Source organism: Canis lupus, chromosome Y, assembly GCF_048164855.1.
Source record: "Canis lupus baileyi chromosome Y, mCanLup2.hap1, whole genome shotgun sequence".
Taxonomy (NCBI): Eukaryota; Metazoa; Chordata; class Mammalia; order Carnivora; family Canidae; genus Canis; species Canis lupus.
In genome coordinates, this window is record NC_132877.1 from 15630986 (window position 1) to 15703074 (window position 72089).

The 72089-nt window shown below is 43.0% G+C and overlaps 1 long non-coding RNA gene and 1 pseudogene across 1 annotated transcript; one reads left to right on the plus strand and one right to left on the minus strand.

Moving 5' to 3' along the window:
- Positions 1-15569: 15569 nt before the first annotated feature.
- Positions 15570-18575, minus strand: LOC140629054 (ATP synthase subunit g, mitochondrial pseudogene; annotated as a pseudogene).
- Positions 18576-21697: 3122 nt separating this feature from the next.
- LOC140629009 (uncharacterized) lies at positions 21698-36677 on the plus strand. Its single transcript, XR_012026884.1, has 3 exons — positions 21698-21952; positions 22166-22321; positions 36545-36677. It is a non-coding gene; the product is annotated as an uncharacterized lncRNA (long non-coding RNA).
- The last annotated feature ends 35412 nt before the right edge of the window (positions 36678-72089 follow it).

Genomic DNA, 72089 nt, shown 5'->3' on the forward strand with positions numbered 1-72089 from the left:
AGTCAGGGATTTCTTGTCTCTTGCTGCTTTAAGGATCTTCTCTTTATCTTTGGAATTTGCAAGCTTACCTCTTAAATGCCGAGGTGTTGAACAGTTTTTATTGATTTTATGGGGGGGTGTGTCTCTCTATTTCCTGGATCTGAATGCCTGTTTCCCTTCCCAGATTAGGAAAGTTTTCAACTATGTTTTGTTCAAGTACATATTCTAGGCCTTGTCCCATTCGACACCCTCTGGAACCCCAATTTAATGTAAGTTTTTCTTCCTCAGGCTGTCATTCATTTCCCTTAACTATCTTCATGGTCTTTTAATTGTTTGTCTCTTTTTTCCTCCGTTTCCCTCTTTGCCATGAACTTGTCTTCTATGTCACTCACTCGTTCTTCCACCTTGTTAATCATCATTGTTAGGACTTCTAGTTTGGATTTCGTCTCATTCAATTTATTTTTAATTTCTGCCTCATTATATCTAAATTCTGCAGTCATGAAGTCTCTTGAGTCCTTTATGCCTTTTTCTAGAGCCACCAGTAGCTTTATAATAGTTCTTCTGAATTGGCTTTCTGACTGAATTGTAATCCAAATTTTGTAACTCTGTGGGAGAGAGAACTGTCTCTGATTCTTTCTTTTGAGGTGACTGTTTCCTTCTAGTCATTTTGCTCAGTGCAGAGTGGCCGAAAACAAGTTGTTATGGGAAAAGGATAAAAAGAGAGGAGAGAAAGAAGGAAAGAAAAGAAAAAAAAAGAAGAAAAATAGAAGAAAAAAGAGAAGAAAAATGAAAAAAGAGAGAAAGGGAAAAAGCGGTGGGGGAAGCAAACAGAAATCAAAAAGCAAAAAAAAATGGAGAGTATCCTCTGATTCTGTATACTGTAAGTTCCTTGACTTCCCCTAGAACTTTCCAGTGCTGCTTGGTCAATAATTTGTTTTTCCCCTGTCAATCTAGCTGGTCTTCTAGGGCAGGGGCCTTTTGTCCTGATTTTCAGTTGTTAGCACTTGGGGGAGCTGCTCTGCCCCCTGCCTGGTGCAGGGCTCAGTGAGTGATGTTTATGCTGCTTATCCAATGAGGCCACTGTGAGGCTCAGTGGGGGTTGTTTACACTGTGAGGCCCCAGGAGGAACAACCACAGTGGCGGCAGCCAGCTCTGGAGCCCTGAATTCAGCTCCCCTGGTACAGAGCTCTCAGTCTGCAGGGGCTGTATGCTCCTGGGATGGAGCTCTTGATCTGCTCAGCTTTGAGCAGGAGCATTCCTGCTGTCCTGGGCTCTCCCTGCCTCTGCCTGTCCAGGGGAGAGGCTGTATCCTGGTCTGTGTCCCTGGTGTCCTGTGCTCCTGGGCCTGTGGTGTTGGATTTGCATTCTGGCTGGGCAGACTCTCTCTGTGGAGCCACCACCTGAGACCTCTGAGTTGCTCCCTGGTCCAGCTGTGCCCACGTTGCAGCCCTTTAGGGAGCTCAGTGCACTCTTCCTGGGGCTCAGGTGTCTCTTAGTGTCCCAGGGATCCTGAGGGCATCCCTGACCCTCCTTGGTCCTGCTCTAAATCCCAGCGAGCGGAGCGCCTTTCCGCCCGGGAAGGTTATTGAAGCTCCTGCTTCTCTGGGAAGGTGCTTTCCTATCCTGGGGGCACTGGCCGGGGCCTTAGCCTGGCTCCTTGCGGGGCCCTTCCCCCTTGGATGCCTTTTGTTTCTTTATTTTTTCCCCATCTTCCTACCTCGATAGAAGTGTGGACTTTTCTCAGTATAGCATTCCAGGTGTTCTCTCTTTAAATCTCCAGCCGAATTCTGTAGATTTTCAGGATTATTTGACGGTTATCTAGATAATTTGGTGGGTACAGGTGACTTGGGGACCCTACTCTTCTGTCATCTCACCTCCATTCCCGTTTTCCTGTTATATTTAGAGTGAGACCCAGTGGCCAAGTTTTGCCCTCTGAGAGCTGCAACCTTCACAATGTCTCCCCAAGATTCTGACCTATGGCATAATTATACCTTTGTCACACCGAGGTGCTTATTGACTGGCTTCTGACCAAATACAATGCAGCCAACAGAATTACATGTCACATCTACGTTCCAATTGCCACTATGCTTAGGGTTAGTGTCAGAGTTATGATTAGGGTTAAGGTTTAGTGTTAGTGTTAGGGTTAGGGTTAGTTTTAGGATAAGGTTTGAGTTAGAGTTTAGTGTTAGAATTTGGGGTTTAGGGATAGGGTTACAGTTAAGGTTTAGGGTAAGCATTAGTATTAGGGTTAGGTTTCATGTTCAGGTTTGTGGTCAGGTCAGGTTAGGGTCGGTTATGTTTTGGGTTACAGTTCTACTAATATTCGAGCTAGCGTTTGGGTTAGTTTTTGGTTCAGGGGTTGGATTTGTGTCCGGGGTAATGTTAGGTTTAGGGTTAAGGTTAGGGTTAAGTTTAGGGCTCCAGTTCAAGTTAGGTGTTATGTTTCATGTTGGGATGCATGTTCAGATTACAGTTAGGGTTTGTGTTAAGCTTCAGATTAGGGTTTGAGTTATGGGTTTAGGTCAGAGTTAGGGTTAGGTTTCAGGTTCACATTAGGGACTACTTCTGCTCCCTTTGATTCATTTGCTTCTTCACAGGAAGCCCCCATTGTGATGTCCTCCCAATAGAAATCAAGAGATATATGAGATCCTGGGCTCTGAGAGTCGCTCACCAGGCAAAACCCATATAGTCTCTCAATGTGCTGTGTGGAGGTATTAGGTTCTTCTGCATCCAGAGACAAATATAAATATTTATTGTTCTAGTAAAAATATTTAAGTATATTTATTAATTTCTTGGAGAGAGAGAGAGAGAGAGAGAGAATTAACAGTGTGGCCAGCAGAGGGAGCGGGAGAATCAGGCTCCCTACTGAACATGGAGCCCAATGTAGGGATTAACCACAGACCCTTGTATCATAACCTGACCTGAAGGCAGAGACCAAACTGAAAGAGCCACCCAGTGCCCTTACTTGATCTTATCATCCATCCTAATGGTCCAAATGTGGGTAGATCCACTCATCCCATGAGGTGACCATGAAGATGTCACATCTAAAAAAACAAAAGAAACAGGTGCCTACAACGTTCAGAGTGATTGACTGATTGACACTCTGATTAGTCTTGAGACCAAGACACTGTATCTTCTGTATCCCTTCAATAATCTTAGAGACTAGAAATGTGTCTGCAAAACTAGGTGCTTAAGATATATTATTGGATGAAGGAATCCCAACCAGAACTTTCCATCTACTGAGTGGACCTTGAGTTGCTCTTCCTTCCCCCAGTAACCTCTATTCTGGGAACACCGCTAGGGGACACCCCAATAAATTGTATTCTCCAGTTCAGACCACAAGGGCAGCTGAAGAGACATCTGGCAAAGAGGAAGGCAGATGAAAGAGACTCTTGGGTTCATGACTAATATATCCGAAGTTGAGGTTTGTCCCCAGCACTAATGTTCTCATCTTGCCTGATATGACCTGGGTTCTAACCACAAAAGACATATCTTCCAACACCTGGCAGCTAGTTTCTCCCCAGGAAGGGCATGTTCCTCTCCCCTGTCCCTTCTACACAAGACACACACACACTCATACACACAGACACCCACACAATGAGCAGTAAGATGTGTGAGCCAGCTTAGCTGAGGTCACAATGTGGGCTGACCTCTGGTGAGCTGCCCCAAGTTGCCTTGTGGTACCTGTTGATGTCTCCCGCCACATAATCGGACTCTTCTGAGAAGTTGGCCAAGCTGACATTGACAGCGACATGAAAATCTCTCCCTCTGGGCTTTCCAGAGCTCAGAGCAATTTAAAGTAGGACAACAGCAACAGAACATCTTGTTCTCTTTACCATCTCCAGATAAGTGAACTGGAAATCGTGAAGTTCTAGAACGCAGGTTTCTGCTTACCAGAGTTCTAAATCAGTTTAGACCTCTCACCAAGGAAGTGAGGTCAGTTTTTCAAGATTACAGCCCCTGGTCCCTTCCTTTTGTGAGACCTATATAGAGCCTCTTCTTGGCAGATGACTGCTTACCCATGTCATCTCCTTAACTGTACATCATGAGCCAAAAATGCCAAAACCACATCTCTGAAAATGCAAGTAAGGTCCTACCTTTGAGGAGATGGATTTGAATTCAGACCTTTATTTTACTGCTTGCTATCTCAGCTCTCTATCTCTCACATAGTTCCCAGTCTCACAGCCTGCACAGTGGTAGAATCAGGATAGAATCTAATTCCTAAGGACAGCATCAGGTGTCTCTGGATGATATTTATAATGCGTGTGGCCTGGTATCCTGTTATCCTATGTATGGGAGCCACAAATTGAAGGATGGAAAATTTACAAGACAGGGTGGCATGTGGCATTGAGTACCACTTTAAAGTGGCCAAGGTTCCAGCAATGTAATATCACAATTGTCACTTTCCCTTTGGTCTCATTTCTATTGGAGCACCACGACTGGGTGGAAATGTTCCAATAACAGACATGGTCTTCTCCTCTAGTAAAACTGTCCAATTGTTTCCTGATTTATTTAGAATGAAACCGAGTGGCCTCATTTTGGCCTCTGAGGGCCACAGCCTTTACAATGGTTCCCAGCGATCCTGACCTGTGGCATAAGTATCCCTGTGTAACCCCGAGGGGCTTAGTGACTGGCTTCTGACCAATATAATACAGCCAACACAGTACAGCCAACACAATGGGATGTTACATCTAAGTCCAATTGAAACTATGGTTATAATTAGGGTTAGTGATAAGTTTAAGTTTTAGGGTTAGGGTTAAGTTTAGGGTTAAGGTTAGGATTAGAATTAGGGTTTAGCATGAGGGTAAGGGTTAGGGATTAGGGTTAGGATTTGTGGTTCAGGGATTGAGGTTAGGTGAAGGGTTTGGTGTTAGGGTTAGGTTAAATGTTAATTTTTGGGATCTAGTTTTCACAAGATTGAGTTCATATAGTGTTATGGTCAGTAGATGTTTTTGTTAGTGTTTGACTAGTGTTAAGGTTAGGGTTCGGGTTAGTGTTCCTGTTAGGGTTAGGCTTATGGTTAGTTTCAAGTTTGGGGCTCCAGTTAAGGTTGGGTGTAAGGTTTCAGGTTAGGGTTCATTTAGTGGTTAGGGTTAGGTTTCAGGTTAAGTTTCCAATAAAGGTTCATTTTAGGGGTTGGTGTAAGGGTTAAGGTGAGGGCTTGGTTGTGGTTTAGAGAACCCTTCTTCTGCTCCCTTTGACTTATTTGCCTCTTCACAGAAGGCCCCCAAACTGAAGCCCTCTCAATGGAAATCAAGAGATATGACATCTGGTCTCTGAGTGTTGGTCCCCAGCCACAACACCTGTACTTTCCCAACGTGCACTTTGGAGTCATCAAGGTTCTATCTGGATCCAAAGTCCAATCAAAGTATCTCTTGATGTTTTACAAAAATTTTTATAGATATTTATTAATTTCTTGGAGAGAGAGAATAAGCAGGGTGAGTAGAAGAGGGAGCGGTAAAAGCGGGCTCTAACCCAGGATCCTGGGATCATGACCTGACCTGAAGGCAGAAGAATTCCATGATGGGGTGAAATGCTCCAAGATGCAGATATGGTCATCTTCTGTAATAAAACTGTCTAATTGTTTCCTCTTATATTTAGAATGAGTACCAGTTGCCTCAGATGCCTCTGAAGGCTGCAGCCTTCTCAAATGGCTCCCAGCAATCTTTACCTGTGGCATAAGTATCACTGTGTCCCCCTGAGGTGCTTAGTGACTGGCCTCTGACCAATATGACAGCCAACACAATGGCATGTCAGAGCTGAGTTCCAATTGGAACTTTGGTTAGGGTTAATGTGAGAGTTAAGGTTAGGATTAGGATTTAGGGTTAGGGTTTGGTTTAAGATTTAGGGTTATGGTTACAGTTAGGGTTTAAGGTTAGGGTTTATGGTTTATGGTTAGGTATTAGGATTAGGTTTTAGCGTTAGGGTTAAGGTTAGGGATAGGTTTTGGGTTGGATTTGGTCATGTTAGGGTCGGGTTCGGGTTAGGGTTTCTATTAAGGTTTGGGTTAGGATTCGGGTTAGGGTTAGGGTTAGGGTTACAGGATAGGTGTCGGGTTAGGTTAGAGTTAGTAGTTTGGGTTAGGATGAGGGTTAGGGTTTGGTATTGGTTTAGGAACCCCATCTGCTGCTCCATTTGACTCATTAGCCTCTGCACAGGAAGCCCCGCATAGTGAAACTTTCCAAATGCAACTCAAGAGATTAATGAGACCCTTGGCTCTGAGAGTCATTCCCCAGCCACAACACCTGCAGTCTCCCATCCTGCTCTGTAGAGAAATCAAGCTTCTCCTTCTAGATCCAAAGAACAACCAAAGTTTTATTTGAGATTTTACAAAAATTGTTGAGGATATTTATTAATTTCTTTCAGAGAGAGAAAGAGAGAGAGAGAGAATAAGCAGAGCAAGCTTCAGAGGGAGCTGAAGAAACAGGTTCTCATAGAGCCCAATGTAGTGCTCAAACACAGGACCTGACAAGGCTGAGGCCTAAATGCCACCCAGTGCCCTTATTTGATCTTATCATCCATCCTAATGGTCGAAATGTGGGTGGATCCATTCATCCCATGTGGTGGCCATTAAGATGTCTCATCTAACAAACTATGGACATGTGTGCCTGCGAGGTGTAGTGTGATTGACTATCTGACACTCTGATTAGACTTGAAACTGAGACACTGTATCAACTGTATTCCTTCAATGATCTTACTGACTATAAAAGTTTCTGCAATAGTAGGTGGTTAATCCATATTATTGGATGAAGTAAACCCAACCAGCACATTCCATAGACTGAGTGGGACCGGAGCTGCTCTACCTTCCCTCAGTGACATCTACTCTGTGCACATGAAGGACAAGTAGAATGACCAGCTAGATGGAATCGCAGACGTCCTTCACCAACAGGAAAACTGCCTACTTTCCATGTGCTTCTGTAAACCCAGAGTGCCACAGACCCATGAGGGTTGATGTGGAGAGCGTCTTTGCTGTGGAGACAGAATTGCTACACATAAAGATACACAGCAGCCCTTTCTACAGGGCCAGGTACCGTGTAAGTCTATGTCATGCTTTCTCGTATGATTTTCCACAGTAGCCCCATGAGGTTCATGCTCTTACCACAGCACTTTTCAGAGAAGGGAAAGGAAGATCAGAGAGGTTCACTGACATTCCCAAAACATATTGGTAGTAGAGGCAAGCCTCACACCCTGTGCTGTGTATGGGGTGGTCACTCACCTTTGGAACTGCTGGCACAGGACCTATTGGGCTGTGTTGAATACTGGTAGATACAGTAATTGAAAGGAATATTTGAGATGTTTTATCCTGGAAGGATGGCACCAGGGATTGTAAAAAATGATCTATTCTGCCTTCCTTCATCATCAGAATGTTCCATGCCTCACCCAAGGACAGGGTTGATGATTCCTTTTCACACCAGAGACACAAGGAGGGGCACTGTGGTCAGCTTAAAAACCATGAACTACTGGGAAAATCAGGTTCTGACGCTCAGACCAGAGACTCCAATCCTCTCAGAAGTTGTACAGGACAAAGGACTTCAGTGCCCACACAGAAAAAGGTTCTAGACTTCAAAGTAACACAGGTTTGAGGGGAAACATGGAAACCATTGGTTGTGTCAATACATTTTTCTGTTAGCTTAGCAACAACAGCATTCTCTCAACTAAGGGCTTTTACTAATATCAGTATAACCAAACAGTTCATCCCAGAGGGGCAGCTGAGGGGACATCTGGCAAGGAGGAAGCCAGATGGAAGAGAGTCTGGGCTCATGACTAATATATACGAATTTGAACTTGGGCCACCTTCTCATCTTGCCTTCTCTGACCTGGGGTCTGAATATAAAAGATGTGTCAGGCTTCCAACACCTGGCAGCTGTTATCTGCCCAGAAGGGGAATGTTCCTCTCTTCTGTCCTCGCAAAACACGAAAACATACTCACGGACACATATACACACAGGAACACACTCAATGAGGAGTAACATTTGTGAGCCCACTCAGCTGAGATCACAGTGTGGACAGCTCTCCAGTGGGCTGCCCCACGTTCTCTTATGGTATCTGTTGTCTCCTAACATATAAACAGAAGCTTTGGAGAAGAGACAGAGGTGACTTTAGCAGTGACACTGTGCACCAGTCCAGAGCACCTGAAAGTAGGAATACCACAACAGAACATCTTGTTCTCTTGACCATCTCTATTTATATCAGCTGGAAAACAGGAAGTTCTAGAATGTAGGTTCCTGGGTACCAGAGGGCTAAGTCATTTGTGGGTCTGTCACCAACAAAGTGAAGTTATTTTTACAAGATTCCAGGACTGGGGCCCCTTCCTTCAGTCAGATCTATCCAGAGCCCCTTTTTGACAGATTACTGATTACCCCATGTCATATCCGTAACTGTACATCATGAGCCAAAAATTCCATAGCCACAACTCTCTGAAAATGCAAGATCTGACCTTTGAGGAGATGGAGCTGAATTCAGACATTTATTTCTCTGTTTTTCCAGTTCAGTGTCCTATCTATGAATGGTGTCACTAACATAGTCCTCACCTGCACGGTGGTAGAATGAGGCTAGAAGATACTTCCTAGGGACATCATAAAGTGTCTATGGATGATTTTTATAATGCGTGTTGGTGGTATCCTATATATCTGAGGCACAAATTGAAGGATGGAAGATTGACAAGAAGGGGAGGGATGTGGCTGGAGTACCACTTGAAAGTGGCCTGGGTTACAGCAATGTAATATCACAATGGTCACTTTCCCTCTGTCCTCATTTCAATGGGAGCACCACGTTGGGGTGGAAAGGCTCCAAGATGCAAACATGGTCATCTTCTGCAATAAAACTGTCGAATTTTTTAATGTTATATATAGAATGAAACCCAGTTACTCACTTTGTCCTCTGAGGGCCACAGCCTTCACAATGCCTCCCTGATATCCTGATATGTGACATAAGTATCCTTGCATATACTCGTGGTGCTTAGTAACTGCTTCTGACCAATACGATACAGCCAACGCAATAACATGTCACATCTAAGTTCAACTGGAATTATGGTTAACGTTCGTCTTAGGGATATGTTTAATATAAGCGTTTAGGGTTTAGTGTTAGGTTGAGGACTAGGATTAGGGCATTCTATAAGGGTTAATTTTAGCTTTATGGTTAGGGTTAAGGATGAGATTTGGGGTTTAGGGTAGGGTAAGCTTTAGGGTTATGGTTCGGGATCAGGTTCGGGTCAGATTAGGGTTGCAATAGGTTACTGATAAAGTTCACCTAGTGCTCGCTTAAAATTTGGATAATGGTTCATGTTAGGGTTAGGGTCAAGTTTTGGGTTTTAGTTTGGGTTAGGGGATAGGTATCGTGTTAGGTTTTATGTTCAAGTTAGATTTAGGGTTCGGGTTAGGGTTTGGGTTCAGGTTTGGGTTAGGTTTAGGGTTGCGTTAGGTTCGGGTTAGAGTTAGGGTTAGCTTTGAGGTTTGGGTTCCATTTAGGGACCCATCTGATTCTCCCTTTGACTCATTTACCTTTTCACAGGATGCTCCCAAAGTGAGGCCCACACAATTGAACTCAAGAGATATGAGATCCTGGGCTCTGAGAGCTGCTCCCAGCCACAACCCCTGTAGTCTCCCAACGTTCTCTGTGCAGCCATCAATGTTCTCTTTCTGGAACCAAAAACTAATCAGTTTTACTTGATCTTTGCACATTTTTAAGGATATTTATTAATTTCTTGGAGACAGAGAATAATCAGGGTGAGCAACAGAGGAAGTGGGAGAAGCAGGCTGCCCACTGAGCAGGGAGCCCAATGTGGAGCTCCAACTCAGGACCCTGGGATCATGACCTGACCTGAAATCAGATGCCTAACTGACTGAGCCACCCAGTACACTTACTTGATATTGTGCATCCGATTGATCCAATGTGGAAGAATTCATTCATCTCATGAGGCAGCATGAGGATGTAACAACCAACAAACTATGGACATGTGTGCCTATGACATCTGGTGTGATTGTCTGAAACTCTGATTAAACTTGAGACAGAGACAGTCTATCTACTCTATTCTTTCAATTATCTTAGTGACTAGAAATGTGTCTGCTATAGTAGGTGCTTAAACTACATGATTAAATGAAGGAATCTCAACCAGCACCTTCCATATACTGAGTGGAACTGGAGCTGCTCTTCCTTCTCTCAGTGACCTCTACTCTGGGCCCATAAAGGACAAGTAGCAGGACCAGGTAGATGGAATCAGATAAGTCCTTCGCCAACAGAAAAACTCCCTGCTTTTACGTGCATCTGTAAACCTAGAGTGCCACAAGCCCATGAGGGTTGATGTGGTGATCTTCTTCTCTAGGGAGAGAGAACTGCTACACATTAAGATGCCCAGCAGCAGTTCTACAGGACTTGGCACCAGGTAAATCTATGCCATGTTTTCTCGCAGGATTTCCCACAGTAGCCCCATGAGGTTCTATCTCTCACCACTGCACTTTTCATCGGAAGGAATGAAGCTCAGATAAGTTCACTGGCATTCCCAAAACATACCGTTAGTACAGCCGAGCCTCACCCCATGTGCTGTGCATGGGGTAATCACTCAACTTTGGAACAGCCTGCAGGGGACCTGTTGGATTGTGGTGAACAGCTGTAGATAAAGCAAATGATGATATTGTTTAAGAGGCCTCTATCCTGAAAGGAAGACACCAAGGTTGTACAAAGTATCTATTCTGCCTTCCTTCAGTGTCAGCATGGTCCATGCCTCACACAGGGACAGTTTTGAATGCTTTTCGCACTAGAGATGCAAGGAGGGCCACTGCAGTTAGCTTCAAAACAACAAACCATTGAGAATAACAGAGTCTGGTGCTCAGACGAGAGACTTCCTTACCCTTGGGAATCTGTACAGGACAAAGGACTTCACTGCCCACACAGAAAAAGGTTCTAGGCTTCAAAGTACCACTGGTTTGAGGGGAGACATGGAAACCGTTAGTAATTTCAACACATTCTGTTAGCTGAACATCAACAGCATTTCTCTCAACTCAGAGCTTTTACGAAGAGCAGTATGCCATTGAGTCATCAGTAAACATCCCCACTGCAGATAGAACAGAGAGGGTTTAAATCTCAAATGGTGCTCAAGGTCACATACATTTGGCCTGAGAATAGACAAAAGCATAGGCTGCTTGGCATTTCCTCAAAGGTGATGTAGCTAGGTCTGTTCCTGACATAGGAAGGAAGTGTCAGGGGAGAACCACCTTTTCCTCAGGCCCCAGGGGAGCAAATTGTTTCCAGTATGTGTTCTTGCCTTGCCCTGATCATCTGTGAGTCTTGGTTTTGACCATGAATGCGACCTGTTCTCACCCCAGACCAGCAATTGAAGTTGTTGTTGGTTTGATGCATCTGTTCTTGTCAGGGGAAATGAAGTAATTGGACCATTGGAGCAAATCATCCAATATTTGCTGTGTGGATCTCTACAAAATGGACAGAGCCTGATATGGGGGTTAGGAGGCATCAGAGGCCTTCCCTCTAATCTGGGGATCCAGGTTATGGCAGATCTAGCAGCTAAAAGAGTCTGTGTGAATATAAGATGTTCTTTGAAATATTGCAGAAATGGCAAGTGAATGTCATCAAGTCAAGTGCCAAGGGCCTTGAAAGTCTGAATAACTGTGGTAGGCGGCCTCATTTCTGGAGAATTACAGAGATATATAAGCACACATCTCATGACCTGTTGGGCCTACATTGATCTGATATGTTCTGATGAACAAGTTTTAGAGAAACACATAGAAAGGTTTCATCCCACCCTTCCTATTTTGTAAATCACCCTCTTTAGTCTGATGCTTTGTAAAGGCTCAGAAACGTTCTGTTTAAGGATATTTACTAATTTCTGCTAAGACAGTGGAGCTGGGTTCTACACAGAATAGTTGGGACGTGTAGGTGAAATAATAACAAATAATAGTAAAACTCATAGATACTCATTGCTTTGTGTGAAACAAACCACCCCCACTTCTCAATAACATGCAAATATTCTGCACCATTCCAACATAGGTTAAGAGTGTCTTCCCACCTCATATGTAGCTGGAGGTTAGTAGGGGAGTTTCAGATCTGTTTGCAGTTTTGCCTCTCAGGCACTCATGAGGAAACATTATGGAAAGGCCCCAAGTTTCTCTCCATGTTCCTCTGAGGGCCATAGTTGTACAGAGAACCCTCTTGCCATTCTCACCTCAGAACCGCATTGATCCATGTTTGCCTGGTGCACCTGATAATGGTCTAGGGAGTTAGAAGTGTTGAAGGCACAGACCATATCCTCTGTGATCTCCTGGGTGCAGCTCTGCAAATAAAGTCCCCCATATGAACAGGGCCAAAAGACATTAGGGTCCTCCCTGGATATCATTGCAAGAGGATAGCCCCATTCAAAACCATGTTCTCCAATTCAGGCCACAAGGGCAGCTGAAGAGAAATCTGGTAAAAAGGAAGCCAGCTGAAAGAGGCCCTTGGGTTCATGACTACCATATTTGAAGTTGATTTTGGTCCACAGTACTCTCCTTCTCATCTTGCCTGCTATAACCTGGGTTCTGTACACAAAAGATGCTTCAGGCTTCCAACACCTAGCAGCTGTTTTCTGCCCAGGAAACGCATGTTCCTCTCCTCTGTCCTCTCTTGCAGAGAGAGAGAATCAGTGGGGTGAGCAGCAGAGGAAGCGGGATAAGCAGGCTTCCCACTGAGCAGGGAGCCTAGTATAGGGCTCAAAACTAGGACCCTGGGATCATGACCTAACCTGAAGGCATGGGCCTAACTGAGCCACCCCATGCCTTTACTTGATCTTATCATCCATCCTAATGGTTAAATGTGGGTGAATCCATTCAACTTATGAGGCATCCATGAAGATGTCTCATTTAACAAACTATAGACATGCGTGCCTATGAGGGTATTGTGATTGACTGTCGGAGACTCTGATTAGACTTGAGACTGAGACACTCTATCAACTATATTCCTTCAATGATCTTAGTGACTAGAAATGTGTCTGCAATAGTAGATGCTTAATCTATATTATTGGATGAAGGAATCCCAACCAGCACTTTCCATATACTGAGTAGGACTGGAGCTGCTCTGCCTTCCCTCAGTGACCTCTACTCTGGGCCCATAAAGGACAAGTAGCAGGACCAAGTATTTGGAATCATGTAAGTCCTTCACCAACAGGAAAGAGGAAAACTGCCTCTTTTCCAGGTGCTTCTGTAAACCCAGAGTGCCATGAGGGTTGATGTGGAGAACTTCTTCACTGGGAGAGAGAACTGCTACACATGAAGATGCCCAGCAGTCCTATATACAGGACCAGACACTAGATAAGTCTATGCCATGTTTTCTCCTGGGATTTCCTACAATAGCCCTATGAGGTTCATCCTTTCACCACAGCGCTTTTCAGAGGAGGGAAAAGTAATCTCAGAGAGGAGCAGTGATATTCCCAAAATATACCGATTGTAGGTGCCAGCCTCAAGCCCTGTGCTGTGTATGGGGTGGTCACTTATCTGTAGAACTGCTGGCCCAGGACTTTTGGACATTAGAGGTCTTCCCCCTAATCTGGAGTCCCAGGTTATAGCAGATGTAGCAACTAAAACAGTCTGTGGTGACACATATGTTTTTCCTTGCAGCACGGCAGAAATGACAAGAGAATGGCCTCAGGTCAAGTGCCAAGGGCCTTGAAAGTCTGAATTACTGTGGCAGTTCCCACCTCATTTATGGAGTAATATAAAGATCTATTAGGACACAGCCTATGACCTGTTGGGCCTATAATATGATGTGTTCTGACAGATGACACTTTATAATGGAACATTTAAAAGGGTGTCTTCCCACCGTTCCTTTTGTGTTACATCACCCTTCTTAGTGTAATGATTTGTAAGGGCTTGGAGACGTTCTGCAGGGACAGTGGAGCTGGAATCTACAAAGGATATTTGGAGGAGTTGGCGAAATAATAAAAATAATATTAAAATGCAAACATACTCACTGCTTTGTGTGAAACAAACAAATCACCCGCACTCCTCAAAAACCTGAAATATATTATGCATGATTCCAACATAAGTAGAGTGAAGTCACTTTTTCAAGATCCCAACACCTGGACCCCTTCCTAAAGTGAGACCTATCCAGAACCCTTTCTTGGCCGATGACTGCTTATCCCATGTTATCTCCTAAACTGTACATCATGAACCAAAAATGCCATAGCCAAAACTCTCTGAAAATGCAAGTAACGTCCTACTTTTGAGGATATTGAGCTGAATCCAGAGTTTTATTATTCTGTTTACTTTCCTGGTTCTGTGTCCTATCTAACCCCCTGTCTCTCACTTACTCCCCAGCTTCCCAAACTGCACGGTGGTAGAATCAGGCTGGAATTTACATCCTAGGGATATTATCAAGTGTCTATAGATGATATTTATAATGCATGTGGGCTGGTATCCTGTGTGTCTGAGGCACAAACTGAAGGATTGGAGATTGACATGAAGATGTGGGATGCAGCATGGAGTACCACTAGATAGTGGCTTGGATTCCAACAATGTAATGTCACAATGGTCACTTTCCCCCTGGTCTCATTTCAATGAGGGCACCATGATGGGGTGGAAATGCTCCAAGATGCAGACATGGTCATCTTCTGTAGGAAAACAGTCCAATATTTCCTGTTAATTTATATAAGTTGCCTTGTTGGGCAATGAGGGCCACAGAATTCAAGATGGCTCCAAGCCATCCTTGCTTGTAGCATAAATATCACTGTGTCACCCCGAGGTGCTTAGTGACTGGTTTCTGACCAATGTGATACAGCTAACACAATGGCATGTCACATCTAAGTTCCAATTGGGAATAGGATCTTACTTCCTATTTCTTTCCTCTCCTGTTCCACCCATTCATGTTCTACTTCTGACCCTTTCCCTTTACCATTTTCTTCTCTATCTGAATAAAAAATCAACCAGAGACATTTTGAGCTGTCATGTATAGAGTCTGATGTGGCAGCGAACTGAGTCCACTTGACAGAAAGTCCTCTTCCAGGCTAACCTCCAATGAATCCATATCCACTACCTCTGATACCTTGAGGTGGAGGAACCAAGCTAATTTGTGCCTTGTTTCCTCATCCACAGAACCAGAGAGAAGTTAAATATAGAATTTGTCAGATGCGAGGTATTGGAGCAATTCAGTAGCAGAGGAACAATACACTACTAACAGTCTGCTAGGCCTCAATATCTCTCCATGCCCTAATTCCACTCCTAAGATCTCCTCTGCATTTCCCCTCAGCCATGCTTGTTGACTTTTTCACCTCCTATGGCTTAACCATCTTCCATTAGTCAGTTTCTGCAGCAGGGTTACTTTCTTCTCAACACACCGCACACAGACGTGTGCAGATCTAACTCGCTTTTGTTATTCTCTTCTCAGCAATGTCACCATCAATGAGACCTTTCATAACTCTTTCTCCAATGACTCCCAGCTGTGGTTCACAGCACACAGTCCTGTGTAGCATTCAGCACTTGGTTTTTGTTTCATGTGTGGCAGTTTCTGTGCCTTTGTCCATCTCCAGACTATGATTGCCTAAAGGCAGGGAGTTTATGGTATACTCAGCTCCACACATGGGCCCACCAAAGTACCCATGTGCTTAGTGCCTAGTTATGGAATGAATCAATCAGAAGTTTATGGAAGCCTCTTCCCCTTTTAACCACCTCGACTGCTGGGATAAATGCCACTAAGAGTTTCAAGTTGTCTCTGGGCAGGAGGATGACCACAGTGGCCACTGCAGGAGTCTTTCCTCTGCAGTTCCTTCTGTAGAAGTCCCTAGATACTATTGCAAAGGAGGACTCCTGCATCATGTTCTCCAGCTCTAGCATTGCAGCCCCAGGCCAGCCCACTATAAAAGAGACGGATAGTTTTATTTGTGTGTCCTGAAGGCAGTGTCTTTCCGGGATCACAGGACAAAGGAGCAGGACCTATGGGCTCCAAAGGCACAGTAAAGAACCACAAAGAATCCTTTTCATTGCTTTCCTGTAGCCTCCTGTCCTCTTTACAATTATGGGACCTCACCTCAGCCAGAAGAGTGACCCTGCACCCATCCATGCCTATCTCAATGAGGATCCTGTCATGTGGAGGCTGGTCTTGTCACTGAACCTCAGACGCAGTACACAGTGCTCTCGTATTTTCCTAGTGCAAATAAGCACATGATAAGCCGGTAGACAACATGACTAATCATCAGAAAAATGCAAGTCAAGAATACAATGAGAAATAACATCTCATCCATTGGAAGAGCTATCATCGAAAAGACAAAAGAAATGCTGCTGAGAATGTAGAGTGAAGGGAACCCTTGGGCACTGTTGTTGTGATCACGGATTACTACAGTTGCTATGCAAAACATATGGTGGTTCCTCAAAATTTGAAAACAGAACTACCCTATGATCAAGCAATTCCACTTCTGGGATGAAATCCGGAGAAAACAGAATATGGCTAGGTATTGATTGCACCTCCATGATCAGGAAACACTATTTTGAACAACCCAGAGGTGAAAACTTCCGTGCCCATCAATGGTGAATGGATAAATAAGTGTTAGCTGTAGAATGAAATATGAGTCATCCATAGGAAAGGAAATATTGCTACCTGAGGTAATGGTACTGCACTTTGAAAGCATTATGCCAAGTGAAAATCAGCGAGACAGAGAATGGCATATATTCCCTTATGTGTGGAATCCAAAATGAAAAAAATGAAGAAAAAATCTAATTCAGAAAAAGAGATCAGAGAGAAGTAACCAGAATGGGGGTTGAGGGAAAGGTATAAAGGTACCTCTTTTGCAAATATCTTCACCCATTCTACAAGTTGCTGTTTAGTTGGTTGATCATTTCCTTCGCTGTGAAGCTTTCTAATTTGTTGAAGTCCAGTAGTTCATTTTTGCTTTTGTTTCCCTAAAAACTGAAGTAAGTCTTTGTAGAAACTGAATACCGATTGTTTCTTGTCTTGGTTTCATTTTCATTTTGGTGGGATTCCACCCTACCCCCCGCTGTGAGTAACCTTTATGGAGTCTGTCACTGTTTTGATGTCCTTTTTTAAGGACATCAAAGATAAATAAAATAAAGATTTTATTTATTTATTCATGAGAGACACACACACAGAGAGAAAGGCAGAGACACAGGCATAGGGAGAAGCAGGCTCCGTGCTAGGACAGTGATGTAGGCCTTGATCCCAGGACTCCAGGATCACCCCGGGTTGAAGGTAGGTGCCAAACCCACTGAGTCACCCAGGGATCCCTGCTTTGATGTCCTTGAATGTTTTCACTTTTGTCTTGAACTAGGGTCTTGAATTAAAATAGATTTGCATTTGAGAATTAGTTTGGAAATAATTCCTTCAAAAGCCATATAATGGTCCTGATAGAAATAAGAATATTTATCACCTCTAATCTTGGGTGTCACCATATCTGTTTCCTGATCTGCAGAATGACTCAACAGTACCTATATCTTGGGGACATATCACGTACTGTAGGAGGCTTATCGTGATTGGTACACATCCACCCTCTTTTGCCTGTTATTAAAAGAAACAATGTTAGAAACACCTGTACACACTTTCATCCACCTGCATGTCTCTTCCTAGGCTGATCTATGATGCAGTTGAGAATGATCACTTGGAAATTGTCCGCTTGCTCCCCTTCTATGGTTCTGACCCCACTTTGGCTACATTCTCAGGTATGAAAAGGACTCACAGCGATCTTATGGAAATGTTTCTGGCAGGTAGGTCACTTCAGGAAACAGGAATGGCAAAGTTTAAGAAGTGTTCTTTATCCAAACTCAAATGATAGCTGATTTACATTTTACAAGATAGAAATTAAAAAGCTTTAAATTTTAGGATGGCAGTGTTTGCCTTTTGTGTGGTATAAGACAGTATTCTACTTAAGCTAATTAGTTTGGTGATCAGCTATTGCTTCTACACTTACTTTGGCCTACTTGTATTAATGTTTACAAAGATTTCCTAAATATATGCATGTTCTACATGTGCACTTTAAAGATAGGTATTTTTTTTGATACATTATTTTATTCAAATACCAGTCTGGCCACACAGGGCCCAAGAACACTCAGATAATAAGCCACATAGGAAGAGATGTTAAGGGATCCCTGGGTGGTACAGCAGTTTAGCGCCTGCCTTTGGCCCAGGGTGCGACCCTGGAGACCCCGGATCGAATCCCATGTCAGGCTCCTGGTGCATGGAGCCTGCTTCTCTCACTGCTTCTCTGCCTCTCTCTCTCTCTCTGTGTAACTATCATGAATAAATAAAAATTGGAAAGAGAAAAAAAACTTAAAAAAAGAAAGAGATGTTAAGCATTGGTCTTCCACATTACAGCCTGTATGTATGCTTACCTGTGACCTTGCCAACATCAAACCACATCCACACCTTGTTGGCCACCAAACCATTCAGCTGAGCTTCCTTAACCAGGAGCTGTTTAAAGCTACCAGTTTGAGCACTCTTGAACAATTTTGTTCAAGCTCTTAATAGCTGTAGGTATCTCAGCAAGTGTTGGAGGAACCAGCTCAACAGGCATAGTGTCAAAATGTGGCCAGTCAAGGCTTCCAGTAAGTCACAGCAGCACTCACCAGTGCCAGAGCTTAATCAGCGAGGTTACTGATGACCTGGGCCATGGTTCCAGGATGAAAGTAGGTTGGGTATCTTTATGTTTCAAGTCCAGGAGATAACAGAGATTCAAACACCCCAGTCTTGAAATTATTAGAACAATTCCATGGGTTTTAGCACAAAAGCTGTTGTTTAAGGCACAGTCATTAGAGGATCCTTAAAACACAGCATAAGTTTTTTCTGAATGCGAGGAATGTGTATAGTTAAATTTCTTATCATTCACTTACTGTCAAACAATGCCACTGACTCGGATGGTAATAAACCCTCATTTATCTTGTTAGTCTAATGGTGGAAAAAAAACACATCTTAGTGTCAAAGAAGAGAGAGGGAAATGCAGTGCTCCTTTATTTTTGCATCTGGAAGCTAAGCAATTCTTAGGTTGCAATCTGGTGTTTGTGGAGTACTACTAGTGTTAGAGATGACCCATATCTAGCTAATAGCAGTGATTTGGTGTGCAGATTCTTACCAGATAGGGCCAAACTATTCTTTTAGTTTGTTTGAGAGTTGTAATTATGTGCAGCAAGAGAATTCTCTCAGATGTGCAGGAAATGACATGCTAGCCTCTTCCAAATTCATAGGAGAATGCCCCAACTCTGTCTGCATTATTTTCTATCAGCAAATTTTACTCTGTTATTTTTAAATTCATTTTAATTGTGGTTACAAACATATAACTTTACATTTCCTTATACATTAAAAATTTTGGGACATTTCCCTTATTTATTTGAGAGAGGCACATAGAGCATGAGTGGGGTGTGGGGACGGATGGGGGGACAGGCAGAAGCAGAGGGAGAAGCAGATTCACATTTGAGCAGGGAGCCCAATGAGAGGCTCTGTTCCAGGACTCTGGGATCATGACCTGAGGCGAAGGCAGATGCTTCATCCATTGAGCCACCCAAGCATCCCTCTCTTACACATTCTTAGGTGTACAACTCTGCAGTGTTAAATATATTGATACTATGTAGCATCTCTAGAACATCTTCATTTTATAGAGCATCCATTAAACACTAATTTCCCTTCCCCTTCCCTCCAGACTCTGGTAGATAATATTCCTTTTAATTTTGTGTGATTTTGGCTAGTTTTGATACTTTACAATATTTGACCTTCTTTTTTTTAATTTTTTTAATATTTGACCTTCTGTGACTGGCTTTCACTAAGCATAATACTTTCAAAAATCATCCATGTTTTTATGTGTGTCAGAATCTCTCTCTCCCTTTCTTTTTCCAAATATAAAGTTTTTTTTAGTTTTTTTTTCCATCTTGAACCAAGATAAAAGCAGTATGGTTTGTTTTAAAATAAAAACTTTTGAGTTTTTGGTACCAAATTCTAATTTTAGTACATAAATCCACACCAAAATGAGTCCTATATATTTTTAAAAATAAATCAAATCCAGGAACTCTATTTATTTACTTATTTATTTATTTATTTATTTATTTATTTATTTATTTATTTATGATGGTCACAGAGAGAGAGAGAGAGATTGAGAGAGGCAGAGACACAGGCAGAGGGAGAAGCAGGCTCCATGTCCGGGAAGCCCGATGTGGGATTTGATCCCGGGTCTCCAGGATCACCCCCTGGGCGAAAGACAGGCGCTAAACCACTGCACCACCCAGGGATCCCCTGGGAACTCTTTTTAAAAATATACTGAATGATACTGCATTGTATGTATATACCACATTTGTTTATCTATTCATGTGAAGATGGGTATTTGAGGTGCTTCTACCTCTTAGGTATTGTGAGTAATGTTGTAATGAATATGCAATTAGCTGAGATCCTGCTTTCAATTATCTGAGATATGTTTTCAGAACTGGAATTACTGGTTCCTAGGGTATCTCTGTTTTTACCTTTCTGCACCAGCTTGTATGCCCACAAACAGTGTAAGAGGGTTCCCCTTTGTTTGTCTGCATCCTCACCAACATCTGTTGTTTCCTGTAATTTTCACTGTAGCCATCCTAATGGATAGAATGTGATATGTCATTGTTCATTTTCCCTAGTGATGAATAATGTTGACTATCTTTCTGTGTGCTTATTAATAATCATTCCTGTCTTCGGAGAGTTGTCTATTCAAGTCCTTTCTTCATGCTTTAATTGCGGGATATTTGTGCTTCCCTCTCCCCCTCTATTCCTTCCCTTTCTTCTTTCTTGCCAAAATTCCTTCTATACTCTGGCTGATATACATGATTTGCCCCTCCTGATATACATGATTTACAGATATTGTCTCCCATTCAGCAGGCTGTCTTTTCCATCTGTAATGTTTACTTTGATACACGGAAGTTTTTAAGTTTAAAGGCACATTTTGCTGCCTTTTATTGTGTTGCCTTTCTTTTAGTGTCATATCCAAGAAACTATTGGGTTGCAATTTTATGAGTGTTTTCCCCTACACGGTTACATTTTTAGGTCTCATGTTTAGGTCTTTAACACATTGGGAGTCATTTTGTGCCTACGGTGGAAGGTAAGGATCCAGCCTCATTCTTTTATGTATATACAATATTCCCAGGACACTTTGTTAAGGAGAAGTCCTTAGCAGCCTTGTCAAGACATTTTCACAGTTTGTTATCGGCTCTCTGTTCTTTTGCTTTAGCCTATATGCCTGTCTTTAAGCCGATATGATACTGTCTGTATTCCTGTTGCTTTATAGTATGGTTTGAAATGAGAACTGTGAAGCCACTATGTTCTCTTTGAAGATTACTTTGGCTCTTTGGCATCCCTTGAGATTCCACATGAATTTTAAAATAGGTTTTTCTATTTTTTAAACAAAACTATGTCATTGGGGTTTTGATAGAGATTGCTTTCAATCTATAGTTTGCTTTGGGTCAGCAAATTTTAAATATTAAATTTCAGAACCCAGGTGTGTGTGATATGGATATCTTTCCATCTATCTGTACTTTCTTAGAACTTTGAAATCAAAGTTTCATAGTTTTGAGTATACAAGTGTTTTGTCCCCTTGGCTGAGTTTATTCCTGAGTACTTACTCTTTTTTGATGCAATTGTGCTATTGTTTTATTTTCTCGTAGGATTCTTAGTGGAAAAACAAACCAGTTTCTGTGTTTTGACTATGTATCCTGGAACTTTGCTTAAAATGTTTTTGTTGTTGTTTTAAAGATTTTGCTTATTCATTCATGAGAGGCACAGAGCAAGAAGCAGAGACATAGGCAGTGGGAGAAGCAGGCTCCCTGTGCAGAGCCCAAAATGGGACTGGATCCCAGGACCCCGGGATCATGACCTTAGCCACCCAGGTGTCTGAAATTGTTTTAACTTTTTTTTTGGTTTTAACTTTTTAAAAATCTTGTTACTTTTGTTCCCTCTCCAGATCTTTTAAGTGACCGCGGGAGTCACAGTGATGATGATTTTATTGCCCCTTGGGAGATCTATGGAAGCTCTGTGTGTGGTAAGCAGTATGATTTATTTTTCAATCTACAGGGAAATGAATGTATTACATAACATTTCTCACTGGTGTGGGTGAAGGGTAGGTAGAAGTTTGGTGGGTGCTATAAGCAGAGATCATTAGGAAATATTCTCTGCTTCTTTATAATCATTTAATTAATAAGACCTAAAATCTTGTTGGAATGGACTGATTCCTTTTCTCTTTTTTTTCCATTAGAACCAGATGAGAAAGATCGACATAATGTTTTGGTAAACCCTCCAGGACCAGAGGACCAGGATGATGAAAATAAGGCTAACAACAGTGATATGTTTGAATTTGAATTTTTGGACAGCCCCCTCTTACCATGTTATAACATCCAGGTGTCTGTCAGAGGTAAGCATTTATATCTTAGGATTGAAAAGTTTTGACTGTTGGGTTAGCTGGGCCTGAAAACTCTTTTAAGCTGAGGAGAGTGGGTGAGTGCATTGTAAGTGTCCATGAATCTCACTTAATGATCCTGTCCTGAAAAGATTAGTTATTCCTGGTGGGGTCAGATGGATCATGCAATATAAACTGTCCCAGTGAGAATACTACCAAGGCTAATAAGACCCCTGAGTCCAAAGCATTAAAGTTGTCATTCACTGGAATCCACAGAAGAGTTGGTCACTAGGATACCTCAATACTACATACTAGAGGCTTGGCAACATGCCCTATATGTACCTTCTCAGGCACACGAATGAAGTGTACTGCTCTCTGTTGTTGTTGTTTTAATTTTTATTTATTTTTTATGATAGTCACACACAGAGAGAGAGGCAGAGACATAGGCAGAGGGAGAAGCAGGCTCCATGCACTGGGAGCCCGATGTGGGATTCGATCCGGGGTCTCCAGGATTGCGCCCTGGGCCAAAGGCAGGCACTAAACCGCTGCGCCACCCAGGGATCCCTGCACTCTGTTGTTAATCTCCCTTTCCTAATTCATGGTTCCTGGAATCTTTGAATATAAGATTTGCTTAAATCAAGTCTTGCCCTCATTGTGGAGCCAGCAAGTCCTGGTAACCAGTCTTTCAGGATTTCCATATCAACAGACCTGTGCTCTACTGTGTGTTAACAAAGGAGATAGATAAACATTTTCATCCTTGGTTTCTCAAGTTTTAAGTTTGCCTGTCATTATAAGCCATCAATCTTATTAGTGATAGAAAACATATGTATATATTATACAGTCAAAATTATACATTTTGACTTTTACAAGAAAATCCTGCCTTTTTAACAGCTCTATGAAAATGTTCTGAGGAAGCAGCAAAACTGTTGAATAAACGAGAAAATGGAAGTATTTTGTGTTCTATGTTCCTAAAATATATGTTTTTTATTGCCATTTAAAAAAATACTGGTGTTCAGTTTCTTAGACTTATAGAAGTTTATAGCCCCTGTAAAAACTGAATCATAGTGAAGCTATGCAAGGAAATATGCTCTGGATATGATCTTGAGTGTCCCCCACTCCCTAAAATCTCAACTCTAGGACTGTGCATGCTATGCCTGCATACATATATATAAATATACACAAACATATGTTATTTAGATAAACATTATTCAGCTCTCCAATTTTTATTGCTGTAAAATATACATATTATAAAATTTGCTATTTGGACCATTTTTAAAAGTATGGTTTTTTAAATGTACAATCTTAATGGTATTAAATATAATGTTGTGCTACCATCCATCCATCTCCACCATCCAACTCAAGAACTCTTTTCATCTTGCAAAACAAAGTGCTAAATAGCTGCTCATTCCTTCCTACCATACTCCCTGTACAATATTCTGTGTCTCTGTAATTTGAACACTTCTCAGTATCCCATCAAAGAAGAATTATCCACTATTTTCCCTTTTTGTTGTTACTTAATTTCCCTCAGGCCAAAAATCCTGAAGGTTCACCATGTTGTACCACATTGCAGAGTTTCCTTGCTTTTTAAGGCTGACGGACATTCTATAGTACATTTTGAGCATGTTTTGCTTAACCATTCATCCATTGAGGGAACCTGGGTTTCTTCCATGCTACCTTTCAAGATCATTTAAGTTCTGTCAGGTAGGTACCTCGAAATAAGAATTTCTGGTTTATAACATAATGATAGTTTTAAGGTTTTTTTAGGGAATGACATTCTGTTTCCATTTTTACATTATAGCCAGCAGGGAACAAATGCTCCATTATCCACATCCTCTCCAACACATGTGTTGCACAAATTGGTTTAACTTTGTGAATCCAGGTTGTCATCTGTTGTCTGTGCTTTTGGTACCATATCTAAGAAATTATTGCTAAACACCATCTCACGAAGCTTTTGCCATACATTTCCATCTCAGAATCTGGCAGTCTGAGCTCTTGGGTGATTTTTGTACATGGTGTTTCTTTAGGCCCCAACTTCATTCTTTTACATGTTAGGAATCCACTTTTTCTAGCACATTTGTTGAAAACACTGTCATTTCCATGGAATGGTCTTGGCCACCGGGTCGAAACTCATTTGACCAGGTATGTGGGGACTTTCTCTGGGCTTTAATTTGTCCTGTTAGTCTTTACAACTCTCTTCATGCTGTACAACAGTGTTTTGATGACGGTAGCATTACACTAAGATTTAAAATCAGGAAATATTATCCTATCCCTCTCCTCCAGGTCTGTTCTTTCTCAAGGTTGTTTTGGAAGTTCAGGGTTCTGTGAGATTGCACATGAATTTTAGGATGGATTTCTATTTCTGGAAAACAAAATACAAACAAATAAAACACATCTTTGGGACATTGACATAGATTGCACTGAATTGGTGGATACCTTTTGGTATCATGGACAGCTTAACAACATTAACTCTACTAATTTGTTAGTATGGATGGTCTTTCCACTCACTGTGTCTTTAATGCCTTTCAGCAATATTTCATGGTTTTCTTTATACAGCTCTTCCACGCCCTTGGTTAGCTTCATTCCTAAATACTTACTCTTTCTGATCCTATTATAATTGGAGATATTTTCTTAATTTTCTTTTGGTTACGGTTACTCTATAGAAATGCACCTAATTTCTTTTTCATTTAGGTGTGACAAACATATACTGTAATACTTACAGGTGTAGAATTTATTTTTTTATGAGCTCAAATAAGTATTTTTTAATAATAAATATTTTTTATTGGTGTTCAATTTGCCAACATACAGAATAACACCCAGTGCTCATCCCATCAGGTACCCCCTCAGTACCCCCCACCCAGTCACCCCCACCCCTGCCCTCCTCCCCTTTCACCACCCCTAACTCTGGGAAAAGAACTACAGGTGTAGAATTTAAAGATTCATCACTTCCTATACTACCCAGTGCTAATCACAACAAGTGCCCTCCTTAGTGCCCATCACCCATCTCTCCCATCCGCTACCCACTCACCATTGGTAACTAACCATTCATTCCCTAGGGATCAGCATACCTTAATGATTTTTCATCTCTCTCCTTTGTTTCCTTCTGCTTGTTGACATTGTTTCTTAAATTCCATATATGAGCAAAATCATACGGTATTTGTCTTTCTCTGACTGACTTGTTTTACTTAACACGATATTCTCTAGCTCCACGTTGTTGCAAATGACAAGGTTTCATCCTTTTCTATGGCTCAGTAATATTCCATTGTACATGTAATATGATAGGAATATGTTGTAGTGTAATATGATGTAATATATATCAACCTCATCTTCCTTAGCCAGTCGTCAGTTGATGAACATTTGGGCTCTATCCATAACTGTGCTGTTGATAATGCTGCCATTACAGCATATACCTCTCCGAATTAGTCGGGCCAATGCCTAGAAATGCAAATGATGGACCTGCAGTAGCCCTATTTTTAACTTTTTCAGTAACTTTCATACTTTTCTCCAGAGTGGCCCAACAGTGTAAGAGTGCTTCATGGTATCCACATGGTCACCAAAACCTGTTGCTTCTTGTGTTGTTAATTTGAGCCCTCTGACTGGTGTGAGATGATGACTCTCTGGAGTTTTGATCGTATTTCACTGATGATGAGCGATGTTGAACATTTTGTCATGTATCTGATGTCCATCTGGATGTCTTCTTTGGAGAAATGTCCGTTCATGTCTTCCGACCTCTTTTTAAAGTGGATTATTTGTATTCTGGGTTGTGGAGTTTTAGAAGTTCTTTTTTTTTTATATTTTTTCTTTATTTATTTATGATAGTCACAGAGAGAGAGAGAGAGAGAGAGAGAGAGGCAGAGACATAGGCAGAGGGAGAAGCAGGCTCCATGCACCGGGAACCCGACGTGGGATTCGATCCCGGCTCTCCAGGATCAGGCCCTGGGCCAAAGGCAGGCGCCAAACCGCTGCGCCACCCAGGGATCCCTAGAAGTTCTTTATATACTTTACATACTAGCCCTTTATCAGGCATGATATTTGCAAATATCTTCTCCCACTCCTTAGGTTGGCTCTTAGTTTTCTGGATTGTTTCCTTGATGCACAGAGGATTTTTATTTTGATGAAGTCCCAATAGTTCATATTTCCTTTTGTTTCCCTTGCCCGTGACAACACATCTGGCAAGAAGTTGTCATAGCCAAGGTTGAAGAGGTTACTGTCTGGAATCTCCTCTGAGATTTTCATAGTTTTGTGTCTTACATTTACACCAATATCTTTTTTTTTTAGTTTTTTGTATTATTTATTTTATTTATTTATTTATTTATTTATTTATTTATTTATTTATTTATTTTGTTTTTAATTTATATTTTATTGGTGTTCAATTTACTAACATACAGAATAAACCCCAGTGCCCGTCACCCATTCACTCCCACCCCCCGCCCTCCTCCCCTTCTACCACCCCTAGTTCGTTTCCCAGAGTTAGCAGTCTTTACGTTCTGTCTCTCTTTCTGATATTTCCCACACATTTCTTTTCCCTTCCCTTATATTCCCTTTCACTATTATTTATATTCCCCAAATGAATGAGAACATATAATGTTTGTCTTCTCTGACTGACTTACTTCACTCAGCATAATACCCTCCAGTTTCATCCACATTGAAGCAAATGGTGGGTTTTTGTAATTTCTAATAGCTGAGTAATATTCCATTGTATACATAAACCACATCTTCTTTATCCATTCATCTTTCGTTGGACACCGAGGCTCCTTCCACAGTTTGGCTATCGTGGCCATTGCTGCTATGAACATCGGGGTGCAGGTGTCCCGGCGTTTCTTTGCATTTGTATCTTTGGGGTAAATAACCAACGGTGCAATTGCTGGGTTGTAGGGCAGGTATATTTTTAACTGTTTGAGGAACCTCCACACAGTTTTCCAGACTGGCTGCACCAGTTCACATTCCACCAACAGTGTTTGAGGGTTCCCTTTTCTCCGCATCCTCTCCAACATTTGTTGTTTCCTGCCTTGTTAATTTTCCCCATTCTCACTGGTGTGAGGTGGTATCTCATTGTGGTTTTGATTTCTATTTCCCTGATGGCAAGTGATGCAGAGCATTTTCTCATATGCATGTTGGCCGTGTCTATATCTTCCTCTGTGAGATTTCTGTTCATGTCTTTTGCCCATTTCATGATTGGATTGTTTGTTTCTTTGGTGTTGAGTTTAATAAGTTCTTTATAGATCTTGGAAACTAGCCCTTTACCTGATATGTCATTTGCAAATGTCTTCTCCCATTCTGTAGGTTGTCTTTGAGTTTTGTTGACTGTATCCTTTGCTGTGCAAAAGCTTATTGTCTTGATGAAGTCCCAATAGTTCATTTTTGCTTTTGTTTCTTTTGCCTTCATGGATGTATCTTGCAAGAAGTTACTATGGCCGAGTTCAAAAAGGGTGTTGCCTGTGTTCTTCTCTAGGATTTTGATGGAATCTTGTCTCACATTTAGATCTTTCATCCATTTTGAGTTTATTTTTGTGTATGGTGAAAGAGAGTGGTCTAGGTTCATTCTTTTGTATGTGGATGTCCAATTTTCCCAGCACCATTTATTGAAGAGACTGTCTTTCTTCCAATGGATAGTCTTTCCTCCTTTATCGAATATTAGTTACCCATAAAGTTCAGGGTCCACTTCTGGATTCTCTATTCTGTTCCACTGATCTATGTGTCTGTTTTTGTGCCAGGACCACACTGTCTTGATGACTGCAGCTTTGTAGTACAATCTGAAATCTGGCATTGTGATGCCCCCAGATATGGTTTTCTTTTTTAAAATTCCCCTGGCTATTCGGGATCTTTTCTAATTCCACACAAATCTTAAAATAATTTGTTCTAACTCTCTGAAGAAAGTCCATGGTATTTTGATAGGGATTGCATTAAACGTGTAAATTGCCCTGGGTAACATTGACATTTTCACAATATTAATTCTGCCAATCCATGAGCATGGAATATTTTTCCATCTCTTTGTGTCTTCCTCAATTTCTTTCAGAAGTGTTCTATAGTTTTGAGGGTATAGATTCTTTACATCTTTGGTTAGGTTTATTCCTAGGTATCTTATGCTTTTGGGTGTAATTGTAAATGGGATTGACTCCTTAATTTCTTTTTCTTCAGTCTCATTGTTAGTGTATAGATGCCACTGACTTCTGGGCATTGATTTTGTATCCTGCCACGCTACCGAATTGCTGTATGAGTTCTAGCAATCTTGGGGTGGAGACTTTTGGGTTTTCTATGTAGAGTATCATGTCATCGGCGAAGAGGGAGAGTTTGACTTCTTCTTTGCCAATTTGAATACCTTTAATATCTTTTTGTTGTCTGATTGCTGAGGCTAGGACTTCCAGTACTATGTTGAACAGCAGTGGTGAGAGTGGACATCCCTGTGTTGTTCCTGATCTTAGGGGAAAGGCTACCAGTGCTTCCCCATTGAGAATGATATTTGCTGTGGGCTTTTCATAGATGGCTTTTAAGATGTCGAGGAATGTTCCCTCTATCCCTACACTCTGAAGAGTTTTGATCAGGAATGGATGCTGTATTGTGTCAAATGCTTTCTCTGCATCCAATGAGAGGATCATATGTTTCTTCTTTTTCTCTTGCTGATATGATGAATCACATTGATTGTTTTATGGGTGTTGAACCAGCCTTGTGTCCCAGGGATAAATCCTACTTGGTCATGGTGAATAATTTTCTTAATGTACTGTTGGATCCTATTCGCCAGTATCTTGTTGAGAATTTTTGCATCCATGTTCATCAGGGATATTGGTCTGTAATTCTCCTTTTTGGTGGGGTCTTTGTCTGGTTTTGGAATTAAGGTGATGCTGGACTCATAGAACGAATTTGAAAGTACTCCATCTCTTTCTATCTTTCCAAACAGCTTTAGGAGAATAGGTATGGTTTCTTCTTTAAACGTTTGATAAAATTCCCCTGGGAAGCCATCTGGCCCTGGACTCTTGTGTCTTGGGAGGTTTTTGATGACTGCTTCAATTTCCTCCCTGGTTATTGGCCTGTTCAGGTTTTCTATTTCTTCCTGTTCCAGTTTTGGTAGTTTGTGGCTTTCCAGGAATGCGTCCATTTCTTCTAGATTGCCTAACTTATTGGCGTATAGCTGTTCATAATATGTTTTTAAAATCGTTTGTATTTCCTTGGTGTTGGTAGTGATCTCTCCTTTCTCATTCATTATTTTATTAATTTGAGTCTCTTCTCTCTTCTTTTTAATAAGGCTGGCTAATGGTTTATCTATCTTATTAATTCTTTCAAAAAACCAACTCCTGGTTCTGTTGATCTGTTCCACAGTTCTTCTGGTCTCGATTTCTTGAGTTCTGCTCGAATCTTTATTAACTCCCTTCTTCTCTTGGGTGTAGGATCTATTTGCTGTCTTTTCTCTAGTTCCTTTATGTGTAAGGTTAGCTTTTGTATTTGAGTTCTTTCCAGTTTTTGAATGGATGCTTGTATTGCGATGTATTTCCCCCTTAGGACTGCTTTTGCTGCATCCCAAAGATTTTAAACGGTTGTATCTTCATTCTCATTAGTTTCCATGAATCTTTTTAATTCTTCCTTAATTTCCTGGTTGACCCTTTCATCATTTAGCAGGATGGTCCTTAACCTCCACGTGTTTGAGGTCCTTCCAAACTTCTTGTTGTGATTTAGTTCTAATTTCAAGGCATTATGGTCTGAGAATATGCAGGGGACAATCCCAATCTTTTGGTATCGGTTCAGACCCGATTTGTGACCCAATATATGGTCTATTCTGGAGAAAATTCCATGTGTGCTTGAGAAGAATGTGTATTCAGTTGAGTTTGGATGTAAAGTTCTGTAGATATCTGTGAAATCCATCTGGTCCAGTGTATCATTTAAAGCTCTCGTTTCTTTGGGGATGTTGTGCTTAGAAGACCTATCGAGTATAGAAAGAGCTAGATTGAAGTCACCAAGTATAAGTGTATTATTATCTAAGTATTTCTTCACTTTCGTTATTAATTGGTATAAATATTTGGCAGCTCCCTCATTCGGAGCATATATATTGAGGATTGTTAAGTCATCTTGTTGAATAGATCCTTTAAGTATAATATAGTATCCCTCCTCATCTCTCACTACAGTCTTTGGGGTAAATTTTAGTTTATCTGATATAAGGATGGCTACCCCTGCTTTCTTTTGAGGACCATTCGAATGGTAAATGGTTCTCCAACCTTTTATTTTCAGGCTGGAGGTGTCCTTCTGTCTAAAATGAGTCTCTTGTAGACAACAAATAGATGGGTCCTGCTTTTTTATCCAGTCTGAAACCCTGCGCCTTTTGATGGGGTCATTAAGCCCGTTCACATTCAGAGTTACTATTGAGAGATATGAGTTTAGTGTCATCATGATATCTATTCAGTCCTTGTTTTTGTGGAATATTCCACTGAACTTCTTCTTAAAGGGGAATTTTAAGAGTCCCCCTGAAAATTTCTTGCAGAGCTGGTTTGGAGGTCACATATTCTTTTAGTTGCTGCCTGTCTTGGAAGCTCTTTATCTCTCCTTCCATTTTGAATGAGAGCCTTGCTGGAGAAAGTATTCTTGGTTGCATGTTCTTCTCATTTAGGACCCTGAATATATCCTGCCAGCCCTTTCTGGCCTGCCAGGTCTCTGTGGAGAGGTCTGCTGTTACCCTAATACTCCTCCCCATAAAAGTCAGGGATTTCTTGTCTCTTGCTGCTTTAAGGATCTTCTCTTTATCTTTGGAATTTGCAAGCTTCACTATTAAATGTCGAGGTGTTGAACGGTTTTTATTGATTTTAGGGGGGGCATCTCTCTATTTCCTGGATCTGAATGCCTGTTTCCCTTCCCAGATTAGGAAAGTTTTCAGCTAGAATTTGTTAAATACATATTCTGGCCCTCTGTCCCTTTCGGCACCCTCGGGAACCCCAATTAAATGTAGGTTTTTCTTTCTCAGGCTGTCGTTTATTTCCCTTAATCTATCTTCATGGTCTTTTAATTGTTTGTCTCTTTTTTCCTCAGTTTCCCTCTTTGCTATCAACTTGTCTTCTATGTCACTCACTCGTTCTTCCACCTCGTTAACCCTCGTCGTTAGGACTTCTAGTTTTGATTGCATCTCATTCAATTGATTTTTAATTTCTGCCTGATTAGCTCTAAATTCTGCAGTCATGAAGTCTCTTGAGTCCTTTATACTTTTTTCTAGAGCCACCAGTAGCTGTATAATAGTGCTTCTGAATTGGCTTTCTGACATTGAATTGTAATCCAGATTTTGTAACTCTGTGGGAGAGAGAACTGTTTCTGATTCTTTCTTTTGAGGTGATATTTTCCTTCTAGTCATTTTGCTCAGTGCAGAGTGTCCAAAAGCAAGTTGTATTTGGAAAAAGAGAAAAAGAGAGGAGAGAAAGAAGGAAAGAAAAGAGAAAGAGAAAAAAAAGGGAAGAAAAAAAACGAAAAAAAAAGAAGAAAAAGAGAAAGAAAAAGAAAGGAGGAAAAAAAGGGAGTGGGGGAAGGAAACAAATCAAAAACCAAAAAAAAAAAAAGAATCCCGGGGAGTATCTTCTGATTCTGTGTACCTTAAATCCCTTGGCTTCTCCTGGAAGTTGTCAGTCTAGCTGGTGTTCTGGAGGTGGGGCCTGTTATGCTGATTTTCAGGTGTTAGCAGTTGGGGGAGCTGCTGTGTCCCTGCCTGGTGCAGGGCTCAGTGGGGGTTGTTTACCCCGTGAGGCCATGGAGGAACAGCCCCAGTGGCGGGGCCAGCTCTGGAAACCTGGATTCAGCTCTGGCAGGAACTCCGTCTGCAGGGCCTGGAGGCTCTCGGGCGGGGCCGCTGATCTGCTCCGCGCGGGGCAGGAGCTTCCTTGTTGTCCTGGGCCCTCCCGGTCTCTGCCTGTCCCGGGGGAGGCCGGATCCTGGGCTGTATCCCGGCGCCCTGTGCTCCGGAGCCTGCGCTGGTGGATTCGCGCTCCCAGGCCGCGCAACCCCCTCCGTGGAGCTGCCGCCCGAGCCCCTCCAAGCTGCTCCTGGAACCACGCAGCCCCCTCTGCACGGAGCCTCTTCCTCTGCCCGAGCCCCTCCGAGCTGCTCCAGGGGCCGCGCAGCCCCCTCCGTGGAGCCGCCGCCCGAGCCTCTCCGAGCTGCTCCGGGTCCCGCCGGTCCCGCTGTGCGCGCTGCAGCCCTTAGGGAGCTCGGTGCACTCTCCTGGGTGCGCAGATGCTCTGTTACTGTCCCAGGGAACCCGAGGGCATCCCCGCCCTCCTGGGTCCTGCTCCAACTCCCTGCGAGCCCCTTTCCTCCCGGGAAGGTTGGTGCAGCTCCTGCTCCTCCGGGACGGGGCTCTCCTGTCCTGGGGACACTTGCCCCGGCCTCAGTCCGGTTCCTCGCGGGGGCCCTCCCCCTTGGAGGCCTTTGTTTCTTTATTTCTTTTTCCCCGTCTTCCTACCTTGATAGATGCGCGAACTCTTCTCACTCTAGCATTCCAGCTGGTCTCTCTTTAAATCTCAGGCCGAATTGATAGATTTTCAGGATAATTTGAAGGTTTTCTAGGTAATTTGGTGGAGACAGGTGATTTGGAGACCCTACTCTTCCGCCATCTTGCTCCTCCCCATTTACACCAATACCTATTTTGAATTTATTTTTGTGTGTGGTTTAAAAGAGGATCCCAGATTCATTTTCCTACATGAGGCTGTCCAGTTTTCCCAACACCAACAGTTGAAGAGACTCTTTTCCCACAGATGTTCTTTCCTGCTTTGTCAAAGATAACTTACCACACAAGGTCCACTTTCTAGATTATTTTAGATCCTCTTTATTTATTCACGAGAGACACACAGATGCAGAGACATAAGCAGAGGAAGAAGCAGGCTCCTTGCAGGGAGCTCGATGTGGGACTCATTCCCAGGACCTGGGAACCTGTTTTGCCAAAGTATCTCTGGTGGACCTATGGCTTTAGGAGTAAGAGCTGCTTCCCCTGGGCATCTCTGGGTGGCTCAGTGGTTTAGTGCCACTTACAGCCCAGGGCATGATCTTGAGTCCCGGGATGGAGTTCCACGTCGGACTCCATGAATGGAGCGTGGTAGTCCCTCTGCCTGTGTCTCTGCCTCTGTCTTTCTCCCTCTGTGTGTTTGTGTGTGTCTCTTTAAATAAAAGAAGAAAAAGGAACCTAAGAGAAAAATAAAAATAACCAAAAAAAAGCTGGGCTTCTGAGTCCATCTGCCTCTGAAGGAGATCCCAATTGTTTCCTTTCAGGACCCAGTGCCTCTCCTGTTGCAACGGGTGCACTACTTGTTTGGTGGAGGCCCGAGGAGTCCCATATGGTGCCAGTCTAGGAGGGGCAGGGAGCATAGAGGCCTCAGGGACTCAGCAGGCCTCGCAGAGTGCACGAGGTCTGGCCCCCAGCTGCCCTGAAGGTCCACACACTCCACCCCACCCTGGCTGGTTGGCTGAGGGTGGTGGGTGGCAGGGGAGGCTGTGGGGGATGGGGGGCGGTGTCCGTGGGAGCCAGATCATGCCTGGCTCACTTATGACTGCCTGCCCCATTGTGCAGGTCCAGGAGGGATACAGAAATGCATAGCGTGGTGCAGTGACCGGGCACTGCCTAGTGAATGCGGGGCCCTCTGCCAGGCGAAATAAGGAAGGGCTCCTGTATGGCCTGCCGCCTGCCACTGGCTGGACCTCCTGTATTTAAAGGCTCTGTTGGTGGCAGGTGGTGCCCATGGACGTAATGGGCAGCATGCTCTCAGTGATCTCCTAGGAATCGTCTGGCAGATGTTGGCCAGGAAAATGGCCAGAGACACGGTCGGGGTGTGGAGGACACCTACCCGACCTCCACCAAAGCGGCTGCTTAGTCTACTGGACTCCCTGCTCAGTGCTAGTCATGGGAGGGCGGGACCACCCAGAGACCCTCCCACCACCTTGCTCCTGATTGGCAGGACCTTGGGGCCAAGGCCCAGGACATAACTCCAGGGGGTAGAGCTCTAGGTGAGTAAGGGCACAGATGCCTGGCAGCAGGCGGCAGGCCAGGAGCCACTCTATGCCTTCACTGCTTTCTTGCCCCCGCCTCCCAGCGGTGACCCTAGGGGGCATATTTCCACTTGCCAGGAGCCAGGCCATTGCAGGGACTCAGAATCAGACTTCCAGCACCTTCCCTCACAGCGGCCCAGCTCCCTACAGGCCCGTGGCGGGGGAGCATTGGGAACCCAGCCAGGGCCCCATGGAGAGTGAGACGGGGTCCCGGGAAGCCGGGCTTGCCCCGGCATCCTGTCCCTACTTCATGCTGGAATGGAGAATTCAAGCAGCTGGGGCCTGCAGGGACATAGGCACCCCGAGGGATGAGGGGACACCGCAGTCCCTAGGTGTTGGGACTGTGGAGGAGCCTGTGCATGAAGCCAGGGCTGGGAGGGAGACAGAGCAAGCCTCGCTGGTTGTGGAGTTGGTGCTGGCGGTGGAAGACACCATGGTGGTGGTCGAGGTCGTATACGGGGCAGTGGCTGACAACCGTGAGGAGGCAGAGGAAGAGGGGCAGAGGGAGGAGGAGTCTCAGGTGGTGGAAGAGGAGGAGGAGTGTGAGCATGAGGAGGACTTGGGGGAAGAATCTGAGGAGGGGACGCAGTTTGAAGTGGACGACGAGGAGGCTGATGAAGAGACCGGGACTGATGATTAAGAGGAGACTGAAGATGACAGGTCTGAGGTGGACGATGAATCTGAGCAGGACGACGAGGAGGATGTGGCAATGGCTCACGAGGAAGAGGGGGAGGCTGAGGAGGAGCCTGTCATGTCTGAGATGTTGTACATGGTTGAGGAGCAGGCTAATCTTCAGGAAGAGGAAGATAAGATGGAGGAGGGCCAGGGAGAGGAAGACGCCAGGAAGAGGAAGACGCCAGGGAGCTGCAAGATAAGCAGCAAGGGTCAGAGCATCCAGAGGCAGGGCCGAGTCCACTGGAGTCCCCGCCAGAGGCTCTCGAGGTGCTCTGGGCAGACATGAAGCCCACCAATGGAAGAGGCAGGCACTCCTTCACTCCGTTTCAGCTCAGGCTGAGACAGAGATGGCACCATTGCCTGGAACAGCGAAGTGCCCATATGCAGGGCGTCTGTGGCTTCTAGGCCAAGGCTGTATCCTTGCTGCTGTGGGGCAAAGACCCCAAGGTGATGAGAGTGGGGGGTGATGTGGGTTACTGGGGGTGGGGGTGGCATGTGCCAAGAAGGACATGAGGAGGGCAGGGGCGCTGTGGGGTATGGGTATCCCTCAGACAGCATTGGTGAACACTCCCCGCCAGTCCCGGGGTGGGAGTGGCAATGATGCTCATGCCCCGGTGATCGTCACAGCCTTGGGAGCCCGCTTGAGGGTGGGCTCCTCCTGGACTAGATCGTCCCAGGAGGCAGCGAGTGTCAAGTGCGGGGGATGACATGTAGTCCGGGTCACACGTAGGAATGGCAGCAGGGTCTCAGCACACACCACGGCAACCTGCAAAGACCCTTTTTGCCTCAGCACAGTGCTGCAGCCAGGAGACTGCGTGTGCCCCCTTCTGACCTGTCGGGCAGAGGCATGGATGTGTGCCGTCCTGGGAGAAGCCCATTGTTCCTTGCCGTGGGCCCACAGGCATGTGCAGTGGATGGGGTGCGGGGAGGGGTGTGTCTTGGGATACACAGCTCTCATCCTGTGGCAGTGCGCACATGGGCAGCAGCCAGAGGCCCAGTGGGCCATGCTCAGTGCAGCCTGTGTGGATGGACTGGGAGCCAGCAAGAGGACAAGGGCGCCAGGCCACGCTGCTGTACAGGCCTGTGGTGTTGTTTTAGCTCTTGTATCTCCAGCCCTGGAAGGGTCTTTGACCTAAAGCAGTACCACCAGACGTGTGGGCATGACAAAAGTGTCTCTGGTCGCCCTTGACACTGTGCATAGGAGAAACTTTGCAACAAGGCTCTAGGCCAGGGTGGAATCATAGCAGCAATCCCCTCAGTGTCCATAGGCATCTCCTCCGTGGCCCAAAAGCCACACAGAGAACCCTGACCAGCATGCTGACATTAAGGAGCATGAATTTGAATTCTGTGGGCACATGCGTGGAGGAAACCTAAAGCCAGAATGGTCCATGCTCGTGGGTGGTGTTGTGGGGGCCAGGGGAATGATCGTCATTTTCAGCCAGGCTGAGAATCACTCGTTTGTTGACCCTTTGTCCCAGAGACCGTACAAACTTATGTCATGGGTGCCTGGCTGTCTGTGTCCCTGCATGTGTCTGAGGCCCTGGGTGTTTCTGTCCCTGCCAGGGAGCTTCAAGATGCCTAGATGAATATGAGGAGACAGCACACTTGTCCACAGCCATCCCAGACATACAGATGGATGCCAGTGGTCAACATGGTTCTCCTGCATAGGAAATCACTGAGGACGACGGTGTGGTGCTGACACATCAGACAGATGATGGGGCTCCAGGAGCCATGGAAATTTCATTAAAATTTAGAAACACAAGATCGTGGGTGTGTGTGTGTGTGTGTGTGCCTGTGTGTGTCTGTGTGTGTTTGTGCGCCAGTCTTCAGGACACTGCTTGGTTGGGCGACCTTGATTTTTCCAGAATGGGGCAGCCTGCTGTATGCCTGAGGTTTACCTCTGTGTCTAGACATCAACAGCCTGGGGAACAAGTGGGCCCACAAGCCAGGAGAGGGCTTGATCCCGCTGGCCAACCACATCGGAAGGGGCAGCACACTGCCCCACAGTGTCAACTGTTCTACACAGAGAGAGCAAATGAGAATGAGGAGAGACTCCACAACCTGATTGGGGTGTAAGTCTTTCCTGGGGAGATGAGGGAGTTCAGGGGAAGGCAGTGATGGGCCAGGGCCTAACAGTCCAGTACTCAGTTTGGCTGCATGGTGATGACGGTCTTGTGTGGTGGGATGTTCACCTTAAAGCCTCAGCCACATGTGTTGTGTGAATGCACGGGGAGCCGGGCTCAACCCTTACAATTCTGGTGAAGCCAGTGCCAGTGTTCTCCATTGGTGGGTTAACATGCTCACTGTTGCTGAGACTGTTGACGTCTCAGGAACAACAATGTCTTGGGATGTTCAGGACCACCGGTCAGGTCTCAAGCCAGCAGTATGGGCGAGGGGCCAGGGTCAGGTGTGGATCAGGAATGATGACACTGTGTTTCAGGCCCAGATTGCTGGGTGAAATCGTCAATTGCAGAACAGAGATATGCACACAAGCACTTGTGCACTCAAACTCACACCTCCTCAGTCACTGCACAACACACACACTGACGCCTGTGCATGCCCATCCATGTACACACACACTCCTGCTGACCCACACTAGCTTCCTCACCTGTACTGAAACCCACACCCATGCTGACACCCACACTCACCCGTACTGGCTCACAGATATGCTGGCATCCTCTCGCATTCAGCTCCCTCACCCATAATGACCCACACCTCAGTCCCTCCTGCTGCTACACAGGCACAACCATACTGATGTGTGCTCAATTCCTGAGACTGCCTGACACCTAAAATTACCTCACTGCGAATGACACACACACTGCCACGTACTCATCTACATCATTACAGCTCTCTGACACTGGCTGCTACCAACGCACTCTCCTTCTTTCTGACACCCATTTCCATACTGACACACACACCTACACACACACACACACACACACACACATGCACACATAATCCCTGGCCCTTGGTGACACGATTTCCTATCCTGGCATTCACTCACTCACTGGTACTTACCCATATGCTCAATTGGAACAGAGAAGCACCGGCCAGCAGACACTCGTGTGCCAGCACACACCAGTCACACACATAGCTATGGACACACATAGCCACTCATACTGATGTACACGCTCATACCTTGATACATACACTCACATGGGCTCCTGTGTGCGAAACACACACTTCCCTGCTCCTTTAACATGCATAATCCCATGTACTGCTCGACACCCATGCTCCTACTGACCCTCAAACTCACGTGCTGGAACTGACATATGCTAACACGATCCTAATGACCCACTCCCTCAAAGATGGGCTGGCATCGACACACACTCCCTCATGCATAATAGATGGTAAGTCAAAATCCTATAAAGAAATAAAAATTTGTGAAAGGTAAATACATGGACAAATTAAATCTAATTTTAAGTTTGGTTAGTAATGCTTTTGTTTTTGTTTTGAAGATGATTGAATGGGATCCCTGCGTGGCGCAGTGGTTTAGCGCCTGCCTTTGGCCCAGGGCACGATCCTGGAGACCCAGGATCAAATCCCACGTTGGGCTCCCGGTGCATGGAGCCTGCTTCTCCCTCTGCCTGTGTCTCTGCCTCTCTCTCTCTCTCTATCATAAATAAATAAAAATTTTTAAAAAAGATGATTGAATGGACTGATTTACACAAAACCAAATGTTACTCTCTGTTTTGGAAAACATTTTGCGTCAAGATAGAAATCTATCACATTAACAACTGAAACAGCTGTGGACTGAGCTATACAAGAGCAGAGGGTTTTTTGGATGTTTGTGTTAATGAAGTTCCACTAGCATAAATCACTTTAGATGCTGATAACATCCGTGTGTTCAATGGAATCCCGAGCAACAAGAAAAAGTCACTTACAAAAAGTGAAATCAGAGTGAATTAAAAGAGGTTGACAAAATGCATTCAAAGAATACAGTCCAGCTATATTCTACACATAAGACAATCACTTTTATTCGAAAGCCATAGATCATATCAGATGACAGAAAAGCACATTTCATACAAATACTACCCAAAAAGATAGAGAAGTGCTTATAGCCTTAGACAAAATAGAGCTTTAAACAAAAAAAAAGAAAAGGGACAAAAGACTTTACATGTTAATAAGAACTTTAAGATAAGAAGAGAAACACAAATTATCAAATAACAACACACAATGAAGATATACGAACCAAAACTAATGAAATTACAAGTAGAAATACAAAGCCCTAAAAAATGCTTAAGGACTCCAATGCTCTCCTCTTAATGCAACCTCAGCATGGTGAAATACAAGACTGCCATGACACAATATACCAGAAGTATACATGATACTCTACCCAGTAACACTGGCATATACCTGTTTCAAAGTGCACAGAAGACATTCTCGACATTATACCCCATATCAGGCCACAAATAAATTCTCACTAGACTTCAAAACATACAATTCATATAAAGCATCATCTCTGACCACAGTGAGAGGAAGTTAGAGATCAATAACAGGAACAAAACAGAAAAATTAGAAAATTTGTGGAAATTAAACAATATAGACAAAACAACCACCAGATCAAAAAGGAAATCAGAAGGGAAATTGAAAAATACTTGGAGATAAATGCAAACAACAAAACAATACATCAACACTTAGGAGCTAGAACAGCTTATGCTAAGGCGGAAACCTGTATTTGTAAATGATAAATGCTCAAAACGTTTATCGCAAAACAACACCTAGCTTGACAACTTAAGGAAGTAGAAGAGGATAAACCGAACACATAGAAGGCAGAAGAAAGGAAAGACAAAAGGTTAGAGCACAGATGGAAAAGAAATGACAAAAGCAACAAAAACCAATAGTTAGTTCTTTGAAGGATTAACACAATTGACAAACCTTTAACTACATTGCTTTAGAAACAGACAAGTCAGGGAGACCTGGAAGCTAGAGTCAGAAGGTGCCCAAACCCGGAATTAATAGAAGTTGGCCGGGTGGTTAAACTGACCTGAATCCCTGAGGCACTCTTCTCTGGGGAGGGTCCCAAGGTAGTACTCATGGTGCCCTGCTGTGAATGGTGGGGATGTTGGAGAAGGTGAGGTGGGTGGAGGGGGAGATTTCCTTTTCTCTCTGAGTCTCACCTCCACCACTACCACTGCCGAGAGGGGGTGTCATACCCGCGTACACCAGTCCCTTCCTTACAGCCTTTCGTGCAGAACCCGATTGAGTACTCTTCTGCCTATAACCTTCAAATCATCCTGAAAATCTACGAATTCGGCCTGAGATTTAAAGAGAGAACAGCAAAAAAAAAAATAAATAAATAAATAAATAAATAAAGAGAGAACAGCTGGAATGCAACAGTGAGAAGAGTTCACACTTCTATCAGGTAGGAAGATGGGGAAAAAAGAAATAAAGAAACAAAAGGCAGGATCCCTGGGTGGCGCAGCGGTTTGGCGCCTGCCTTTGGCCCAGGGCACGATCCTGGAGACCGGGATTGAATCCCATATCAGGCTCCCGGTGCATGGAGCCTGCTTCTCCCTCTGCCTGCGTCTCTGTCTCTCTCTCTCTCTGTGTGACTGTCATAAATAAATAAAAAATTAAAAAAATTAAAAAAAGAAACAAAAGACATCCAAGGGAGAGGAGCCCCATGAGGAGCTGGGCTAAGGCTGGGGCAAGTGTCCCCAGTACAGAAAAGCACGGTCCCAGAGAAGCAGGAGATTCACCAATCTTCCCGGGCAGAAAGGTGCTTGCAGGGAGTTAGCGCACGACCTCAGTAGGATGGGGGTGCCCTCAGGTCCCTGGGACACTAACAGAGCAACTGTGCAACAGAGAGAGTGCGCCGAACTCCCTAAAGGGCTGCAGTGCACACATGCATTGACCCGGGAGCAGCTCAGAGGGGCTCCAGCAGCGGATCCGCAGAGAGGGGGATGCTTGTCCTGGGAGCACCTTGGAGGCAGCTCCGGCAGAGGAAGAGGCTCCATGCGGAGGAGGCTGCACGGCTCTGGGAGCAGCTCGGAGAGTCTCGGGCAGCGGCTCCACAGAGAGGCTGCTGTGTGGCCGGGAGTGCGAATCCAACAGCACAGGCCCCAGAGCACAGGACGCCCGGGACACAGCCCAGGACTCGACCTCCCCCCGGGACAGGCAGAAGCCAGGAGTGCACAAGACAGCAAGAACGCTCATGCCCAGAGCTGAGCAGATCAGCGGCCCCGCCCCCAAGGCATCCATGTCCCTGCAGACCTTTATCTCTCCTTCCATTTTGAATGAAAGCCTTGCTGGAGAAAGTATTCTTGGTTGCATGTTCTTCTCATTTAGGACCCTGAATTTATCCTGCCAGCCCTTTCTGGCCTGCCAGGTCTCTGTGGAGAGGTCTGCTGTTACCCTAATACTTCTCCCCATAAAAGTCAGGGATTCTTGTCTCTTGCTGCTTTAAGGATCTTCTCTTTATCTTTGGAATTTGCAAGCTTCACTATTAAATGTCAAGGTGTTGAACGGTTTTTATTGATTTTAGAGGGGGTCTCTCTATTTCCTGGATCTGAATGCCTGTTTCCCTTCCCAGATTAAGAAAGTTTTCAGCTATGATTTGTTCAAAAACATATTCTGGCCCTCTGGCCCATTCAGCGCCTTTGGGAACCCCAATTAAATGTAGGTTTTTCTTCCTCAGGCTGTCGTTTATTTCCCTTCATCTATCCTCATAGTCTTTTAATTGTTTGTCTCTTTTTTCCTCCGTTTCCCTCTTTTCCATCAACTTCTCTTCTCTGTCACTCACTCGTTCTTCCACCACATTAACCCTCATCATTAGGACTTCTAGTTTGGATTGCATCTCATTCAATTGATTTTTAATTTCAGCCTGATTGGATCTAAATCTTCAGTCATGAAGTCTCTTGAGTCCTTTATGCTTTTTTCTAGAGCCACCAGTAGCTGTATAATAGTGCTTCTGAATTGGCTTTCTGACATTGAATTGTAACCCAGATTTTATAACTCTGTGGGAGAGGGGACTGTTTCTGATTCTTTCTTTTGAGGTGAAGTTTTCCTTCTAGCCATTTTTCTCAGTGCAGAGTGGCCAAAACAAGTTGTATTGGGAAAAGGAGAAAAAGAGAGGAGAGAATGAAGGAAAGAAAAGAGAAAAAGAAAAAAGAAAAAAGGAAGTAAAAAAGAAAAAAAGAGAAAGAAAAAGAAAGAAAGGAAAAAAATGGTGGGGGAAGCAAAACAGAAATCAAAAAGCAAAAGCAAAGAAAACAAAACAAAACACGGGGGAATATCTTCTGTTTCTGTATACCTTAAGTACTTTGACTTCCCCTGGAACTTGTCCGTCTAGCTGGTCTTCTGAGGGAGGTGCCTGTTGTGTTGATTTTCAGGTATTAGCACTTGGGGGAGCTGCTCTGCTCCCTGCCTGGTGTAGGGCTCAGTGGGGATTATTTACCCCTTGAGGCCCCAGGATTAACAACCACAGTGGCAGCGGCCAGCCCTGGAGACCTGGATTCAGCTCCCGCAGTAACCAGGAGCTCTAGGCCTTCAGGGGGTCTGTGTGCTCCGGGGGTGGGGCCAGTGATCTGCTCAGCTTGGGGCTGCTGGGCGGCAGGAGCGTCCTTGCTGTTCTGGGCCTTCCCAGCCTCTGCCTGTCCTGGGGGAGGCTGGATCCTGGGCTGTGTCCCAGTGCCCAGTGCTCCCAGCCTGTGCTGTTGGATTCGTGCTCCCTGCCACGCAGGCGCCTCTCTGCGGAGCCACCGCCCGAGCCCCTCCGAGGTGTTCCCAGAGCCGTGCAGCCCCCTCCGCATGGAACCTCTTCCTCAGCCAGAGACCTCCTGAGCTGCTCCTGGGATACACAGTCCCCTCTCCACGGAGCCACCACCTGAGCTCCTCCGAGCTGCTCCCGGGACACACAGCCCCTTTTCCGCGGAGCCACCGCCTGAGCCCCTCCGAGCAGCTCCCAGGTCAATGCGTGTGCTCACTGCAGCCCTTTAGGGAGCTTGGCGCACTCTCCCCGGTGCGCAGGTGTCTGTTATTGTCCCAGGGAGCCTGAGGGCATCCCCACCCTCCTGGGATCCTGCTCTAACTCCCTGTGAGCACCTTTCTGCCCCGGAAGACTAGTGAAGCTCCCGCTTCTCCAGGATGGAGCTTTCCCATCCTGGGGACACTCACCCTGGTCTTAGCCGGGTCCTCACGGGGCCCCTCCCCCTTGGATGCCTTTTGTTTCTTTTTTTTTCTTTTTTCCCCATCTTCCTACTTCGATAGAAGCACGAACTCTTCTCTTTTTTTTTTTTTTTTTTGCGAACTCTTCTCACTGAACATTCCAGCTGTTCTCTCTTTCAATCTCAGGCTGAATTGGTAGATTTTCAGGATGATTTGAAGGTTATCTAGGTAATTTTGTGGGGATAGGTGATTTGGGAACACTACTCTTCCTCCATCTTGCCCCTCCCCATAATGTGATTTTTGAAAATGGCAACATAACTCAATTCTTTGCACAATTTCTCTTCAGTTATTATACCAACAGCATCCTCCGTTTTGGTTGGTTGAAGAGTAACACATTTATTTATTGTTATTCATTGGTTTCTAATTGGAGTATAATTGACATAGTTGTTACATTAGTTTCAGATGTACAATATAACGATTGGACAGGTCTAGACTTTGTGCTATTCTCCTTCAAGAATGGTTGCCAAAACAAAAAAAAGAATGGTTGCCATCTGTCCCCATTGCGATCACAATATCATGGACTGTGCCTTATTCTTTCTCTTTTTTAAGATTTTATTTATTTCTTCATGAGAGACACAGGGAGAGGTAGAGACACAGGCAGAGGGAGAAGAGGGAGACACATGTTTGAATGGATCCCAGTAGCTCAGGATCACACCCTCAGTTGAAGGCAGCAGCTCAACCGCTGAACCACCCAGGTGTCCCTGTGCTATTTATCCTTGAGAGTTACTCAAGCCTGATATCTCCTACTCCCATCACCCAGTTTGCTCATCCTCACACTCGTCTCTGGCAACCATCACTTTGTCCCCTATGCTAATGGATCTCATTCTGCTTTCTGTTTGTTTTGTTACAGGATTCCAGCTCCAGCTGGGGTGGGTCTCTCAAAGGAAAGGCTGGCGTTCATGAATGATGGGACCCACGCACACACACAGAGTCGAGGTGCATACATCTCCTCCTGGTAATTTCGGAGGGGCTTTATTTATATCATTTTATATTCCATTGTTTTCCCTGGCTTTGTTTCAGTAGATAATTATATTTTCCACTTTATCGCAAGCATCTTAGAGCATTCTAAACGTTAAAAATTGCTTTTCTCATAAGAAGTATTGTTTTTTCTTTATTGATTTCCTGAGAAAGCAGTGATCATGACACAAAGACAGAGAGGTGCTAGACAGAGCATGACCTACTCTAGTGGAGCATAAGTCTACGGTACTATGGTCACATGAAAGGGGGTATTATATTCTGAAGGTTACATACAGAAATGTTGAACTTTCTTTAGTAAGTTTACAATACCTACATCCTGTTTGATCCATATATGTGTTTCATTGATTAATTAACTGTTGTCTCTTTGTCTTAGTCAAAAGACACCATGGAGGTCAGTCCAGGCCTCTTGATTCTTTCTCACAGACACAAAGAACTAGCTAAAACCCTTTTTTCCATGAATCTTAAGACATTTTATTCATATTTGACTCCTTCAGTGATAGCTTTCCTTGGGCTAGGTTCCCACATTTCCTTTAACATTAACTGATCAAAAAACATAGCCTTACTCATATTAGGGGAATTATAGGGTGGGGGGCATTGGGTTTTATTCTAAGCAGCATGTCAGAGATTTTGATTAGTTTTGACACCATACATTTTTATAAATTTATTTTTATTGGTGTTCAATTTGCCAACATATAGAATAACACCCAGTGCTCATTACATCAGGTGCCCACCTCAGTGCCCATCCCCAGTCACCCTCACTCCCCGCCCTCCTCCCCTTCCACCACCCCTAGTTCTTTTCCCAGAGTCAGCAGTCCTTCATGTTCCGTCTCCATTTCTGATATTTCCCACTTATTTTTTCTCTTTTTCCCTTTATTCCCTTACTTATTGCCATTAGAAAAGACAAACACCCCATTTGCATTGACGTGGATGGAACTGGAGGTTATTATGTTGCAAGCAATAAGTCAATCGCAAAAGGACAAACATTATATGGTCTCATTCATTTGGGAAATATAGACTCCATATTTCTCTTATGAAAATCCCCCAATAATGTTATAATGTTGCTGAAGATGGCCAAACACAAAGTGAAAGAGATCATTGGGAGCCAGCTGGTGACTTCTCCTGATTTTTCAGGATTAACCCTCATGCCTGAACTTTGTCAAACAGCATGAGTAGCCTTGCTCCCATCATTTATGTATTTGTTTTGTTTTTGTTTATTCCTTTGTTTTATTTTACTTCTGCTTAGGTTATTTGTCTTTCCATTCAGTAGTTCTGTTTTATCTGTCTCCTCTTGGGGCCACACCAGTTTGCATTTTCCCACCAACAGTGCAAGAGGGTGTCCCTTTCTCCGCATCCTCACCAGTGATATCTTTTGAGGCATTCTGACAGGTGTGTGGTGGTATCTCATTGTGGTTTCAATTTGCATTTCCCTGATGAGGAGTGATGTTGAGCATCTTTTCATGGTCACCTGGTTATCTTCTTTCAAAAAAGATCGATTTAGGTTCTCTATCCATTTTTAACTGGATTATTTCGGGGGGTAGTTGGTGGAGTTCTCTACATATTTTGTGTATCTTAGATATTAACCGCTTATTAGACACATTTGCCGATATCTTCTCTGTTCAGTAGATTGCTTCTTTGTTGTATTCAGTGTTTCCTTTGGTTGCATAAGCTTATTTTTAGCATATTTAGCTTATTAGCATAGATCAATTCTGTTTTTGTTTCCCTTGCCTCTGGAGACAGGTCTAGGAGAAAGTTGCTATGGCAAGGTCCAAAGTTGCTGCCTGCATTTTCCTCTAGGAAACTAGGAACTTTCCAATAGGATTCTGATGGATTCCTGTCTCTTGTTTAGGTCTCTCTCCCATTTAAGTTTATTTTTCTGTATTTTTCTGCAGGACATTGCTCCTGTGTCTGCATTGGCTGCATTGGCTGTCCAACTTTCCCAGGACTGTTTATTGAAGAGACTTCCTATTTTCTATTAGATATGCTTTTCCGCTTTGCTGAGGATGAGTTGACCATAGGGTTGGGGGTCCATTTCTGGGTTCTCAGTTCTGATCTACTGATTTCATATGTCTGTTGTGGCAGCAACAATACAGACGCGTGAGGGCACGTGTGCGTGTGTGTGTGTATGTTTAAAAAACCTATTTATATGTATTTGAGAGAGACTGTGTATTCCAGGCAAGGAGGGGCACAGGGAGGAGAAACAGACTCCCCACTGAGCAAGGAGCAGGATCCCAGGAACCTGAGATGATGACCTGTGCCGACGGTGGATGCTTAACCGACTGAGCCACCCAGGCACCCCAGTGACATACTGGTTTGGTCATAGAATGAATTTGGAAGTTTCCCAAACTATTCCATTTCTGGGTTTTAGAATAGTTTGGGAAGAATGGGTATTAGCTTTCCTCTAAGTGTTCGGTAGAATTCCACTGAGGAACCATCAGTTCCTGGCTTTGTTGTGAGTTTTTTTATTACTGACCATTTCTTTGCTGCTTATTGGTTTGTTCTAGTGTTGTTTTTTCCTGTTTCAAGTTAGGTTATTGGGACTATTCTAGGAATTTATCCACTTCTTCTAGATTGTTGAACTTGTTGGCATGTAGTTTTCATGATGATCTTCATATATATTTTTTAACTTCTGTGGTGTTGCTTGTATTTGTCCTCTCTGATTTGTGATCTTGTTTATTTGGATCCTTCCTCTACTCTTTTTTAAGTCTGTCTAGAGGCCTTTCAGGTTTATTGGGTTTTTTTTCCAAAGAATCAGCTCCTGGTATTGTTGACCTGTTCTTCTGTGTTCTTTAGTTTCTTATATCTGCTCTCATCTTTATTATTTCTGTCCTGGCTGGCTCTAGGCTTTGCTTGTTCTTCTTTTTTCTAGCCCCTCTAGATGGAAGGTTAAGTTGCCCATTTGGGATTTTTCTTGCTTCATGAGGAAGGCCCCTATTGCTATATACTTCCTTCTTAGGACCACCTATGCTTCATCCCAAAGGTTTTGGCTGTCATGATTTCCTTTTCTTTTGTTTCCCCCATAGTTGTCAATTACTTCTTTGATTTCTTGGTTAACTCATCTTTCTTCACTAGTGGGTTCCTTATCCTCCATGTATATGTGGTCTTTCCAATTCTTTGTCTTCTGATTGACTTCAAGGTTCATAGCATTGTGGTCTGAAGATGTGCATGGCCTGAGCTCAGTCTTCTTCGTAGCTGCTGAGGCCTGTTTTGCGTCCTAGCATGTGATCTATTCTGAAGACTGTTTTCTATGTGCACTCTAAAAGAATGTGTATTTTGCTGTTTAGGATGAGATGCTCTGAAAATTCCTGCTTAAAACCATCTGCTCTGTGGGGTCATTCAGCCATTGTCTCTTTGAAGATTTTCTATCTGTTAAGTTGCCATTAAGTGGGGTGTTAAAGTCGCCTGCTGTTATAATATTATCAGTAGTTCTTTTATGGTTGTTATTAACCGGTTTATTTATTTGGTTGGTAAATAAATACATATTTATTACTGTTAGATCCTTTAGTTGGACGGTCCCTTTTTTATTATTAGGCAGTGTCCTTCATTGTCTCTTGTTACAGTCTTTGTTTTAAAGCTTATTTTGTCAGATACAAGTGTTGCTGCTCCATTTCCTTGAGAGAGGTTTCTCCACCCTCTCCCTTTAAATATGCAGGTATCTTCAGATCTGAAATCAGTTCCTTGTGGTAGCATAGATGGGTCTAAAATAGTTTCTTATTCATTCTGATACGCCGTGTCTTTCAACTGAAGCACTTCGTCCACTGCCATCCAGAGTAATTATTTATGGATGTGGGTTTAGTGCCATTTATTCCTTATTTTGTCATTCTGTCTGGATATTTTTCTCTCAACTGATCTGTAGTCTCTCCTCTCTAGTCTTTGTTGCTTTTTGGTCTCTCCATTCCATCCAAAGAGTCCCTTATGAGATCTCTTGTAGAGCTGGTGAAATGGTTACAAACTCCTTTAGTTTCTGTTTGTCTGGGAAACTATGTCTCCTATTCTGAATGACAGCCTTGCTGGTAGGACATTCTTGGCTGAAGTGTTTTGCCATTCTGCACCTTGAATATCTCATACCACTGTCTCCTGGTCTGCCAAGTTTCTGTGGACAGATCTACTTACTGCTAGTCTGATGGGTCTTCCCTTATCAGTTAGGGAATTCTTTTATCTTACAGCTTTTATCACTATATTTCACAAAATTAATCACAATTGGCTTGGTGTTGGCCTCCTTTTGTTCATTTTGATGGCAGTTCTCTGTGTGTCTTGGATCTGGAAGTCTGTTTCCTTCCCTATATTAGAGACATGTACAACTACGGTTTCCCCAAATAAATTTTTCTGCTTGCTTTTCTCTTCTTCAGGGATGCCTGTAATCTGGATTTGATGGACTCATTGAGTTCCCTAAGTCTATTCTCTTGTTGAAGAATTCTTTCTGTATTTTGTTCAGCTTCATTATTCCCTGTGGAGTCGTGTGTGTGTGTGTGTGTGTGTGTGTGTGTGTGTGTTTCTTTCTTCTCTGGCTCTGTTCTTATGCTTCCTCAGCATTCTGTTCATTGCATTGTCTGTTTGGATTCTTGTTTATTGCATTTTTAATTTCTGACTGCTTGTTTTTTTTAACTCTTCTGTCTCTGTGGTAAGCAATCTTCTATTGCTCTCTGAAGGCCAGAGAGTATTCTTAGGCTATTGTTTTATATTCTCCACCAGACATATTACTCATAACCTTATCTGATTCTTTTGTTGTTTTTTTCCTCCTGAGAGTTATATCCTATGAAGAAGAGGTCATGTGTTATCCAGTACCTTTTGGTCCAGGGAGTGTCTGTGGCTTGTGTTGTGTGTACTCTACTGCTGTGTTTTGGCTGCTCTGTCCTTCAGGCTGGTCATCTGCAAAGGGTTCTCTTAACCTGCAGTGGGCAGTGTTTGGTTCTTGGCCTGAAAGTGCTGAGCTTTAACTGGGTGTGCTCCAGTCTGCTTGTGAAGTGAGACCTGGTGCTTGGTATAAGCAGGTTAGGCAACCAGGGTGGGTGCTGTGCTGCTCCCCACAAGTGGCTCCATGTTTATGCTGAAGGACAGTGGAGGGAGATGGCACCTGCCAGTTTCTTTGTTCCTGGAGAGGTATCTCCATGAATGTTGTCTCGTAGGGTCATTCTCTGACAAGAGTGGATAATCTCCCTGCTGCATGCCTCCATGTGTCCTTAGGGTGGCTGTTTCAATGCTGTCAGTACCCAGGTTGTTTGGCTACCTTCTCTGGAGGAATAGCACAAAGCCTTTGGGGCTCTATCACAGCCAAAACTAGTTCACTTTTAACACTCTAGGCTTTAAGCCCTGCTGCTTGCAAGAATTCAAGAAATTCAGCCCATCTTGTTCTCTTAGCCATTGGCTTTGGGGAAGTGTTCTCCTTGTATGTTCTCTGTGTGCTTCTGCATTTCTCACCCTTCTCCATGGCCATGGGTCCCTGCCCTCCACAGCACCTGCAATCTCTCTTCCCTCAGCCATGTCTCTGCACTTCCCATGTTCCTTAATCTGGCTTCTTCACTCCATGCAGTTCTGGAGTTTGTTCTGTCAGTCTTCAAGTTGGTTTCTGGGGCATTAAGAATGATTTTATGGTTATCTCCTTCTGTTCATAGAATTAGGTGAGCCTGGGGTTCTCCTACTCTGTTGCCATCTTCCTCTCTGCCACATGGAAGATTTTTGATTACTGCATCAATCTTATTCGTTATTGGTCATATTTTCTGTTTTCCCCTGAGTCAGTCTTGTTAATTGTGTGTTTCCAGGACTCATCCATTTGTTCTGGGTTATCTGATTTGCTTATACATAATTGAGTATAGTAGTCTCTTATGATCCTATTTCTGTGGTATCAGTTGAAATGTTTCCTCACTCATTTCTGACTGTTTTTGGTTGCATATTCTTTCTTTTCCCTAAGTAAGCTGAAAGTCCTCATATTCAAAAGTGAATTCTTTGTTTTGTTGATCGTTTTGGTTGGATTTTCCTAGTCTCTTTTTCACTTATTTTTGTCCTCTGATCTTTGTTATTCCTCTCTTTCTGGTAATTTTGCCTTAGTTGTTCCTCTTATTCTAGTTCCTTGAAGTGTAATGTTAGATTGTTTATGTTAGTAGTTTCACATATTTATGCATTTATCTCTCTAAAGTACTCATTTACAACAACCTTTGCATCCTCCCTTATGCCTTGGTGTGTTTTCCATGTTCATTTGTTTCATAGCTTTTGTTTTCCTTTTGATTTCTTCCTGAACCATTAGTTCTTCATGAGCATATTAATAAATTCCATTTATTTATAGGCTTTCCAGTTTCCCTTTTGTTCTTGATTTCTGTTTTCATGGCACTGTAGTTAGACAAGCTGTATTTGTAACATCGGAAACTCCTTAAATTTGGTAAGACTTGCTTTGTGTCCTGTCATCTGATCTGTTCTGCTGAATGTTCCATGAGCGCTTGAGATGATCATATTCTGCTGCTCTGTGAATGAATTACCTGTATATGTCTACTTCTTACAGACACTAAGTCTCTTTTGTTTAACACCATTCAAGTCCCACATTCCCTTGCTGATTATCTGTTTAAATACCTTTGCATTCCTGAGTGTGGACTATTCAAGTCCCTTGCTTGCCTTTCAGATCTGTTAGTATTTGCCTAATATATTTAGTTCCTCCAGTATTGGGTGCATATGTGATTATCATGGTTATGCCTTCTTGACAAGTTAACTTTCTTATCATTATGTAATGATCTTCCTTGTCACATCTTACAGTTTTTGGCTTAAAGGGTCTATTTTGTCTGGCATAAGCGTGGCTGTACCTGCTCTCTTTTGGTTTCCATTTGTATGGAATATGTTTTCAATTCTTTCACCTTGAGCCTCTGATGTGCTTAAAACTGAAGAGTCTTTTGTTAGCAGCCTGTCCATAATGCATTCAGTCGTTTGGTACGTTTCATTGGGTAATTCAGGGCAAATATATTAATTATGGATACATAATGATTTAATGATGCCATTTATTGGTTTGGTGTGTTTTGTAGTTTCCTGTTTTTGTTGTTGTTTGTTTGGTTTTTGGTTTTGGGGGTTTTTTTGGATACTTTTGGTGTGTGTGGTTTCTGTTAGTTTTCTCTTTAATTGGTGATTTTTTGTGGTGGTATATCATCATGATTTGTTATATGAATCTGTAAGAATTTGCTTTGCAGTTACCATGAGACTTGCATAAAAACATGTTATAGCTATAATAGCCTATACTGACAACAGTCTATACCACACAGCATGAGAGATGCCTGGGTAGCTCAGCGGAACACCACATAGCGTGTATGTAATGTGTTCTATGACATACATAAATTATGCCCTTTCCCCCTTTTCTGCATTTAGTGTTATATCTTGCCATATTCTGAACTGTGCATTTGTTAACATACTATACTAGCTTTAGTTATTTTTTATAGCGTTATGCTTTCTTTTACTATATTTAAGTAGGAAATACACCTCTTATACAGTATTGGAGTTTTTCAATTTGATGATGTATTTGCCTATACCAATGTCATATATTTTTCTAAGTTTTCATTACTATTAATGTCCTTTGATTTCAGCTTGAAGAACTTTCCAATTCTTGTGAGACAGGCATAGTGATGATGAGTTCTCCTACTTCTATATGGGAAAATGTTTCTCCTTTATTTCTCTTTTTTTAGATTTTTTTATTTATGCATGAGACACACACACAGAGACAGAGTGAGAGAGAGAGAGAGAGAAAGAAAGAGATAGAGACAGAGAGGCAGAGGGGAGGCAGCCTCCATGCAGGGAGCCTGACATTGGACTCAATCCTGGGTCTCCATGTTCCCACCATGGGCCGAATGTGGCAACAAACCTCTGAGCCACTGCAGCTCCCTTCTCCTTTATTTCTAATGGATAATTTCACTAAATGGAGTATTTACGGTTGGCAATATTTTTTTTAACCCCTTGGACTGTATCATCCCACTTTCTCCTGGTTTGTAAGGTTTGTAGTGAGAAATCTTCTGGTCAATTATCCAATTGGTTTCTTTGTATATTATGATCTCCTTTTCTCTTGATGCCTTTAGGATCTCTTTTGGTCTTTGATTCTTCAGTTTTATCACGGAGTGTTGGAGAAGATCATTTGAACTCATATTAGAATTGATTGAACTCATATTTGATCATTGAACTAGATCTTTGAATATAGATCATTGAACTCATATTTGAACTCATCTTACTCATATTAGAGGAATTATAGAGTGGGGGGCATTGAGTTTTATTCTAAGAAGCATGTCAGCGATTTTGATAGTTTTGACTCCATATTTTTTATAAATTTATTTTTTATTCGTGTTCAATTTGTCAGCATATAGAATAACACCCAGTGCTCATCCGTCAAGTGCCCACCTCAGTGCCCATCCCCAGTCACCCACACCCCCCGCTCTCCTCTCCTTCCACCACCCCTAGTTTGTTTCCCAGAGTCAGCAGTCTTTCATGTTCCATCTCCCTTTCTGATATTTCTCACTCATTTTTCTCCTTTCCCCTTTATTCCCTTACTCAGCCATTAGAAATGACAAACACCCCCCATTTGCTTCAACTGAAGGAACTGGAGGTTATTATGCTGAGTGAAATAAGTGAATCGCAGAAAGACAAACATTATATGGTCTCATTCATTTAGGGAATATAGACTCCATATTTCTCTTATGAAAATCCCCCAATAATGTTATAATGTTGCTGAAGATGGCCAAACACAAAGTGAAAGGGATCATTGGGAGCCAGCTGGTGACTTCTCCTGATTTTTCAGGATTAACCCTCATGCCTGAACTTTGTCAAACAGCATGAGTAGCTTGGTTCCCTTCATCTTCCCCTTTTTGTTTTTGGCCTTCAATTGTAAAGTCTTCAATTCCCAACGTAACTGCTTAACTCCCCAGCTCAAGTGCTTGGCAATGACTGGGAAAGAAACAAGAAGGAGATAATAATTAAAATTGATAAACCTAAATTGATAAAAGAGAGGAACTGAGCAGTAGTTGAGGTATACTTTTGCAAAGTGGGGAGAAAGAATTGGCAACCTTTGAGGCATTTAAGGAGGGAACATGGACTAGAATATTATCTTTAGTCTCTCTCTGTAATGAATCTACATCAAAAGAAACATTACTATTATTCCATACACCTGGAAGGTGATACTTAACATTATCCCATGGGACAAAGGGACAAAGGTGGAGTTCTAGAGATAAGGAGTCACACAAATTAATTTATATTGGATATGACATCTAGTAGTTAATGGAGTTTTTAAATTTTGGATTTGATTTCCTACATAGAAGACTGTTTCTTCAAGGGTGTTTAATTGGACCTCTAGTTTTTTGTTATCAATCTGTTCTTGAAGATAAAGTGCAGTGGAAATGTTCTGAGTTAACTTACGCACATGATTAGCGGTATGTATTTCCTGAACCAGCGCAGTAGTAGAAATAGGGAAAGAGCTAACTATTCCAATAAGAGCAGTAATGCCTAAGATCAAGGCTGCCACAAATCATTTAGGTCATCATAAGGCCTGATATACAAGTTGAATAGCATATATGTCTGAATCATCAGGCATCATCACACCATTGTTCCTTAAGAGATACTGTCAAAATCACATAAGGAGGCTGACAGACAATAATAAACACAGTAGGACCAATAACAGGGTCAATCCAATTAGCATATATTCAGAGCAAGCAATAGGATAAGTCTCATTATATCGATTAATATCTAAGTGACCTTCGTGTTGTATAAGTAAGGCATACGGTGGCCCTACACAGGCTGTAACAATCTCTAAATGATTGGCTTGACCAGGTCTTTTAAGAAATATCATACCTGTGGTGGCTAACAAGCTGTATAATGGGTATGGTATGCTTGAGTACCATTATTGGATCTTACAAAGAATGTAGGACTAACCCATGCTAATGCAAACCATTTACTAACCTTTTCTGATGTGGAGATTAGAGTACCAGACCTATTGAATCGTTTAGTATTATTTCATAAGTAATTTCTATCATCATAACCTGGGCTTGGTGCTAAGAAATCAAACATGGAAACATCTGATCCTTTAGGACACCAATGGGAGGAGAACCCCAAGGAGAGGGGTGGAGTAGAGGAGTTTCAGGGATGTAGGCCCAATATTAAGAAGCAGAAACTCATATCACTGGACAGGAGATCATTGCAAGCATAGCCACATACAGAATCTTCAGGGTTACAGAGGCAATTTGACCTTCTATGATCTCTTGTGCTTGATCGGAGAGTTGTTTTAATTGACCCCAGGTGAAAGGAAACAGACACTCAGATCCAGGATATAGAGAAATCCCCCCCCCAAAGTCAATAAAAACCTCTCAACACCTGGACATTTAATAGTGAAGCTTGCAAATGCCAAAGATAGAGACAAGATCCTTAAAATAACAAGAGACACTTAATCTCTAAATTTTATGAGAAGAAATATTAGATTAATAGCAGACTTCTCCACAGAGACCTGGCAGGCCAGAAAGGACTGGCAGGATATATTCAGGGTCCTAAATGAGAAGAACCTGCAGCCAAGAATACTTTATCCAGCAAGACTTTCATTCAGAATAGAAGGAGAGATAAAGGGCCTCCAAGATACGCAGAAACTGAAAGAATATGTGACCACCAAACCAGTTCTCCAAGAAAGTTAAAGGGGGACTCTGTAAAAGAAAGAGGAGGTCCAGTGGAAAAATCCACAAAGACAGGGACTGCATAGGAATCATGATGACACTAAATTCATATCTTTCAATAGTATCTCTGAATGAGATTTGGCTTAATCACCCCATCAAAAGGTACGGGGTTTCAGACTGGATAAAAAAGCAGGACGAATTTGCTGTCTACAAGAGACTCCTTTGAGACATAAGGACACCTACAGCCTGAAAATAAAAGGTTGGAGAACGATGTCCCATTCAAATTGTCCTCAAAAGAAAGCAGGGGTAGCTATCCTAATATCAGATGAACTAAAGTTTATACCAAAGTCTGTAGTGAGAGATGAAGAGGGACACTATATCATACTTAAAGAACCTATCCAACAATAGGACTTAACAACCATCAATATTTATGCTCCAAATGTGAGAGCTGCAAGTATATCAATTAATAACCCAAAGGTAAGACATATTTAGATAATATTACACTTATACTTGGTGACTTCAATATAGCGCTTTCTACAATCGACAAGTTTTCTAAGCACAGCATCTCCAAAGCAACAAGAGCTTTAAATAATGGAGTTTAACTGGACCAGATGGAGTTCACAGATATTTACAGAACTTTACCTCCAAATGCAAACAAACACACATTCTTCTCAAGGGCACATGGAACTTTCTTCAGAATAGACCACATACTGCATCAAAAATCAGGTCTTAAATGATACCAGAAGATTTGGATTGACCCCTGCATATTTGCAGACCATAATGCTTTGAAATTAGAACTAAATCACAACAAGAAGTTTGGAAGGACTTCAAACACGTGAAGGTTAAGGACCATCCTGCTAAAAGATGAAACGGTCAACCAGGAAATGAGAGAAGAATTAAAAGATTCATGGAAACTAATGAGAATGAAGACAAAACTGTTCAAAATCTTTGAGATACAGCAAAAGCAGTCCTGAGGGGGAAATACATCGCAATTCAAGCATCAATTCAAAAACTGGAAAGAACTCAAATACAAAAGCTAACCTGACACATAAAGGAGCTCGAGAAAAAACAGCAGATGGACCCCACACCCAGCAGAAGAGAGTTAATTAAAATTCGAGGAAAACTCAATGAAATCGAGACCAGAAGAACTGTGGAACAGATCAACAGAACCAGGAGTTAGTTCTTTGAAAGAATTAATAAGATAGATAAACCATTAGCCAGCCTTATTAACAAGAAGAGAGAGAAGACTCAAATTAATAAAATCATGAATGAGAAAGGAGAGATCACTACCAACACCAAGGAAATACAAACGATTTTAAAAACATATTATGAACAGCTATACGCCAATAAATTAGGCAATCTAGATGAAATGGACGCATTCCTGGAAAGCCACAAACTACCAAAACTACAACAGGAAGAAATAGAAAACCTGAACAGGCCAATAACCTGGGAGGAAATTGAAGCAGGCATCAAAAACCTCCCAAGACACAAGAGTCCAGGGCCAGATGGCTTCCCAGGGGAATTCTATCAAACGTTTAAAGAAGAAATCATACCTATTCTACTAAAGCTGTTTGGAAAGATAGAAAGAGATGGATTACTTCCAAATTCGTTCTACGAGGCCAGCATTACCTTAATTCCAAAACCAGACAAAGACCCCACCATAAAGGAGAATTACAGACCAATATCCCTGATGCACATGGATGCAAAAATTCTCAACAAGATACTAGCCAATAGGATCCAACAACCCATTAAGAAAATTATTCACCATGACCAAGTAGGATTTATCCCCGGAACACAAGGCTGGTTCAACACTAGTACAACAATCAATGTGATTCATCATATCAGCAAGAGAAAAACCGAGAACCATATGATCCTCTCATTAGATGCAGAAAAGCATTTGATAAAATACAGCATCTATTCCTGATGAAAACTCTTCAGAGTGCAGGGATAGAGGGAACATTCCTCAATATCTTAAAAGCCATCTACAAAAATCCCACAGCAAATATCATTCTCAATGGGGAAGTACTGGGAGCCTTTCCCCTAAGATCAGGAACAAGACAAGTATGTCCACTCTCACCACTGCTATTCAACATAGTACTGGAAGTCCTAGCCTCAGCAATCAGATAACAAAAAGACATTAAAGGCATTCCAATTGGTAAAGAAGAAGTCAAACTCTCCCTCTTGGCTGACAACATGATACTCAACATGAATACTCAACGTATTCAACAATGGAATGCAATAGATCGGCTAGATATAAACCATGGCATACGTGGTCAGTTGGTCTTCTACACCTATTCTCAGACCATTCATGGGCACATATGGACGAGTGTAAGGAAACCTGCCTATACACAGACAGAAGAATGAGCTTGAACTCTTACCTTAAGACACCACATCAAAGCTTTGACTTAGGTTGGGTTAAATACCTAAATGTATGACCTGAAAGTATGAAACTAGAAAAAACCTAGGTTTCTTCTATGTTGTGTGACATTTGATTTGTTATCGATTTCTTGGGTATCACATCAAAAGCACATATGGTAAAAGTAAATACAGAGAAAAGGGACTACCTTAGTTTTCTTCGTCAAAGGACAGAGTCTACAACTGTGACAAGAATGAGAGAAATGAACTTGCATATTGTATATCTAATGTGGAATTAATAGGTAGAACAGGTAGGAAAGTCCTATCACTAGATAAAACAAAACCCAGTTTTAAAATGTGCAAAGAACTTGAGACACTCTGCAAAAACAGATATGTAAGTGGCCAACAAATACATGAAAAGATGCTCAAAGTGATGAAGTAGTAGGGAAGTGCAAATCATAACCATACTGTCCTTCTTGACTCTGGGATTAAAAGCAATGCAGAAAATACCAAGTGCTGACAACAGTGTGAAGTTAGAACCTTGTGTACTATTGGTGAGAATGTGGAATGGAGTACCTATCATGGAAAATAGGTTTGTTGCTAAAAAAAAAAATACCCCCAAAATTAGGGTCTGGAAAAACCAGATAACTCTGGAGTCCTCCTTCTGGATGTATGTGAATCCAAAACAATATTAAAGAGATGTCTGCATCTCCCCATTCATTTCACCATTGTGCACAATAGCCAGGAGATAGAAAAATCCTCTATGCCTGTTGAAGGATGAAAGGACAAGCAAACTATGGTATACTAATTCTTTAAAAGGAAAGAAATTCTGACACATGATACAACATGGAATAGCCTTGAAAATGCAATCAGAGAAATTGTATAGGAAAGTAGAATAATGGCTGTCACTTTTGATGGGAGGAGTAATGGAATTCCGGGTATACAGTTTCAGTTTGTAAGATGAAAGAAGATCTGTGGATAGATTGCAGAACATGTGAACGTACTTGATTTCATGGGACTGGACATGTACAAAGCTTTTAAATGGTTTGTTTATTTATTTATTTATTTATTTATTTATTTATTTATTATTTTTTACATGTCAGCACAAAATAGAGCCTTTCTTTTTTTTTTCTTTTTTTTGATTTTATTTATTTATTCGGGAGAGACAGACAGGGAGAGAGAGAGAGAGAGAGAGAGGCACAGAGAGAAGTAGGCTCCATGCAGGGAGCCTGACGTGGGACTTGATCCTGGGACTCCAAGACCACAGTCTGGGCTGAAGGCAGTTGTAATCCACTGAGCCACCAGGGCTGACCTACATGGTTTATTTTATGTTATGTCTATTTGCATCTTAAAAATAATTTTAAAGGTTTTTTGTTTTTAAGATTTCATGCATTTGGTGTTCTTCATTCTCATTTAGTGTTTCCTGTGATTCCAAACTAGTATTGTAAATTGTTGTGGTTATAGCTTTTAACTCTTTAGCTTTAATGAGAAAAGAACTCTACAGTTAATGAAACTTGCAAGATTAATTCTGGCTTCTAAGTTGGTGTGTGTGTGTGTGTGTGTGTGTGTGTGTGTGTGTGTGTGTGTTTCACAGAACAATTGGGTATGTGTCAGTGTTAGGACTTGCCTAGTTTCTGATTTTCTAATACTCTTGTTATTGTTCCTTTAAAAAAACCTTGTCCCTTTCCCTTCTATTTTTTGGCCTTTGGGTTTTTTCCCTTTTAACGTTTTGACCACGCTATCTAGTTCAAAAGCATAAAAAATTATACATAATTAAGATGCAGAGGGCAGGAGGTAGTGGGATATTATGTTTTGTTTTGTTGTTTTTCCACTGTAGAAGCTTTCTGATCCATGAAGCCCATGTAGGCTCCATAAATCCCTCTCTGCTCTGCATGTTATTCCTGACTAAGCAGTTCCAACCTCACACTTCTCATTGCCTCTCCTCTATCCTCCAGTTTTGGACACCTCTTCAATAGTTATGGGCAAATTGGAGTCCTCCCTCTGCCTACTCTTTCATGTGTGTTTCTTTCCATCAGGTAGCTAATAGAAGCAGAGCACGAAGTTGGCCAGTCTTATAATGGTCATGTGGCTCAGAAGAGCCTCCAAATATGAAGGTTTACACATGCACAGCATTGGTTGAGACGCTGGTCTCCATAATTTATTTAAGTAACCATGCTTAAAGGATAAGATAGAAAGTACTACAAGTACAGAAGGCCACTGTTGGTTTCCTGTAGGACCTGCTGTCATAACCCACATCCTCAAGCTGAACCCCATCCTATCCTTGACCACGTTTTATCAGTCAGAGGCCCAGGTCTGATGAACCTGGGAAGTGTTTCTGGGATTCTGTGCAGAGAGAGCTACTACGAGGCTATGTCAGGCCTTGCCTGACATTTCTGAAGTTAGCAAAACCTGAGATGTATTTGGTCTGTCACATTTCCAAAACAGCATCCCTTCAGGATGAGACAGCAGGCAACATTCCAACATTGAGTAGATATAAATGGGAAGAATTTGTACCTTCATGAGAGCTCAGCACAGTGAGTCTCAGTTCAGGCTAACTTTAGAGAACTGTTTCTTCTCTTTCCATCATTTCCAGAGCCTCAGGGTCAGAGGGGTTGTTCATTAATCTCTATGAAGGGTCTGGGTCTAGCTTCCTCAAGAGAGTTTACACTAATCACTGATGTTTGTGACCTGTTTCTCTAAGACGTGGGTAGGCATTTGTTATTTTTAGAATTTTCCATTTAAATTTCAGGTAGTTAACATACAGTGTTATATTAGTGTTTCAGGTAATTACAGTACCGTAATTCCTTCCTTCCATAGGTCATCTGAGGCTCCTCATGGGTACAGTGTTCAGTGCCCATCACCTATTTCACCCATCCCTCCACCAACCTCCCCTCACCCACCTCCTACACCATCAGTGTGTTATCTGGGGTCAAGAGTCTGTTTCTTGGTTTGTCTGTGTTGCTCCTTTTTTTCCTTTGCTCATTTGTTTCTTAAATTCCACATATGAGTGGACATATGGTGTTTGCCTTTATCTGACTGATTTGATTGTCTTAGCATTATACTCTCTGACTCCATCCATGTCATTGTAAATGGTAAGATTTCTGTACTTTTTTTCGGTATCTTACTTATTATGAGAGACAAACACAGAGATACCAAGAGAGAGAAAGAGAGAGAAAGAGAGAGAGAGAGGCAGAGACATAGGTAGAGAGAGAAGCAGGCTCCATGCAGGAAGCCCAATATGGGTCTCGATCTCAGGACTTCAGGATCACGACCTGAGCAGAAAACAGGCGTTAAACTGCTGAGCCATTCAGGCTTCCCACAAATTGTAAGATTCCATGCTTTTTGGTAGCTAAGAAACATACCATTGTATCTTATGGAGCGTACATGTATCCTTTCAAATCTGTATTTTTTTTGTTCTTTGGGTAGATAACTTAGTAGTATAATCACTGGGTCATAGGGTGACTCTGTTTAACTTCTTGGGGAACCTCCATACTGTTTTTCATTGTTGCCACATTGATTTCATTCCCACCAACAGTGTAAGAGTGTTAACTTTTCCTCTGCATCCTCACCAATACCTGTTGTTGCTTGTGGTGTTAATTTTAGCCATTATGAGAGGTATGAAGTGATATCTCACTGGAGTTTTGATTTGAATTCCCATGATGATGACTGATGTTGAGCATCTTTGCATGTGTTGTAGGCCATCTGCATGTGTTCTGTGGACAAGTGTCTCTTTGTGTCTTCTACCCATTTTTTAAAGTGGATTATTGTGTCTTAGGTATTAATTTTGGTAATTTTTAAATGCATTTTTGCATACTAGCCCTTTATCTAATATGTACATACTTTCAACTTTAAGATAAAGAAGTAATTGCGATCTTCAATACAGCATAACAACTACTGTGTATACTGCTTTATAGTGTATCTGAGAGTTGGCAAGAGAGTAAATATTGAGAGTTCTCATGACAAGAAAAATAGATTTTTAGTTACAATATATTGGCATCTATCAGAGATGATGGTGTTTAACCAAACTTATTCTGGTAATCGTGTTACAATATAGGAATGTAAAATCAGGGATCCCTGGGTGGCGCAGCGGTTTGGCGCCTGCCTTTGGCCCAGGGCGCGATCCTGGAGACCCGGGATCGAATCCCACATCGGGCTCCCGGTGCATGGAGCCTGCTTCTCCCTCTGCCTGTGTCTCTGCCTCTCTCTCTCTGTAACTATCATAAATAAATAAAAATTTAAAAAAAAAACCTCTAAAAAAAAAGGAATGTAAAATCACTTTCCTGTTTACCTGCAACATAGAAGGTATTCTATGTCAATTATTTTTTTAAAGATTTTATTTATTTATTCATGATAGTCACACAGAGAAAGACAGAGAGGCAGAGACACAGGCAGAGGGAGAAGCAGGCTCCATGCAGGGAGCCCGACGTGGGATTCGATCCCAGGTCTTCAGGATCGCGCCCTGAGCCAAAGGCAGGCGCCAAACTGCTGCGCCACCCAGGGATCCGGTATTCTATGTCAATTATATCAATAAGAGTGAAATAAGTCAATCGGAGAAGAACAAACATTATATGGTCTCATTCATTTGGGGAATATAAAAAAAGTGAAAGGGAATAAGAGGGAAAGGAGAAAATGAGTGGGAAATATCAGAAAGGGAGACACAACATTAGAGACTCCTAACTGTGGGAAACGAAGTAGGGGTGGTGGAAGGGGAGGTGGGTGGGGGTGGGAGTGACTGGGTAATGGGCAGTGAGGGGGCACTTGATTGGATGAGCACTGGATGTTATTCTATATGTTGGCAAATTGAACACCAATAAAGAATAAAGTTATAGAAAGTTATATCAATAAAACTGAAGCCAACATTATTGTAATATTCAAATGAGGATTGGAAAAGAGGAGTTGCTAAGCGTATGACACTTAAATAAATCTTTAACAACAGACTCTGTCTGTAGCCAGTAGATAATAATATGTATAAAAATATCCAACCATTTACCTAAATAGAATCAATTTTGATTTTAAAATTCATTGAATGAAAATTAAAGTGGATGCATTAGAATTTACAATTTGTGTGAGATTTTAAAAATTGATGGAGGAATAAATAGAACCTGAAAACTAACTTTTGAAAAGCTCTTTTATGTTTGGAAGATTTTGATTTTAAGCCTTTAAGCACTTAGGCATGTCACGAGAACATTTTGTTTTGCAAAGTTGTCTCAAGGAAAGTGACTGAGGTAAAATAGCAGCAGTAATATTGGAGGGTATAAAGGGAAGAGTATGTTGTCCTGTGTCATTTATCTGTATTTACAGCTTTTAAATGAAATATATATTATTTATTTTTTATTTTATTTATTTATATATTTTATTTATTCATTTGAGACACACAGAGAGAGACAGAGAGAGACAGAGAGACAGATACACATTCGAGAGGCAGAGACACAAACATATGGAGAAGCTGGCTTCATTCAGGGAGTATGAGGTGGGCCTCTATCCCAGGAATCCAGGATCATGTCCTGAGTGGAAGGCAGATGTTTAACCGCTGATTCAAACAGGCATCCCTGAAATACATTTTATTGATGTACAATACACATGATCAAAAACCTTCTGTCTACAAGAATGCCATGTATTATTTATATTTCATTAATTACATTTAGGTAATAGAGTACATTTTAAACATACTGAATGCATTAATAGGTTTGTACAAACTCTCTGTAACCCATCTTCAGAAGACATTTCTTCTTCTAAAATTAAAACTCTATACCATGGTCTAGAAAAGCAGTAGTAAAATGTAATGCTACTCATTGCTTTGTGAGAAACAAACAATCCACCCCCACTCCTCAAAAACGTTAAATATATTCTGGATGATTACAACATAGGTTAAGTGTGTCTTCTCACCTCATACATAGCTGGAAGTTAGGAGTGGAGGTTCAGATCTCTTTGCTGTTTCGCTGAGGGGCACTCATGTAGAAACAATACAGGAAGGCCCCAGGGTTCTCTCCATGTTTGTGTGGAGGCCATATTTGTTTGGTGAACCTTCTTCCTATTTTCACTTCTGAACAGCACTGAACCTTGTTTGCCTGCTGAACTTGATAATTGTCTATGGAGTGAAAATAGTTGAAGCTACAGACCATATCCTCCAGGATCTCCTAGGTCAGCTCTTGAAATACAGTGGCCCACATATACAGGACCAAGAGACACGTGGGTCCTCCCTTGACATTACCGCAACAGGATACGTCCATTAGAAACCATGTATTTCAATTCAGGACACAGGGACTGCTGAAGAGACATTTGGCAAGGAGGAAGCCTGTTGAAAGGACTCTTGGGCTCGTGACTAACATATTCGAAGTTGACCTAGGTCCCCAGCACTCATCCTCTCATTTTGCTTGTTATGACCTAGGGTCTGAACACAAAAGATGTGTCAGGCTTCCAAACCCTGGCAGCTGATTTCTGTCCAGGAAGGGCATGTTCCTCTCCTCTGTCCCCTCTACACACACACCTATTCACAGACACACCCTAACATACACTCATACAGAGACACACACACAATGAGGGGTAAGCAGTGTGAGCTCACTCAGCTGAAATCACAGTGTGGTCTGCTCTCCAGTGGGCTGCCCCAAGTTGCCTGTGGTACCCATTGATGTCTCCCAACAAATACCCAGAATCTCGGAGAAGAGAGCCTAGCTGACATTGACAGCGACATGAAAATCTTCCCCTCTCAGCTCTCCTAAACCCAGAGCACCTGAAATTAAAACAACAGCAACAGAATATCTTGTTCTCTTTACTGTTTCCAGTTTTGTGAGCTGGAAGGCGGCAGTTCTAGAATGCAGGCTCCTGGTTACCAGAGTTCTAAATCAGTTGTGGGCCTGTCACTAAGGAAGTGAAGTCACTTTTTCAAAATTCTAGTACCTGGGTTCCTTCCTTCAGTCAGACCTGTCCAGACCCCTCCTTGGCAGTTGACCTGTTACCCCATGACATCTCCTTAACTTTACATCATGAACCAAAAGTGCCATAGCCACAACTCTGAAAATGCAAATAAGGTTCTACATTTGAGGAGATTCAGGTCTTTATTTTTCTGCTTGCTTTCCAGCTGTGTGTCCTAGATAAGACACTGTGTCTCTCACATAGACCTCAGTTTCCCAACCTGCACGGTGGTAGAATCAGGCTAGATGTCACATGTAAGTTCCAATTGGAACTATGGTTAGGGTTAGGGTTACATTTATTGTGAGTGTTAAGGTTATGGTTAGGGTTAGGGTTAGAGTTTAGGGTTATGTTTTAGGGTTAGGGTTTATGATAAGGTTTAGGGTTAGGGTTCAGGTTTGGGTTCTCATTCAGGTTCAGATTAGTGTTGATTTAGGTTTCTGGGTAGGGTTCCCCTAGTGTTCAGCTTAGTGTTCAGTTTAGGGTTCGTGTGGAGGCTGAGAAAATTAAGGCCATTACACCTTAAGTTCATGATTAGCACAAGTACAGACATTTCAGGCCCCTGTGAATAAGAGCTGAACTTTACCTTACTTTAGTTACAGGAAAAAAACAACTTAAGATATTTGAAGGCCCCATATATTAGAATGAGAACAGAGCTCAACACCAGTGGCAAGGACCCCCATATCAGAATGAGAACAGAGCTTAACGCCCTTGAAAGCCCCATATAAGAATATAAACAGAACTTGAGAAATCCTCCACCCTTTCTGGAGGTCCCCTAGACCAGTCCGTTAAACTCAGCTAGAACTCACCTTGGAGTCCAAGTCCCTACTCTGCTATGTTGTATATACTTGGACCTAATCTCGAGCTTGTTAAAAACCCTCCTGTATTTTCACTGGTGTTGGCTCCTTGGTGGTTTCTCAGATTCGCAATCTTGGGCACAACATTTGGGGGCTCGTTCAGTGTTAGAGAAACACCATTCGGAGGGTCCCACACGTGGTGAGTGCACTCAACTTTTCCACCTTTCCGCACATATTCTCTGAGAGCTCTATACTGTATGTTTACTTGTATAAATTCCAATCTGTATTAGGTCGACATTGGCTTAGGCAGAGGGCTGACAGGCCATCAACCAGAGATTTTGAGATGTCCTTGCCCCTGAGAGGAGGATGGAAGTCATCTGTAAGGAGGATGAAGTCTCCATCTGTAGGATGATAAAGTCCTCATTTGTAAGGAGGGATGACTGCCAGCCCTTCAATTTACTTTCTGTTTTGTGTCCATGGCCTCACTGGAACGTTTTTCTGTGTTACTGGGTCCTTGCTAACTATTTGTGCATTTGTCTGTGTTACTGTGTCTTTGTTAACTGTCATAACTGTTTACATACAGAGAGGGAAATTTCAAATATACTGGAAGGCATAATGACCATGCTTTGACGTGGACTGGCCCCAAGAAGGAACTTTTCACCTACCTATTATCTTATAAGTTAAGGCTGTGATCTTCAGAGACAACCCAGATGGCCAGCCTGACCACGTGCCTGCATCCTGGTCTGACAGGACATGATAGAAAATCCCCTTCCTTGGCTAAAACTATTTTTACCCCACAAAGCAGGACCTACCAAGATTCTAGCCCTGCAGAAAGCTGAGAAGGAGACCGCCCCTAAGAGTAGAGCGCTCCTTTATATGGTCTTGCAGGATCCTTCTCCAGAGGACCTGACTCTCCCGCCACCCTACCAGGCACCCACTCCCTCTTCTGCCCCTCCATTGGAGGTGCTAGAAGCTGCAGAGGGAGCGCCACACTTCCTGGACAAGGGAATTCCTATATGCAGGCCAGCAGCGCTGACACACAGACGAACCCACTGGGTGGCCCCACTTCCTAATGTGGGACCAAACGATTCCACCACCCTTTCCCTCTATGCCATGGGATCCCCAGATGAGACTGGCAGACAGCTAATGTTATATTGGCCATTCTCCATCAGTGACTTATATACTTGGATAACCCAGAATGCAAAGTTCTCTGATAATCTGAAAGATCTAATTGGGCTTTTAGATACTCTTCTCTTTAACCACCAGCCTCCTTGGGATGACTGCCAACAGCTTTTGTAGATTCTCTTCACAACATAGGAGAGAGAACGAATTCAGGTGGAAGCCCAGAAGTCTGTCCTGGGAGAGAACAGACAGCTGACTCAAAACCCAGACTTCATCCATCCCCTTATCCTGCCCTATCTGGGACTACAACTCAGCTGAAAGTAAGGAGAGACTCCAGGTCTACTGCAAGAATCTAATAGCAGGTCTCAAGACTGCAGTGCACAAGCCTACCAATCTGGTTAAGGTATATGATGTAAGACAGGGTAAGGATGAGAGTTCAGCTGTCTTCTTAGAGAGAATCATTGAGACTTTTAGGCAGTACACCCCTATGAACCCAGAAGCCCCGGAAACAAAACCACAATTATCATGTCTTTTGTTTACCAGGCCGCTCCAGACATCAAAAGAAAATTGCAATGATTAGAGAGACTAGAATAAAAGAGCTTGCAGGACTTAATAATAGTAGCAGGAAGAGTATATGAAGATAGAGAAAGTCCAGAAGAGCAACAAACCAAAATAAGTGACCTGCAGACCCAAAACCTGGCCAACGTCCTGCTGACCACAACCATAAATGACCCACAGGAAAGACGGAGGCAACTCAAGAAGTAGGCTTCAGGACAAGTAAGGAGGATGGCCCTGGTTCCCGTTGGAAGCCCCCTACCTGAACAAAAACCAATGTGTCAAGAAAAGGGCCACTGGGTGAAAGGCTGACCTAACAAAAGATCTAAGGCCCCTGGCAAGATCTAGGAAATGGAAGACCTGGATGACTAGGGGAGTCAGGGTTCAGCACCCCTCACCAAGCCCAAGGTAAATCTCAGAGTGGAGGGGCAACCCATTGAATTCCTAGTGGACACTGGGGCACAACACTTGGTTTTATTATAGATCCAAGGGAAATTGGCAAGCAAGACTTCATGGGTGCAAAGGGCCACAGGCACCAAATAGTGGACTCATGGACTACCTGAAGAACTGTGGATCTCGGCATGGGCTGGGTATCCCACTCCTTCATGGTCATCCCTGAGTGTCCCTACCCGTTGTTAGGTCAGGATTTGCTCACCTACATGGGGGCCCAAATTCACTTCCACCTTGAGGGGGCAAAAATCCTAAACAAGGAGGGTCACCCAATTCAGGTGTTTGTCCTGAATTTAGAGACGAATATCGTCTCCACCAAATGCCCTCATCCCCAATGACTAACATTGACTATTGGCTGCAGGAATTTACCAAAGCATGGACAGAAACTGGGGGAATTGGGCTGGCCCAGCACCAACTGGCCATATACATAGAAATAAAGCTGGGGGCAAAACCCTGTCAGGGTCCTCCAATACCCCATGCCTGTCATCTCCCAAATGCAGACTGGCAACCTCCTCTGAATGACTGTCAAGAAATTTTGGCACAGGTACATGGAATCAGAGCTGATCTCCAGGAAAACCCACTGCTGAACACAGACACCACCTGGTATATGGATGGGAGCAGTTTCATCCAAGAAGGAATCAGATACGCGGGGGCAGCCCTAACCATGGACCTGATCCGGGGGCACCAACCCTGCTTCCCCCCAACTATACTGATGCTGATGTACACTGGATCAAATGCTTGCCTATCACCCAATGCTTGCTTGGCTGGTGGAGGCCCACAGACTCCAGCATCATCCTACCAGAGCAACTAGGAGGACGAGTCCTATCCAAAATGAATCAGAGTATTCATATGGGAACAAGAAATATGGAAGACCTCATACGACATGCAAAGATCACTATTAAAGACTCTCGACCAAAGATCGAGCAGATTGTGCAAGCTACAACACATGCCAGTTAACTAATGCCACTGCCCATAGATCTAACCCGGGCACCAAGCTCTGAGGGGACTGCCCAGGAAGTGGAATACTGGAAAGTGGACTTCACTGAGGTAAAACCTGGAAAATATGGATACAGGTGTTTACTAGTGTTGTAGATACTTTTTCAGGATGGACAGAGGCATTTCCCATCAAACATGAAACAGCATTTCCCACCAAATATGACCAAAAAACTGCTGGAATACATGCTACTGATGTATGGTTTTCCTATTAAGATTGGATCAGACAACAGACCAGGATTTATCTCTAAGGTAACACAGAGAGTGGCACTAGTTCCTGGGGCAGATTGGAAATTACATTGTGCATATAGGCACCAAAGCTAAGGACAGATAGAAAGGATGAACAGAACATTAAAGGAGACCTTAACTAAATTAGCCCTGGAGACTGGCAGGGACAGGGTGGCTCTCCTCCGCTTTGCCCTATATAGGGTGAGGAACTCACCATATAAGATAGAACTGACTCCCTACAAAATCATGTTCGGTATTCCTCTACCTATTATCCCAAATTTAAAACCTGAGGTGCTTGCTGAATTTGATGATCACCAACTCCTTTTCTCCCTCCAAATGCTACAACGAACCCATGAACAGGTGTGGCCTAAGCGGAGTGTCCTCTATGAGACTGGGCCACCTCAGACCCCCATCGATATCAGCCTGGTGACTTGGTGTATGTCCAGAGATACCAATACCAGACACTTCAACCTCGCTGTAAGAGACACTACATCGTGATCCTGACCACTCCCACTGCTCTCAAGGTGAACGGGATTACTCCCTGGGTCCACAACACCCACGTCCGACCAGCTGACCCACATCCATTCTCAAGGACTTTGTTCCAGAATGGAAAAGCCAACCAGACAAGGTCAATCCCCTAAAGCTAAGACTGCGCCATTCTGACTTATTTCTCGCCTCTAACACTCCCTAGTCTGAGGTTGTCCTTCAAAACAGAAGGGGATTAGACTTAGTCTCCTTACAACAAGGTGGTTATGTGCTGCCTTAAACGTGGAATAATGCTTCTTCACTGGGATGTAAAAAGGAATGAGAATAGCAACAAGGTTGGTTCGAATCTTGGTTTAGTCATTCCCCTGGCTCATTCTGAGACCAACCTGGACCCATAATTGGATCCTTCCTTAGGTTCCTTTAAGAGAGGGAAATGTGGAGGCCAAGAAATTTAAAGCCATTCCACCTTAAGGTCAGTCTTAGCACAAGTACAGATATTTCAGGCCCCTGTGAATAAGAGCTGAACTTTACCTTAATTTACAGGAAAAAAAAAACAGCTTAAGGCCTTTGAAAGCCCCATATATTAGAATGAGAACAGAGCTCAACACCCATGTCAGAAAGTCCCATATCAGGATGAGAACAGAGCTTAACGCCCTTGAAAGCCCCATATCAGAATGTAAACAGAACTTGAGAAATTCCTCCACCCCTTCTGGAGGTCTCCTAGACCAGCCCATAAAACACAGCTGGAACCGAACTTGGCATCCAAGTCTTGGCTCTCTTGTGTCAGGTATACTTGGACCCAAGATTGAGCTTGTTAATAAACTCTTGTGTACTTGCTGCGGTGTCAGCTCCTTGGTGGTTTCTTGGATTCACAATCTTGGGCACAATATTCAGGATAGGGTTAGGATTTGGGTCCGGGTTTGTGTTATGGTTTAGGGTTACAGAGTGGGTCAGGATTCGTGTTTGGATTTGGGGTTAGGTGTCGGGTTAAGGTTCATGTTCAGTTGAGCTTTAGGGTTCCAGGTAGGGTTTGGGTTAGGTTTTGGGTTTGGATTAGGGTTAGGGTTCTCTTGGGGTTCCTGTTAGGGTTCGGGTTTGGGTTTAGGGTTTAGGTTTAGTCGTTAAAGTAATTGTTTAGGGTTAGGGATAGGGCTATGGTTAGAGTTCAGGTTGGCTTTGGGGAGGTTAGGGTCTGGTTAGGTTTCAGGTTAAGTTTTGACTAGTTTTCAGGGTAGGGTTTGGATTAGAGTTTGGGTTAGGGTACATGTCTGGGTTCATGTTAGAGTTAGAGTTAGGGTTAGGGTAAAGTTTGGGTTTTGGGTAGGGGTAGGGATTAGTGTTCAGGTTAGGATTCATGATCTTAGTTTGAGTTTATGTTTGGGTTAGGATTGGGTTCGGGTTTGTTTAGGGTTAGAATTAGGATTAGGGTTTAGAGATAAGTTTTAGGGTTAGGGTTTAGTGTTAGTGTTAGTTTTAGAGTTAGGTTTCAGGTTTGGGTTCGTATTCGAGTCAGGTTAGTATCAATTCAGGTATCTGGTTAGAGTTCGACTAGTGCTTAAGTTAGGGTTCGGATTAGGGAACAGGTTGGGTTTTGTTAGGGTTAGTGTTAGGGTCAAGATTCAGGTTCGGGATAGGGGTTCATGTTTGGGTTAGGATTTTGGTTCTCTTCACGGTTAGGGTTCAGGTTAGGGTTTGTGTTATGGTTCGTGTTAGGATAAGGATTATGGTTTTGGGTTAGGGTTAGGATTCATGTAGGGGGTTAAGGCTATAGTTAGGGTTCTGGTTTGGGTTAGGGACCCCATCTGCTGCTCCCTTTGACTCATTTGACTCTTCACAGGAAACTCCTAAAATGAAGCCCTCCAAATGAAAATCAAGAGATCTATGAAATCCTAGGCTTGGAAGTCCCTCTCTAACCACAAAGCCCAACGTACTCTACAGAGGCATCAAGGTTCTCCTTCCAGATTCAAACACCAATGAAAGTTTTACTAGATCATTTACAAAAAGGCTCAAGGATATTTGTTAATTTCTTGGAATAAGAGAGAATAAGCAGGGTGAGCAACAGATGGATAGGGAGAAACAAGCTCCCCACAGAGCAGGAAGCCCAATGTAGGGCTCAAAGCCAGGACCTTGGATCATGACCTGACCTGAAGGCAGAGGCCTAACTGACTGAAAGACCCAGTGTGCTTTCTTGATCTTTTTGTCCATTCTAATAGTCCATAGATGGATGGATCATTCATCCCATTAGCAGCCATGAAGATGTCACACTTAACAAAGGACAAGTGCTAAAAACAAAAAAAGGACAAGTGCTTACGACGAGTAGAGTGATTGACTGTCTGACACTCTAATTAGAATTGAGACCAAGACACTGTATCTACTGTATTCCTTCAATGATCTTAGTGGATTGGAATGTGTCTGCAATACTAGGTGCTTAAGATATATTATTGGATGCAGGAATCCCAACCAGCAGTTTCCATATACTTAGTGGAACTTGAGCAGCCCTGACTTCCCCAGTGGCCTCTAATATGGGCACATAAAGGACAAGTAGCAGGACCAGTTAGATGGAATCCAAGAAGTCCTTTTCAAACAGGAAAACTGCCTGCTTTCCATGTACTTCTGTAAACCCAGGGTGCCACAGTCCCATAAGGCTTGATGTGAGGTCCTTCTTCACTAGGGAGAAAGAACTGCTACACATGAAGATGCCCAGCAGCCCTTTCTATAAGGCCAGGCACCAGATAAGTCTAGGTCATGTTTTCTCACAGGATTTCCCATAGCAGCCCCATGAGGTTCATCCTCTTAGCACAGCACTTTTCAGAAAAGGAAAAGAAACCTCAGTTTCTTCTTCTTAAACTCAGGGTGCAGTGACATTCTGAAAACATACTAGTAGTAGAGGCGAGCCCCCCCCCATGCTGTGTATGGGGTGGTCACTCACCTGTGGAACTGCTGACTCAAGACCTCTTGGGCTGTGGTGAACACCTGTTAGACACAGGAAATGATTGTTTTTTGAGAGGCTTCTATCCTGGAAGGAAGGCACCAGGGACTGTACAAAATTATCCCTTCTGCCTTCGTTGAGCATCATCATAGTCCAGGCGACCAAGGGACAGGGTTGATTCCTTTTCACACCAGAGACACAAGGAGGGGCACTGTAGTCAGCTTCAAAACCATGAACCACTGGGAAGATCGGGTCTATCGCTTAGACTAGAGACTCCCATCTCCTTGGAAGGTTGTGCAGAATAAAGGACTTCAGTGCCAACACAGAAAAAGGTTCTAGGCTTCAGAATACCATTGGATTGAGGTGAGACATGGAAAGTCATTGGTCACTTCAACACATTCTGTGAGCTGAGCAACAACAGCATTTCCCTCAACTAATGGCTTTTATGGAGACCAATATACCATTGAGTTTTCAGTAAACATCCCCACTCTAGATAGAACACAGGGCATTAGAACCTTAAATACAGCTCA